At 38.8% G+C, this 71,065-nt stretch overlaps 5 protein-coding genes across 9 annotated transcripts; 3 read left to right on the top strand and 2 right to left on the bottom strand.

Moving 5' to 3' along the window:
- Positions 1-14,277: 14,277 nt before the first annotated feature.
- On the top strand, positions 14,278-20,475 carry LOC104101296 (uncharacterized). The gene is made up of 5 exons (XM_009608743.4): positions 14,278-14,851; positions 14,955-15,815; positions 16,002-16,110; positions 16,528-16,663; positions 20,166-20,475. The coding sequence occupies exons 1-5, from the start codon at positions 14,766-14,768 to the stop codon at positions 20,285-20,287; spliced, it is 1,314 nt and encodes a 437-aa protein (XP_009607038.1). The 5' UTR covers positions 14,278-14,765; the 3' UTR covers positions 20,288-20,475.
- A 645-nt stretch (positions 20,476-21,120) lies between these two features.
- Positions 21,121-25,866, top strand: LOC104101295 (uncharacterized). 2 transcript variants are annotated; one of them, XR_687423.4, is made up of 10 exons: positions 21,121-21,505; positions 21,673-21,750; positions 22,430-22,526; positions 22,655-22,878; positions 23,027-23,129; positions 23,594-23,694; positions 23,808-23,982; positions 24,953-25,118; positions 25,233-25,333; positions 25,483-25,866. XR_687423.4 is itself a non-coding variant. In XM_009608742.4 (10 exons), exons 1-10 carry the CDS (start codon positions 21,251-21,253, stop codon positions 25,540-25,542), a joined length of 1,365 nt encoding a protein of 454 aa, XP_009607037.1. In that variant the 5' UTR covers positions 21,123-21,250; the 3' UTR covers positions 25,543-25,866. The 2 variants fall into 2 exon arrangements, 1 of the variants encoding a protein (XP_009607037.1); XM_009608742.4 differs by having other exon boundaries at positions 21,123-21,505; positions 24,953-25,123.
- Positions 25,867-26,245: 379 nt separating this feature from the next.
- LOC104101294 (uncharacterized) lies at positions 26,246-29,736 on the bottom strand. Its single transcript, XM_009608741.4, has 5 exons — positions 28,938-29,736; positions 28,034-28,189; positions 27,053-27,148; positions 26,815-26,967; positions 26,246-26,698 (listed from the first exon to the last, which is right to left on the bottom strand). Exons 1-5 carry the CDS (start codon positions 29,529-29,531, stop codon positions 26,564-26,566), a joined length of 1,134 nt encoding a protein of 377 aa, XP_009607036.1. The 5' UTR covers positions 29,532-29,736; the 3' UTR covers positions 26,246-26,563.
- An 18,333-nt stretch (positions 29,737-48,069) lies between these two features.
- On the top strand, positions 48,070-60,336 carry LOC104100966 (uncharacterized). 3 transcript variants are annotated; one of them, XM_009608348.4, is made up of 10 exons: positions 48,070-48,227; positions 48,319-48,388; positions 56,678-56,745; positions 57,185-57,246; positions 58,064-58,145; positions 58,315-58,548; positions 58,765-58,893; positions 58,968-59,029; positions 59,107-59,223; positions 60,056-60,336. In XM_009608348.4, coding segments are annotated over exons 1-10 (864 nt in total). In that variant the 5' UTR covers positions 48,070-48,188; the 3' UTR covers positions 60,057-60,336. The 3 variants fall into 3 exon arrangements, with proteins under 3 accessions (XP_009606643.1, XP_009606642.1, XP_070053805.1); XM_009608347.4 differs by having other exon boundaries at positions 60,050-60,336; XM_070197704.1 differs by lacking the exon at positions 56,678-56,745 and having other exon boundaries at positions 48,216-48,227; positions 60,050-60,336.
- A 420-nt stretch (positions 60,337-60,756) lies between these two features.
- LOC104100967 (golgin candidate 2) lies at positions 60,757-67,264 on the bottom strand. 2 transcript variants are annotated; one of them, XM_009608349.4, is made up of 10 exons: positions 67,004-67,264; positions 65,703-66,845; positions 64,420-64,530; positions 64,199-64,258; positions 63,484-63,541; positions 62,955-62,998; positions 62,750-62,842; positions 62,060-62,185; positions 61,495-61,542; positions 60,757-61,400 (listed from the first exon to the last, which is right to left on the bottom strand). In XM_009608349.4, exons 1-10 carry the CDS (start codon positions 67,055-67,057, stop codon positions 61,035-61,037), a joined length of 2,103 nt encoding a protein of 700 aa, XP_009606644.1. In that variant the 5' UTR covers positions 67,058-67,264; the 3' UTR covers positions 60,757-61,034. The 2 variants fall into 2 exon arrangements, with proteins under 2 accessions (XP_009606644.1, XP_033513225.1); XM_033657334.2 differs by lacking the exon at positions 64,420-64,530 and having other exon boundaries at positions 67,004-67,247.
- Positions 67,265-71,065: the final 3,801 nt, after the last annotated feature.

Here is a 71,065-nt window from a genome sequence, read left to right as displayed (position 1 = left end):
ATGCCTCTACCTCGGCTTCTGGTGCGACCTCGGCCTCTGCCCCTAGTCGTAGCTGTCACTGGGCACTCTGGCTCCTATCCGGCTGTAGACACAATGCGTGTTCTCACCATCTGCCAGGGGACAAGAATAGAAGAGTTCAATCGTCAATGATTGAATAAAACACGACATAGTAGAATAGAAGTGAAATTGTTCCTAAACTCCATAGCCTCTGGAAGATAAGTACAGACGTCTCATTACCGATCCTTCAGACTCTACTAAGCTTGCTCGTGACTCGTGAGACCTATGTAACCTAGTGCTCTAATACCAACCTGTCACGGCCCGAAATTCCCACCTTCGGGACCGTGATGGCGCCTAACATTTCACTTGCTAGGCAAGCCAATGTTAAAATATTTTTAACCATTTTTTTAATAATTTAATTTAATTAATAATAAAGAAACTAATAACTGGAATAAAATCTGAAATAAAGTGAGTAAACCATAATAATAACGATGTCTAAATACCATCCCAGAACTGGTGTCACAAGTGCAGGAGCTACTAGAATAATACAAATAAGGGTCTGAATGAAAATAAAGCTGTCTGACAGAAATACACAGCTAAAATAAAGTAGATGGGGACTTCAGAGCTGCAAACGTCATGCAGCTATACCTCAAATCTCTTGTGGATAGCTGAATCCGAGTAAATCTATTGTACGCCGCTAGGACCAACTCTGATATCTGCACAATAGGTGCAGAGTGTAGTATGTGTACAACTGATCCCATGTACCCAGTAAGTGTCGAGCCTAACCCCGACGAAGTAGTAACGAGGCTAAGGCAGGTCACTTATATTAACATGTACGCAATAATAATAACAACAATATAGGAGAACAGGAATAGAAATTAAACCAGTAAATCATATCAACAATCAAGCCAACTCGGCAGTCATAACCAATTATTACTTAAATCACTTTCCGTTGCGGCGTGCAACCCATCCTCAATTTATCTTTTCAATCAATTCTGTTGTGGCGTGCAACCCGCTCCTCCAATATATTCATATTCATATTAATTTTTGGTTGCGGCGTGCAACCCGATCCTCAATATATCATTTCAATTAATTATGTTGCGTCGTGCAATTCGATCCTCTAAAATATATTCACTTTCATTCCTGTTGCGGCGTGCAACCCGCTCCTCCAATATATTCACTTTTATTTCTATTGCAGCGTGCAACCCGCTCCTCAATAATATAATTTACCAATTCTTATAAAAGAAATTATTCCAATATGCAACAATTAATATGAAATTGTAAGACAACAAGCATATAATAATTATGATTTATTTAGAAACAAGTGATGATAAGTAGCAATTAATTGTGGAAATTAAGGAGGAAATAGGCAACTTAATATTTAGTATGCTAAATGTCAAGTAACAATTAAGTCACATAAATCAAATAAGCATGTAGCAAATATAGCATGGATTCAAGGCATAATATTGAGCAAGGAATATGAGAGGAATAATTAATATAATAATTAATTCATGATTTAAACTAATTTATGATTTTCAGATAAATGCGCAAACAATCAATTTGACGACGTATAGGCACTCGTCATCTCGCCTATACGTCATTACACATGCAAGTCAAGGTTAACCACGACACTTACTCGCTTCGCAACCAAATTCAAGATTCCAATAAACATTTGCCTCGCGAATTGATGTCCGAAAGCTTCAAATCTAGTCGCAAATAATTCAATATTCTCAACACGAATCGTAGAAATTAATTCCATATGAAATTACTAATTTTCCGGAATAAAATCCGAAATTCATTTCAAAAATCAATAGTGGGACCCATATCTCGCATCTCGAAAAAACTCACGAAATCCGAACACCCGTTCCGATACGAGTTCAACCATACAAAAATTATCGAATTCCGACATCGGATTGGCTTTCAAATCTTAAATTTTTATTTTTGGAAGATTTTATAAAAAACTGATTTTTCTTCCATAAATTCACAGATTCATGATGTAAATGAGTATGGAATCATGAAACATAACTCATTTCGGATACAAAATACTTACCCAACTCAAACTCGTGAAAAATGCCTCTGAAATCGCCCAGAACCGAGGTCTAAAACTCTAAAAATGAACAAAAATATCGGACTCCGGACATATATATATTCTGTTCAAGCAAGTCGCATTTGTGAGATGCGACTTGTCTCAAAATTGTAAAGCCAAAAATTGCGGTACCAATATTCAATCAATCGATCATAACTTTATCTACAAATGTCCAAATGATGCATGGTTTATCTTTCTGGAAACTAGAATCAAATGGCCACAACTTTTATGTTTTGATTATTCCTAGATTCCTTATAGATTGTGAGATATAGGCTTCCAAATTCATCCCTGCGCATCAGAAATTTCGGGCGATGCACACTGCCAGGAAAACAAAAACTACATTACCAGCATTCAGTCAATCGATCATAACTTGCTGTACAAATGTCCAAATGATAAATGGTTTATCTTTATGGAAACTAGAATCAAAGTGATACAACTTTCATATTTTGATAATTTCTAGATTCCTTATAAATTGCGAGATATAAGCTTCCAAATTCAGCTCTGCGCATCAGAAATTTCGCACACTACTGTCAAAAATCACCAGTTAAAAATGACCTAAAAATGGTCTGAAACCACTCTGAAACTCACCTGAGCCTCTCGCGACCCCGTCCGAACACACCAACAAGTCGCAAAACATATTATGGACCTACTCGAGGTCTCAAATCACACATAACAACGGCGAAACTACAAATCGCGCGTCGATTCAGACTTATGAGTTTATAAAATTTTTATTTCTATAACTCGAGCCGAAACATGCCAAATCAATTCGGAATGAACTCAAATTTTGCATGCAAGTCATAAATGGCATAATGGAGCTCTTCCAATTTCCAGAATTGAATTCTGACCCCGATATCAATAATGTCAACTCCCGGTCAAACTTTCCAAAAATCTTTTATTTTTCAACTTTCGCCAAAATGCGCTGAATTGCCTACAGATTTCCAAATCCAAATCCGAACATGCACCTATGTCCGAAATCACCATACGAAGCTATTGGAATCATCAAAATTCCATTCCGGGGTCGTTTGCTCAAAAGTCAAACATTCAGTCAAACTTTAGAAATACAAGCTTTATAAAATCAAACCTCTTATTTGTTTCAAAAACTAACAGAAAACGTGCCTACGTACCTCGGAATAACTTTAAATTTTGTACATAAGTCATAAATATTGTTACGAAGCTGATCAAACTCTCGGAATCTAAATCGGGACCCGGTATCAACAAAAACCCAATTATGACCAAATTTAGGAATTCTTAAACCTTTAAATTTTTAGTTTCCATTAAATGCCAATAATTTGAGCTAGGGACCTTAGAATTCGATTCTGGGCATATGCCCAAGTCCCAAATCACGATAAAGACCTATCGAAACTGTCAAAATACTGATTCGGGTCTGTTGGCTCAAAACGTTGACCGAAGTCAACTCAGTTGAGTTTTAAAGCTCTATTTCACATTTTAATCAATTTTTCATTTAAAACCTTTTCGGAAAAATTTACGGACTGCGAACGCAAGTCGAGGAATGCTGAATAGTGATTTTTGAGGTCTCAGTACACAGAAATGAATATTTAAAGATGACATATTGGGTCATCATAAAGGTAGTGGATAATCTCACCACCAACCTCTTGAACACCATCAATGAGGTTTCTGAAACAAAAGGCGAGGATATAACGCCCAACGCCTCGCCCAGGCGAGTTGGGTCGCCCCTCCCTCACGGTAGTATCACAACATCCCGCGGTAAAGGAGCTTCCACGTCCACGACGGAAGAGGCACCACCAGCAGTGAAAAAACTACTTGAGGCTTGGCTAACGAACACGCTAACCAGCATCCTTGACAAGCCTGCCCAGGAGGCAGCTAGAGAAAACGCAAGGACTAGCATTACACCGACAACGGCCGAGCAGCACGACTCGCTCCCTCCAGTAAGAGGTATCACTCACAATGTTAATAATGCAAGTGACGACACCCTCACAGCCATTTTGAGGAAGATGGAAGAAATGGAAAATGAGAATAAAATGCCTCGGGACCAAATGAGAGAGCACTAAGAAAGAGTTGACAAAATACTGGGTGCCCCAAAACTCTTGCCAAAAAGAGATGTTGGTCGATTCGTTGAGCAACCCTACAGTGATGAAGTCGCCCTGCATGTCATACCCAAGACCTTCAAAATGCCGCCTTATCTAAAAATATATGATGGTACAATCGACCTCGAAGATCATGTAACTCACTATGTCACTGCGATAAAAGGTAATGATCTCGCCAAAGAACAAGTATCCTCCATCTTGTTGAAAAAGTTCGGTGAGACCCTCACCGGAGGAGCATTAACTTGGTATTCGCAACTTCCCATGCGTTCCATCGAAACGTTTGAAGAGATTGCCGACAAGTTCGTAACGGCCCATGTTGGGTCCAAAAAGGCGGAGGCAAGAGTGAACGATATATTTTCCATCAAACAATCGCCCGGAGAGGGATTGAGGGACTTTCTCGCTCGATTCAACCGAGTAAGGATAACCTTACCGAATGTATCGTAAGGAATGGCTATAGCAGCTTTCCAAAATGGGTTGAATGGGAATGGCTCAAGGGCGACCAGAAAATTATTAAGTCGGCTTATGAAATATCCTCCAATAACTTGGGATGAAATGCACAACGCCTACTGTGACGAGGTATGTGCAGACGAAGATGACCTGAATGGGCCAACTCATCGGTTGACCTCGGTGCATGCCGAATCCAGGAAGGATCGAAGAAATGATTCCAGGAAGGATCTTGCAGCTCCACTACCCAACCTAGAAAGGCATTAGCCATATATTAGAAACGCCATCATGCCCCCCCTCCCGCCATGAAGAGGGCCCATCTAGACCAAGGACAGGGACTCACCGGAAGGAGAGAGGTATGCCCCCTTTATTATCCGCTCACAATTTTTGTATGTCACCCTTAGAAATAGTCTACGCATTGGAGAAGCTCGGACCAAAAGTAAAGTGGCCATAAAAGATGAGGTCAGATCCAAGCACCAGAAAGTCAAACCCCCTCTGCGAATTCCACCAAGAGCGAGGTCACAAAACTGAGGATTGCATCGCCCTAAGACAGGAGGTGGTGAACATGCTTCACCAAGGACACCTTAAAGAATTGCTGAGATATCGAGGAAGAACCAACTTTGCGCGGGGATGTGAACAGCACCAGGGACCGCCGAAACCACCCTCACCGAATCGCACTAGCGGCGCGTGCATTATCCACCCTCGAGTACTTGCACAAATGAAACTCGAGGATAAGATAATGTCGCGCTGCATCACACTAACAGGTTTTAACAATGTAGTTGAACGAACATCTGGAGAAATCACACTCTCTGTCCTGGCCGGCAACGTCACTCTGGAAACCACATTCCACATCATGGACCAGGATACGACGTACGCCATAATAGGCCGACCTTGGATACACGCCATAAGGGTCATCCCCTCCAGATTGTACCAAGCTATCAAATTTCCAACCCCATGGGGAATATTCAGCATACGAGGAGAACAACGCACATCCAGAGAATGCTACTGCATCGCCCTGGATTATACGACCACCCAACAAATAAAGGGCAAAGCAAAAGAGGCATAGCAATTAATAGGGTCGAGGTCGAGCTATGACGAAAGAGAGGACGTCATCAGAGATCCTGAAATAGTAAAGGCCGTGGGATCAACCATAGAAGACCTCGACCCCGTTCAACTTGATGATAACGACCATAGCAAGAAAGCCAACATCGGTTGCAAGCTTCAAGAACCAGGTAAATTCCGTCAATTCTTAACTGCTAACGCAGACTTGTTTGCTTTTTCCCATGCAGATATGCCAGGTATCCCGAAGGAGATCACCACACACAAGTTGAACGTTGACCCATTCCACCCCCTGGTGAGGCATATTAGGCGGAAGTTCAATTCCACAATAAACGATGCAGTCCACGAAGAGGTCAAAAAATTCTTGGAAAATGGCTCCATTAAGGAGTCAAAATACCCCCAATGGGTCGCCAATGTAGTCGTGGTGAAAAAGAAAAATGGGAAATGGCGAATGTGCGTAGACTTTACATATTTGAATAAATCATGCCCCAAAGATTCATTCTCATTACCCCATATCGACCAGCTCATTGACGTAACGGTCGGACATGAATTGTTAAGCTTCTTAGACACCTACTCAGGCTACAATCAGATCCTTATGGAAGAGTAGGATCAGGAGAAGACCACCTTCATCACCCATCAAGGGACGTACTGCTACAAAGTTATGCCTTTCAGACTGAAAAGCGCAGGGGCGACATATCAAAGGTTGGTGACCAAAATGTTCAAAGATAAACTCGGCAAGACTATGGAAGTCTACATAGATGATATATTGGTCAAGTCCAAAAGGAAAGAAGATCACTTCGTCCACTTGAAAGAAGCCTTCGATATACACAAGCGATACGGGGTGAAACTAAATCCTGAAAAGTGTGCATTCGGCGTGATCTCAGGAAAATTCTTGGGTTTCCTAGTATCACATCGAGGTCAACCCCGACCAAATCAAAGCCATAGAAGGAATACCAGAGCACTTAACCACCAAAAAATAGGTTCAGAGGCTGACTGGCCGTATCGTCGCCCTGTCAAGATCCATTTCGTAATCATCCGACAGATGCCACAAGTTTTTCGGCGTACTCAGAAAGGACAATGGCCTCCAATGGAGTTAAAGTCTTACCTGTCATCACCATCGTTTCTTTCCAAAGCGGAGCATGGGGAGCGCCTCCTCATCTACCTCGCCGTATTTGAAGTGGCAATAAGTGCGGTCCTGGTCCGAGAAGATAAAGGTACGCAATCTCTCGTCTATTACATTAGCAAAACCTTAGTCGACGCTGAGACAAGGTACCCCCACCTCAAAAAATTGGTCATTGCCTTGGTCGTAGCTTCACGAAAGCTTAGACCCTACTTCCAGTGCCACCCCATCTCGGTAGTCACAACTTCCACCTTGATAAGTATTTTGCATAAGCCCGAGCTATCGGGAAGTTTAGCCAAATGGGCCATAGAATTAAGCGAGCATGATATCACATATCAACCGCGAACGGCGGTAAAATCCCAAGTCCTCATCGACTTCGTCGCCGACTTCAGCGCAAAAATAATACCCAAAGTCGAAAAAGATGCGGCCTACGCTTCTCCACAAACATAAGATCTATGGATTTTGTACACCGATGGCGTTTCTAATGCGTCAGGGTCTGGATTAGGACTTGTACTCGAAGTCACAACAGGAGAAATGAATCGCTAGTCCATAAAGTGCTCGGACATAACTAATAACAAGGCCGAGTATGAGGCCGTGATTGCAGGATTAAGTCTAGAACTCAAGTACGGGGAAAGACGGGTCATACTACGCTGCGACTCTCAACTCGTTGTCAACCAAGTCGTAGGGACTTTCCATATCAAAGAGCAAAGGTTACAGAAATACCAGGCCGAGATCTACAAACTACTGCCCGAGTTCGATGAATGTCAGCTCGACCAAATTTCTTGAGCACAAAACATCAAAGCAGACGGCCTCACCAAATTAGCAGCAGTCACTAAAAGCATAACCGGAGAAAGAAATGTGGTCACCCTCCTCCACTCATCAATATATCAAATCGAGGTAAGGACCATAAATCTAATTTGGGACTGGCGCAACCGTATTGTTAAATACTTGCAGGATGGCGTACTCCCATATGATAAAAAATAAGCCAAGAAGCTTTGGATGCAAGCAGCCAGGTACAACATCATTCATTACGACCTATATAAGAGGACGTATGGCGCCCCCTAGCGAAATGCTTAGGCCCGAATCAAACGCGGCGCGTCCTAGAAGAAGTCCACGAAGGCCATTGTCTCGGCAGTCGAGCTCTGGTCAGATGTCTCATACGGGCAGGTTACTACTGGCACACTATGAAAAAAGAGATCGTGGACTTCGTGAAAAAATACGAGCAATGCCAAAAATACGCCCCAATGATCCATCAAGCGGGCGAGAACCTCCACTCGGTCACTTCCCCTTGGCCATTCATCAAATGGGGAATGGACATCGTCGGCCCCCTCCCTGCGGGGCGAGGTAACGTACGATTTCTTTTGGTTTTAACTGACTATTTTTCTAAATGGGTAGAAGCAGGAGCATTTGCCCAGATACGCGAACAAGAAGTGATCGCCTTCATATGGAAAAACATCGTGTGCCGCTTCGGCCTCCCCAACGAGATCAGTTGTGACAATAGACCCCAATTTACTAGAAAAAAGGTGCCGAATGTTTTGAGAAGTGGCATATCAAAAGAATACTCTCAACACCGTACCACCCCGCGGGCAAACGGAATCCTCCAATAAATTAATACTGAACATCATGAAGAAAAAGCTTGAGGAAGCCAAGGGACTATGGCCGGAGTTATTACCAGAAGTGCTTTGGGCCTACCGTACAATGCCGAAGACGAGCACGAGAGAGACGCCATACTCATTAGTCTATGGGACTGATGCGGTAATACCAGTCGGAGAGCCCAGTTTGAGATATTCCCATGAGAGTGGGCCGAGGAATGATGAAATCAGAAGGCAAGAACTCGACGAAGCCGAAGAACGGAGAGATATGGCCTACATAAGGATGATCACCCAAAAACAACAGGCAGAACGCTATTATAACAAAAGGCCAAGATCAGACCACTCAAAGTCGGAGACTATGTGCTCAAAGCCAAAACACAAGCAAGCAAAGACCCGAGGTAAAGCAAACTGGGAACAAATTAGGACGGTCTATACAAAATCACGGCAACATCAAACAAAAGGTCTTTCCAACTAGAAACAATGGAAGGAAAACTACTATCAAACAACTGGAACATCACACACCTCAAGTACTTCAACTTTTAAGAAAAAACGTTCTCCAAGTCGTACTCTTTTTTTCCTCACTTAAGTTTTATCCCAGCCGGATTTTCTCAAGGAAGATTTTAACGAGGCGATAAGGGGGACACTTCAAGTTGAAATACGAACGGAAGAAGACACAGGATGGTCAGTTCATTGCCCAACCTATCAACATGCTTCCAGGTCGCCCAATGAAGGGACTAGATAGACTGGGACTGGAATGCCAGCCCGGAAAGCATGTAAATTTCTCGAAGTATATGAGCAAAACACAAATGTATGGAGTTCGCCCATACTTTCGCCAGAGAAACATTGCCTCAATATCTACTCGGCCCCTGGTCACAATTAAGTACGGGTTACATTCGACCTCATTCGAATCAACACCCGCTCGGCCCCCGGCCACAATTAAGTAAGTTATATTCGACCTCGGTCGAATTAACTCACATTCGACCTTGCTCGAATTAACTAAGTACATGTTACATCAACCTTGTTCGAATCAACACCCGCTCGTCCCCCGGCCACAATTAAGTAAGTTATATTCGACCTCGCTCGAATTAACTCACATTCGACCTTGCTCGAATTAACTAAGTACGGATTATATTCGACCTCGTTTGAATTAACACCCGCTCGGCCCTTGGCCATAATTAAGTAAGTTATATTCCGCCTCACTCGAATTAACTCACATTCGACCTTGCTCGAAGTAACTAAGTACGGGCTATATTTGACCTCGTTCGAATCAACACCCGCTTGGCCCACGGCCACAATTAAATAAAAGTTACATTCAATCTCACTCGAATTAACTCACACTCGACCATATTCGAATTAACACCTACCCGCCCCCGGTCGCGATCGGAACTGAGTTCTGTTTCGACCTCGTTCAACACACATAAACCAAGTTTTTACGACTAAAGCGACCAAACAGAAAAACAAAAGAAAGATGCATACAATCCCGAACAGGAGGAAAATAGTCAGGTACGAGCAGCGAAAATGGCATTTCATAAAATATATTCTTTACAAAGGCTAGAACAGATGCCCACAAAAATAAGTACAAAACTTACAAGCAAAAAGAAAGAAAAACAACTACTCGCCACCTAACCCAACAACGTCATCTATCTTACCGCCTAGGTCATCTCTACCCGCCTCTCTGCCAGTACCGTCGCCACCGCCTTCAGAATACTCATCCTCATACCAGGCATCTTGTTCGATCCCGTCCACGCCTATATCCTCCTCGCCATCACCAGCCTCCGGCGTAGCGGGATCATAGCCAAAAGCAGTCCGAGCTGAGTGTGCCTTAGCGCGAGCAACCTCGAAGTCAGCCTCAGAAACCTTCCCTACCACCATCAAGTCCCTAAATATATCATGTTGGGCCTCGGTGTGGATCTAGATCTCATACAGATCCCGCGGAATGTCAGGAAAAGCAGAAGAGGGGGAAGAGGACAGTTGAGCCAATAATTGGGACTTCTCGGCTTCAAGGGTGACAACTCGTTCATTAAGGCCTGAAGCTTCTTTCACCAACTCCCCTATACGCTCGTCGAGTCGCTCCTCACTGAGTCTCGCCGTCTCTAAATCACTCGCCCGCTCTGAACGAAGAACACGGATTATGACCTCTGATGCCTCTACTTGCCTCTGAGCCGCCAATTGATCCGATTCCGACTTCTCTAATTCTGTTATCCTCTCGGCGAGCTCACCACCCAGAGCATCCGCCCTGATTAGACTTTCTTCGAGCTCAGGCCGCAACGAGATCACTTGGTCTTGAAGGTCAGCGCATTGGGCCTCGACTTCCCTGCTCACCTCGAGCTCCTCTTCTTTGTCCTTCAATGCCCCCTCGAGCTCACTACATTTCCCAATGACCTTCACCAATTCGTTATCATTCTCCTTTAGCTCGTATTGGAGAGCCTGGAAGTTGCTACTCCCACCAAGCCGCCTGCAAAGCTCGCGGTACTTATCACGATACTCGCGATATTTCCACTCCATCTTTTGGAAAATGGCCTTCCGCCTCTCCTCTCGGGGGGAGCTTTCGATCTCCAAGATCACGGTCTGAAAAGAAAATCAGAAGCGAGTAAGAATAAAATCGGATTCGACATGAACATACAATAAAATGCCCAACTTACCCTAAGAGCAAGGCCGACTATGCTCCTCGGCAATGTGGAGTCCTTCAGTTTGTCGAAGGTCTTACCCTCCACGTCGGAACAGAGGGGACCAAGAAAAGAGACCACGTCCTCCGCATCAACTAGCAGATCCCAGTCCAGAGGGATAACAATGTTCTGCGTTGTTCCCTCCAATCTCACCTCCAGCCGGGTGAGTCCTTCTCCTTTTATCCTAACCTCCTCAGGGTCCATATCGGAGCCCTTCTCGTAACCATCCTCAGTAACCCCCTTACCTCTCTCATCGGTAAACGAGGTGGGAACATCAACAAGCTACGAGGACGATGGCACATCTCGCCGTACAGTACCCAGAACCTCTACGGACACTCCACCGGTTTCGACGTTGGCATTAGGAAGAGGCACGCTCTCTACGGCTTCCGCTGATGGCAGGACCTCAGACGAAAAATTTGCACCGTCTTCAGGCACAACGGAGGCCGGTTCACGTTCGTTCCTTGTAGAATCTACGGCTCAGATTATCCCATCGCCGACGTCTACTGACCTCCTTTTACGAGGGATCAAATCTTCCTCGCTCGGTGAAGACTCTCCATCTATTAAATGAAGCAAGGGAAAGGCTGGAGTCTCTAGTATTGAAGTCGTCGATGATCGAGCCGATATTGCCGAAACCGGAGGCCGAATAGAAGTGGATGGCGGGCAAGCTTGGCCACAGTCACTACAGGGGTGGACCTCGTTGTGGTATTCATCTGGCGAAATGCAATAGTAGGGGCCTTCGACCTCCTCGAAGATCCTCGGGCTAAAAACAAAAGAGAAGAAAAAGAAGATTAAGAGGTTGATCCCCACAAAATAATAAGAAGCAAGCGACCAGAAGGCCACGACAATAAATATTTAAAACGGGTAAACTCACCGGTCGCTGAAAGCTTAGGTTCGAACTACTTGATAAAGGTCGACCATTCGCGAATCCTCACTGTGTGAGGCAAGACCTGGCTAACCCAGTCATGAATATCCGCAACCAAAGGAGGGGGCGAAGTATCAGCTGAACAAGGAAAAGGCAGAGTGTTAGGCTACAATCAAAATGAGAAAAATAAGTACTTAGTAAAAAATACTTACGGGCATAATTCCATGCTTTAGGAAATCCATTCGCATTTGTCACCACGTCATCGGTCTTGACGTAGAAGTAGCTAAGCCAGAACCGACGATTTGCTTTATCGTCCATCTTCACTACCAAACTCTTACTTCCTCGGTGACCAAGATGCAACATCGCCCCCTGTAGAAACTGGGCGCGAAGAGGTGCATCAGGTGGTGAAGAGAGATCCTGCGACCGTCCAATTTTGCATACTTTGTCAACATGCGGATGAGTTTGTAGATGTAAGGTAAAAGTTGGGTCGGGCAGACGCCGTAGTAGCGGCAAAATTCCTCTGCCAATGGGAGAAGGGGAAATGAGTAGCTCACATAGAACAGATACGTGTAGAATGCGCAGTATCCGGGATGATGAATCCGCACCACGTCACGACCTGCCGGGACCAGATCGATGTGGGTCGAAATTTTGAACTTCGCCCTGAAATTAGCAAGGGCAACATCATCCATCACCGATTTCGTGGCCTTAAGATCGTCCTCGGGCGGTTTTGAAAACTCAGATCTAACCTTCTCGTTATGAGGAATTATTTCCTCCACCATAGGAAAGCTTTCATCCTCTGCAACAATGGCAACCCCATCGTCATGGGGAGGCATGCGCACTGCCAAGGGAATAGGGTCAGGTACCCTCTCCCCAGAACTGGGAGACACTTTAACCATCTTTGTTTATGAATAAAGGAGGTATAAACACAAAAGAGTCAAGAGCAGCAGGAGCCACCAGAATCAGTGAAAGCAAGAATATGGAAGTAAGATCAAAAGAGCAAGGATTCTGAATGAGGAAGGAAGAAGAAGAAGGTATGAATGTCCAATATTTAGATTGCCAAGAGTAAGGCAAATGATCTTGTATCCCTATAGGCATCAATATCAAGAAAGCAAACTGTCATTATCCAGCTCAGGAATCGAAGCGGTAGAGGCACGAGAAACGATGCAAGGTATCAAGAAAACGCGTAATAATGACGTATGATGACGTGACCCTGGGTAGCGGCTCACGGAAGGCCATGTTTCCACCCCGTCTGCAACGCTACTACTCGACCTGCTCATCTGAACTTCTCAACCATAACTAACAGAGTCCGCTCATCGAGGTCGCCCAGGGTCGACATCAATAAGCGGAGGGACTAACTGTATAGGTCAAAATCTACCTCAATAAGATTTAGCATGGAGTGGTATTATAGAAAGTGATGTGGCCGAGGTCGACTAGTGGACAGCGGGGCTCGTAGTCGGGCGGTCAATAACGACCAAGATCAAGTATCAAGGACAGTACTAACGACTAGTTTTTGTAATAGGATATTTAAGGGAATATTTCCCTGAATATTCTATGTACTGGTACTTTTAGGGTTGACTAGGGATATGTCCCATATAAATAGAAAAAGAGATAAGGGGAAAGGGCATGTAATATTTTCGGATAAGAGCACTTTTTGAGAAGAAGACTCTCTAGAAAAGATACAAACATTACCTTTGTAATAAGATTTTACCATCCATTATTCCAGACTTTTCCATCAGATACGAGAATAGTTCCAATATTCTAGAATTTGTCTATCACTCATCACTGTCAGAAAGAAGAATCATCTACCTCATTCAATATTGGGTGAATCATTCTCCTTATTTACGTTAATGTCATTTATTATTATTTATTGCTTGATATTCTTCCATCATGACTCCTCTTGTAATATTAAATACATACTGCATCTAATCCCCCATCAACACTACCATGCGTTATTTGTGTTAGCTAGTTGTAAATCCATGGATATTATTATCAATTAGGCTTAATCTCTCATTACATAAAATTAATTAGTTTAACCGAAGATTTATACTTTTTGGTCAAACAATAGTATTAATTACTCATTTCAAATCATTTTCTCAAATTCATTAAAAATATGCATCAATTAATATGAGTATCATGGTAAATTATGCACTTCATTTATTATTTTTTAAGGGGCGTGCAAAGTTCATAGTGGACAACTAAAAGTGAACGAAGATAGTAGTAACTTAAATTATAGCATCACTTTTAACCACACACGAAAAAAAAAAATTAACTGACAAGGAGATGAGTCAGCGCAAGAGACAGACAACTTGGAATTAATATCGAATTATTTTGACACTTTAAGGGAAGCAATCATGAGCTTATGCAATTCTCGTCGAGTACAATTACCAACCGATCCAAATACTTGAAGCTTTAATCTGATCTGGATTGGTATACTGTACCATATAACAAGATCAAAATTGAGATTTAAACTCACCTGTTGAAATTGAAGGTTGTTGACGAGAATCCTTGTTTGACCATTTTATAACAGCAATGGAAGGAAAATAACCCCCAGGAAAGGACAAGACACCTTAAATCAGATGATGCAGAAGTTAAAGGAAATAGAAAGAAACACAAGAACCTGCAAAAAGTTGTAAACATAAAGATCCATTCAAATTTATAATTGAAAGAACCTTGGCTTAGAGCTTTAGCACAATAATTAAATAGAATGGAGGAGGTTGGGAGTTGTGAAAACATTTACTATTGAACAAAAAGCATGAGTTCAAATTTCTATTTATCTACATAGCTAAGACAGAATCTAGTAAAGATCTAATGTTTGAGCAGACAGATGTATACCCTGAATCTTGATTCTGTCTTCTTCATATTCCTTCTCAATCATGTTTACTGCCATCAATTTACACTCGCAACTTTCACTGAACCGCCGCTTCTTTCGAACCCAAATCTCCGTTCAACTTCAATCTAGGCAGGCTCTATTTCTCTTCTCTCCATAAATATAGTTGTTACGTAGATGCTTTTGTTTGTATCTATTGTGCGTAATATATTTCAATTTTTTGCTTTGACTTCAGGAATCTCAACATCAATAGCTGTCTCTCTCGAAACAAACCCAATGATCAAACCACCAATGCATCAACAGCAGCTGCTGGAAGTGGAACTGACACTCTTCGAATCATATTGGCCGCAGGGGGCACAGGTGGCCATATATACCCAGCTATTGCCATTGCTGATGATCTCAAAACCCTTGACCCAAATGCCCAGATACTCTTTGTTGGGCTCCCAACTGGAATGGAAAGCACTGCAGTGCCAACAGCAGGATATTCTTTTACGCCGATTCGAGCCGCACCATTGGGCCGGCCCTTCATCTCTCTGTACAATTTATTCGTCCTCCCTTATGTTCTCATTAAATCCCTAATCAAAAGTTTCCTAATACTTCAAGAGTTCAAACCCCATATAGTAATTGGAACTGGTGGGTTTGTTTCGTTTCCGATTTGCCTAGCTGCTGGACTCAGAGGGATTAAACTAGCAATCCAAGAACAAAATTCAGTACCCGGTGTAGCAAATCGGGTGCTTTCATTATTTGCTGACAAAGTGTTTGCTGCATTTAATTCTACTGTTGATTGTTTCTGGCAAAAGAATAAATGCGTGGTGTGCGGAAATCCAGTGAGATTGTCGTTGAGGCAATATGCATCCAAGGCTGTGGCGAGGCGTCATTTCTTTTCAAAGGCTGTTGTAGGGAAGGGGGATGGTAAAGTGGTGTTGATTCTTGGTGGCTCTTTGGGTGCCAATGCACTTAATGTTGCTATCTTGCATTTGTATTCTGAAATGTTAGACGAACGGAAAGACTTGTTTTTAATATGGCAGACGGGTGTTCTAGCATTTGATGAGATGGAAAGCCTTGTAAAATTCCATCCCCGATTATACATAACCCCGTGAGTGTTGTTTCGTTTCAACATAAATGCCTATTCGTCATTAGTGCTAAAGATGTTTTATTTCCCGATTTAAACTCGAGAATTGTGGGTTACTATATGGCAAGTTTTGCATTTCAGGCAAATTTCTTTAATATAAGAGATGTCCTTTTATCCGTTTTAATCTGATTTTATCCTATCTTGGCGAAGGTTCTTGCATTCTATGGATTTGGCATACTCAGCTGCAGACCTTATTGTATCTAGAGCTGGAGCAATGATCTGCTCCGAGATCTTGGCTGCTGGGAAACCTTGTATTCTGGTAATAATCATATATTCTGACTGACATTTGTAGATCCATGGTGCAAATGGCCTTGTGGCTCACGATTTGATTTTACCAATTTTGGGAGGAAATTTGATGTGAGGACAACTCTATTCGTGTGTAATGTTTATTGGACACACAAACATGCATCAAATAGCAGCCGCTCTGAATGATCAAAATTAGATAGGTGGAAACCATTCGAGAGAGATTAGGTAGAGGACCATAGCAGTTGTCCAAAATTTTGGTTAACTTACAATTCATAGCTGAAGTATGGCTTCTCGTTTCTTCTTATTATAAATGAAAAGAAATCCATTGCCTCCACGGTTTTACAACTCTGGTGTTTCAGATTCCTTGAGAGATTAGTTCATTAATCTTGGCAAAACACTTCTTTATAGCTTTCTCTTGAAATTTTTGCAGATACCTTCACCGAATGTGGCTGAAGGACATCAATTTCACAATGCTTGTCTAATGGCTGATGTAGCTGGTTCAAGGGTTATAACTGAAGATGAACTTGACTCTCTGACTCTTAAAAGTGCTATTGAAGAAATTTTAGGTATGGTGTTCTGTCTTGTATGTGTAGTATTATTCTGATTATTGCAGTTAATCAAAAACAATCCATACATCATCTTGCTGTCATGGTTTTGTTTAATAAACTTCAGTTTTTCCCTTCATCTGAAAATCTATGATTTTGATTGTGAATATGTAACTCTGCTAAATCCATGCTGGACATTGACGTGACTAATAATATGTAAAACTGGGGCGGTGGGAGTTGGAGCATGGTACCAACAACAACAACAAACCCAGTTTGATCCCATAAATGGGGTCAGGGAGGGTAGAGTGTACGCAGACCTTACCCCTACCTCATAGAGATAGAGAGGTTGTTTCCGATAGACCCTCGGCTCAAGAAACAGTGGAGATAAAGCAACCAAGTAGCAAAGAATATTAGCAACAATGTAACATGGTAACGGGCGTGAATGACACAACATGCTTAATAAAGAACCATAAAAAGGAAATTACAAAAATAGTCCTAGTACTACTGGTCGGCCTAGGAGGAACACACTACTATGTGTTAACCTACAACCCTAATTCTCGACCTCCACACCTTCCTATCGTGGGTCATACCCTCGGTAAGTTGAAGCAATGACATGTCCTGCCTAATTACCTCTCCACAATACTTCTTAGGCTTACCCCTTCCCTTCCTCAGACCCGCCATGTACAACCTCTCACACCTTCTCACCGGAGCATCTATGTCTCTCCTCTTCACATGCCCGAACCATCTCAGCCTCGATTCCCACAACTTGTCCTCCACAGATGCCACTCCTACGTTATCCCTAATAACTTCATTTCTAATCCTGTCTTTCCTTGTATGCTCACACATCCATCTCAACATCCTCATTTCAGCTACTTTCATCTTTTGGACATGGAATTTCTTGACGGGCCAGCACTCAGCAACATACAATATAGTGGGTCTAACCACCACTCTATAGAACTTGCCCTTAAGTCCAGGTGGCACATTCTTATCACACAAAACCCCCGAGGCGAGCCTCTATCTCATGCACCCCGCTCCAATACGATGAATAACACCTTCGTCAATCTCCCTGTTGCCTTGAATAATAGACCCAAGATACTTAAAACTATCTCTTTTAGGGATGACTTGAGTACCAATCCTCACTTCCACTTCTTCTTCATGCATCCCATCACTAAACTTGCACTCCAAGTACTCAGTTTTTGACTTACTCAACTTGAAACCTTTAAACTCCAGTGTTTGTCTCCAAACTTCCAACTTAGCATTAACTCTGCCTCGCGTCTCATCAATCAGGACTATGTCATCAGCAAATAACATACACCATGGCACCTCCCCTTGTATGTGACGCGTCAGCACATCTAACGTTAAGGCAACAAAAACGGGCTAAGAGTCGATCCTTGATGTAACCCCATCTCCACTGGGAAATGATCTGAGTCTCCTCTCGCAGTCCTCACCCAAGTTTTCGCTCCTTCGTACATGTCCTTAATCGCCCTAATGTACGCCACCGGGACACCGCTAGCCTCCATACATTTCCATAGGACCTCTCACGGGACTTTATCATAGGCCTTCTCTAGGTCGATGAATACCAAATGCAAGTCTTTCTTCCTCTCCCTATACTGCCCCACCAATCTCGTCACAAGGTGAATGACTTATGTAGTAGACTGTCCCGGCATAAATCCGAACTGGTTCTCGTAAATAGTAACACTACGTCACCCTCATCTCCACCACCCTCTCCAAACTTTCATAGTATGACTCAGCAGTTTGATACCCCTATAGTTGTTACAGTCCTAGATATCACCTTTGTTTTTATACAAGGGGATCATCCAACTCCGTCGCCAATCTTCGGGCATCTTCTTCGTCCTGAAAATGACATTAAACAAACCAGTAAGCCACTTCAAGCTTGGCTGACCCACTTTCTTCCAAAATTCCACTGGGATCTCGTCTGGCCCAGTAGCCTTACCCTTGCTCATCTTCCGCATCGCCCCCTCCACCTCTACGCTCCTAATACGCCTACAAAACCCAAAATTCCTCTGACTCCCTGAATTCTCCAACTCACCTAGCACAATGTTCTTGTCCCCTCCCTCGTTCAAGAGCCTATGGAAGTACTCCCGCCATCTACGCCTGATACACACCTCTTCCACCAGAACCTTACTATCTTCGTCCTTAATGCACCGTACTTGGTCCAGGTCCCGAGCCTTCCTCTCCCTAATCTTGGCTAACCTGAAAAGCTTCTTGTCGCCTCCTTTGCCCCCAAGATCCTCGTACAATCGCTCAAAAGCTGCAGTCTTAACCGCCGTGACTACCAATTTTGCCTCTTTCCTTGCCTTCTTGTAACACTCCCTACACATCCTCTTCTCCTCCTCGTCCGTGCTCTCCGAGTTGGAGCATGGTACCAAAGCTACAAATTTACCTGGTTTACTGTTGAGTTTGGTAATTGGTTAGACTGCAGCTATATTCATGTTTGACGAGCTTCAAACAAGAATATGGCACTTTAGACCTATCTTTAAATCTATTCTCACATTTTAGATATCTGCTGAAAGAGCATGCAGATACATTTACCAGGCCTTAGCAAATTTGAGAAATACGCCTCTCCTGATGTCCTCGCTCGTCACAAATCAGTAATCACAGAATCGTTGACACACTTGAGAGATAAGAAGAGAGAGGGAAGGTTACCATCATTAAAGATGCTTATTTGATTGACTTTAATTTGGTTGACATAAGACTTTATACGTGCCTGTGTTTAGTATCTATATATAGAGCAAGAATTCTCAGAAAGGCAAAATAAACAACAGACCTAGGACGCCTTAGCTCCATAAAGAAGTGTCACTAAAAATGAATAAGAGAGTAAGATTGCTATAGTTCCTACAATGCTGAAGATTAGGTATAAGTGGCTTTTCTCATGAGAAGTGATCCGTCAATCATCTTCTTATGGAATTCATGAATTCATTTCATAAAAAACATCATACCAATTGGATACTGAAAGTGAAAGTGTATGTTTTAGATGGCTTCCAAAAAAACATAAATACATAAAAAAACAGCCCATTGCATCGAATGGCACCTAGGAGGCGTTATATCAAACACCACATCGAATGGCAGATAGAATGGACCAGGAATCTTGCTATAGATTTGTTCTACTCGTTCTAGCTTTATTTTTCTTCAAATGGAGAACCCTTTGACCATAGTCTTGTCATAGCATAGATTATCAGCATTGTGTTTCTTTTAGTGTTTCTTGTGTTACCTATTTTGTCTTCTTTCTTTTGGCTAAACTTTTCTACTGATTTAATTTTGAGCAGGGAGTAGAGGTTTTGGGGTTTATGAACATCACTTTCCTTTGTCTTTTATCAGTTTTGCACTTAAGCGTGCTCTGCTTTGGACCCTTTTGGTTGCTCTAGATGCATATTTAAAGTGCTTTTACATGTTATTGTTCCGATCAAAATCTTTCTGCTAATTATGTAAGAATTATTGAACTGGCCCTCCTAACACACCTCTGGATTCTAATGTTATCCTTCGCGCAACGGGGTTTTTGCAGATAATGAGGGATCGATGACAGAGATGTCTGAGAGAGCTCTCAAAGCTGCGAAGCCAGATGCATCTGTTGAGATTGCTAAACACCTTCTTTCTCTTGTAAACTTTTCGTCACCTCAAGGATGACATTCTGAATCATGCTTGCATTTATTCATTAATAAAGGATAAAAATCTTAGTTGAAACTTCATTTGGGACTTGTTTGCTTATCAACTACTACTACTACTACACCATTCAAAGAAAAATCTCAATTGTTTTCTAGATGTGTAGATATTTACTAAACTGAATGGACATAATTTTCCAGTGCTTTCAGATAGCAGTTTTGATTTTGTAATTTTGCAATGGACTTTTGTGGCAATATTGAAGGCTCATCTGTATCCTCCACTTAAATATCCAAGCAATGATATTTTAATTGGACAGAGCTAATGTATGTGTACTTGTTGTCATTGACTTTCTTTTTCCATGCAATGAGATTTTACAATACTGAGAAGATTTTTGTGTTGTTGATGTTACTCAATAGCGTCCCTTTCACTAATATAATCGTATAAGAAATCAAATATCTCAATACGTAATCTGGAATCAGGCTGTGGCCAAAAGGGGCAGTTCTCTCTTTCACGTATCTTCATCTTTCCTCTTCTACTCTTTTTTGGGAATTGCGTTCCATCACTGTCTTTTTCCTCCACATGCCATTTTATCTAAGATAATATTACTACAATTTTTGTAATTTTTAAATTTATGTGATATTTTTTTCCCTTATGTAACCTTTCTAACCATTTCTTAATTACTATTTATGTCACGTTACTATTTACTACCTTACGTTAATATTTTAAACTCTATATTTAATAAATACTGAAATTAAAATTGGGACAGAGGAATTACTGTTATCCCGTGGAGTAGGCGGAGCATTAGCACCGGACACGTGCACATGTTGCATGCATTTAAGATACTATCACACTCAGGAAAATTGAAAGCAACAAATATGAATAAAACGAGAATTTGGAAATTACGCATCAAATATTAATGCGTCTCATTCTGGGCTACAAAGATTAAGAACTTGTTCCTTTGTTCCTAAATACAACTAGTGTAATAAAATGATTGCTTTTGCTCCATCGGATTTCCGTTGGGCGATTCACGCGCCGGCTGGCCTTCCGTCTTTCTCCGCCGTAGAACCCGCCGCTGCCGTTGGTAGTCCACCGCAGAGGCTGCGGCCACTCTGCATCAGTAGTAGCGCAGGTGGTAGAACCAGCCCTAAGCCCTCTGTTTGTACGGCCGATGAGCTTCATTACGTTCCCCTTCCCAACAATGAATGGAAACTCGCCCTATGGCGCTACTTACCTTCACCACAGGTGCTCTACATTGAAATTGAACTCTATAATATGTTAATAGATAATCCAAAAAAATATTACTACACATTATTATACATATATATTAAGCTTGGAAAGCACCGTTCCCCTTTAATTATCTTCTGAATACTATTAAAATATATAGATATAATGTGAAAATGTGTGTGCAGCGGAGCCGCAGGAATCATCCTCTGTTATTGTTGTCTGGAGTAGGCACTAATGCCATTGGCTATGATCTTGCTCCTGGTGTAAGTCTCTGCTTTTTTATTCCTCCTCAACATGCCCCACTGGGCTGAGTACCTTGTGTGTTAAGTCCATGGTTCATAACAGCGGATAGACGATTTGCCTTTAACCTATTCTCTTAATAACAGATATGTTAACATCAGTAAATATCCTCCTGTCTTTCATCTCGAATCATCAGTGGCATATCCAGCCTTATGGTAGTGGGTTCATCTGAACCCTGTGCTTTTGACATGTATCATAATTTATGTGTAAAAATTCATTAAAATTGCAACAAATAGTATATATGAACATGGGATGGTTGCTTCATGTTTAACATCTATTTGTTTAAATGTCCAAACTTTATAACAGCCTGTGAAAATTAACATACCATCTTTGCTTCCGTAGATAGTTTCTCACACTTTATTATCGTAAACGTACACTATAATGTACACTCTGTACCTGTCTAATTACATAGTGCAGTCATCTCATCATACCTGAGGGTGTGGTGATTTTTCTGCTTTCTTAGATTGATCTTGCGGCTTTCATCGATATGTAGTGCAAGGTACAAGCAAAAGATATCTGTGTGAGCTGATGTGGTCATTGTTAAACTTTATTCTGATTTCCCAGTTTTTGGTTTGTCTTTGATTTTAGCTAGATGTCAGTTTGATGGTTTAACCTTCAAATCAAAAATATGGTTACTTGCAGTCATCTTTTGCACGATATATGTCTCACCAAGGATTTGATACTTGGATTCTTGAAGTTCGAGGTGCTGGCTTGAGCGCAAAAATTAGTCAAGATGAAGGTAAGTGTTAATGGATTAATTATCCCTTAGCATACAAATCAATCAGGAAGCAATTGGAAAAAAATGTAAAACCCTGTTAAAAAGGCGGTTTCATTGCAATCACATTCATATTTGGGTAAAAATTTCAGGATTACAAGATGCAACACAAGTGTCTGCTATTACAAGCCAACTCACTGAATTTGGTCATGGACTTGGAAATATTATTGAGGAAAATCAACAACCAATCTCTCAGTTTACTGGTTTGCAAAACCGCTTTTCTATTACAGTAGAAGATTTCTTGAAACAGCTTCATCTGATTGGGAAGTATAACTGGGACTTCGATCATTACTTGGAAGAAGATGTGCCTACAGCGGTGAGGTGACATCTCGTGGCATGGATTTTGAATAGATTGGTCTTTATCTCCTCGTGTAATGTATTACAGGAGCTTTTCTAAGATTATTATATTTATGCGCTTGACGTGCATTAGTTACTAGTTAGTGCTTCTGTTTTTGTTTATGTAGATGGACTACATAAGGAACCAATGCAGACCGAAGGATGGAAAGTTGCTCGCTATTGGCCATTCTATGGGAGGTATCTTGCTGTATGCCATGCTCTCACAAAATGGTATAACGCCTTCTAATCCACCAGTACTCTTGTATTTCTTAGTCTTAGTTTTGGGGAAAATGGTAGCCAAAGTTAGTCAGATAGTCCTTTGGCTTGTGCTTTGGTTGTTTATTCAGAAAAAGGAACTATAACTAGCAATATATTTATAATTAAACAATAATGCTCTCGAGAGTCAGTTTGACTAAATCTCAGAGCTAAAATCAGGGTAGACTAATTCATCTCAAAATTTAGATATTCATGGGTTGGGAACGGGAATTGAACTCTATGAGATCGAAACTGAGCAATAAGTACTATAAATTGCAATTCTCCTCATATCAAAATGGTGAAATTAGGTCTAAGTTTACTTAGTCTGTATCTTGGGAAGAGAAAAGTGCCGCCAAACATTTTGGGATAGAGGGACGATATGTGTAACTTCATGTAGTATATATTTACATGCGTCTGAATTAATGTCTTTGATTTACCAGGTTCCAGAGGAAAGTGCACTGAGTTGGCATCAGTCATCACTTTGGGTTCATCACTGGACTACACTACTTCACGGTCATCCCTGAAAATGCTTTTACCCTTAGTAAGTAAAATGGAAGACATCACATGCTGCACTTTAGGGTTTCAAATAGACTGCAACCTTTGTTTATCTCTAATGTGATGAAAAGGGGATTTTAATTGTTGGTGGATGCACAGGTAGATCCTGCAAAGGCTGTGAATCTTCCAGTTGTTCCACTCGGAGCATTACTCGCAGCCATCTATCCTCTTGCATCTCGTCCTCCGTATCTCTTATCATGGTTAAATCCTCAGGTATCTGCGCAAAATATGATGCATCCGGAAATGTTTGAGAGGCTTGTCTTGAAAAACTTTTGTAAGTATGAGCTGGCTTTCTTTCTTCATCAAAGATCATAACCATCAGTGAGAAGAGATGCAAAACATGATTGACTTGTGCTGTTTTCTTTGTCAGCTCCATTTATTGAATCTTGCTTTTATGGTTAGTCGCGTCTTGCTAGTAAAAGCCTTAAAGGGAAATGATATACTGTAATTGGTTTGGTTCCACCTTAGGTGAATTGTTGACTTGATGGAAGGGGATAACAAGCGCAAGCTCTCCAAAACAAGATTGGTATTATTGTTTGGCGTTACACAATAACAGCAATATCCGACATGCAATCAAGTTTTTGTTCACAGTTCAAGCTAATATAGAAGCATTTGCCTGTGATAGGTGTCGTTATACGAGAAATCTTGTTTCACTTTCTTAGATTTCCACAGTTGTCGATTATCATGGACTGCTATGTCATTGCACAACTGAATCTAACTTTTTACTTCTCCAACCATTTGGGTGTCATAACATATTTCTACCTGAGGACATTACCTCAGTTGAACTCATAGTTTATATATATATTTTTTATTTTTTTTGGTTACTGTGTACTGTACTCCATTAGAACTATTAACAAGCTTTAGCTTAAACAAACTCGCATTTCTTGTAGGTAAAATGACTTCGTAGTAATTTTTATTTCTGAAATTACTTTAGTTTCTCAAGCAAACTAACTCTCTGTTAAGCAGATCGCTGTCCAAGCAGTATATGATGTATAAATTGACTGTGTTTGTCATCTGTTGTGTTGCATCAACCGTCTTTGAGATCATTAGACCATTGCTAACATGATACTATGCACACCTAACATCTATCTTAAAGCCTTCAATAGATTAGGACTCTGCATCCTCCAAACTGCCCAGTACCTCCCCTCTGAAATAATAAAATAAGATATTAAAAGATAGAAGAAACTCTGAGAGTACTTTTATGGCTATTATTTATGGAATATCACATGGTTACATTTATGCAGGTACTATTCCTGCGAAACTTCTGTCACAGCTATCAACAGTCTTCCAAAAGGGTGGTCTAAGGAATAGAAGTGGGACTTTCTTTTATAAGGACCATCTTCACAAAAGCAATGTGCCTATTTTAGCTCTTGCAGGGGACAGAGACCTTATTTGTCCTCCTGAAGCTGTGTATGGTAGAATACCATTTTGTGATCTGTTATCATGTTTACTCACATATTTACCTTCTCCCAGCCATTTCTTTAATCTAACTGCTAACTTGTTACTGCCATATTAATGTACTAGAAACTGTCAAGCTGATTCCTGAGAACTTGGTCACGTATAAAGTTTTTGGTGAACCTCAGGGTCCAAACTATGCCCATTATGATCTAGTCGGTGGACGAATGGTATGTGTTTTATAAAATCAGTTATTCAATATTTTCCGAATCTACTACTAATAAGTTAGTGATGAACATGATGCAATGTTCTCTTCTACCTCTGGAAATTTATTAACCTATATGAACCAATTATTAAGCAGATGAAGTTCTAAATGCAGGCATTCTATCAAGTATATCCATATATAATTGAATTCCTCAGTCGACATGATAGAGTGTAACATCCTCTGCAACCAGTGCCGTGTGAAGTTGTAGCAGATTACTAACTCATTTATCAATGAATTAGCTCTGCCACGGTGAAAATATTGTGCCACAGTGGGAGAAACTTAACCTTTAATCCTACATCGGATGCATGGGATATGAGATGGGTGTAAAGACAGGAGCCCACACAATCCAACTCTAGCGATAAGTATGTACATTGAGTTCCATTTGAAAGATAACTAGGGACCATTGACCATTGTGGGTAAGAGATGTGCAGTTTATGAAGCATGCAAAATACAATTCATAGAACAGTTGCATCTATGGCCATTTTGATTTTGCTCTCATTTCATTGTTTTAGCAATAGAGATATTGAGGTTGACATCGTGCCCACTCCCAGTCCACAAATCTTGATCACAAAATGAAGGAATCAAGGTCCACTTATTTTGGCGAAAGTTATTGCCTGGTACTGACCCACTATTAAGAAAAGCTCAATGCACTTCACTTAATATGACTATATGAGATGGCCCACTCCTTAAATGGTAACATGACGGTGTCAAGTTTTCCATTATCTAGACCAAAATACCCACCTCAATAAAGATACATATATCAACTGCAGCACTCGTCAATTTGAGGCTCACAACTAGTTTCATGCAATGATTTCCCCTCTAGCAATGAAGTTGGGGTTTGGGGGTTGGGGTGTAAATATAAACAAAGGGACTAAACTGCCATGAAAAATCGAATTGTATTATGAAGCACCAAATCAACCTTGACATAGAATGACAGAAACTTATCTGCAATACATGTAAAATTAGTAATGGTAAATTTTGTACCATTCAACCACTGTACTCAAACAAGAATAGTAATACTTTGTGTACCATTCGTCTCAGTCCATATTGGATTGCCACTCAAACAACAGAACCATCATTTTCAGTAATCAAATAGGGTAGAAACGCCCTGTAAAGAATTTTCTAGCTTGTAGTGATGACAGAAGCTATACAGAAAGAACGACAGGTTCATGCGGGGTGGAAATGTTTTTTACGTCTAGCTATTAGACATAGCTGCAGATTTACAAACGGGACAACTATTTTTTTGCATCAGCCACTGCTTTATGCAACGAATGTGATAGAAGTGTCCACAATCCAGCTTTCCCATCTCATCCTCAGCCTCATATTCCTCCTGTATTGGGAGAAGCAGAAAGGACAAAGTGTCAACTGTTGGAACAACCAAAAAAAGCTTTCAAGAAGTGCAAGTAACAAAAAATAATGTCTAATAAAATTTCTCTCAGAAAAAACCTGACAGATGCTGCACTTCCTTTCCAATTCTGTGCGGATAAGAGAGAAATTATTCAAAAAGAAGGGCTTGGTTCTTCTAACACATCGACATATATCATCTTCTCTCAATCCCGTGTTGACATATCCAATTTTATCACCAAGTTCCAGCAATTCCTGTTTATTTAAAGGGTGATCATTGATAAAGAGAACGTGAGATATATTAAAAAAGGATGGCTAGATTGACAAGGGAATGACTTGCCTCGTATGACATGTTATCCACGTCAAGTCTCAAGTCCCGATATCGATCAAGACCAACTGTCCTTCCTCCCATAAGACTATTTTGAAGCATCACAATCTGCAATCACACCCCCACAAAGATCATGCATATTATCTCCCTAAGATTGGTTCCAGTTGATCCATCGCAGTCAGGCACAATACAGGAGATAACAGTGACGAAGTATTGCAGACTATCACATTTCAGAACCTTAAGCAAACATTATACCCCAGAGTCCATGCACATTATCCCATTGTGCTCCTTAACTCTTAAACAAGGATACTCCATGAAATTAGTTCCGCACACGGCTTTACCATTATTAAGATCATAAAGCAATTTAAGACATGGCAATTGGAAGGACAGAAATCAGATTAAGTTTATGATATTTTCCAAAAGAGAAAATGCTTTTGTTTACTATGTCTCTTATACAATAGCATCAAACTTTGCCAGCATTGAGCCAATGATGCTCAATTCCTGTGATAAAAGGAGCACGAGCATTTCCTTGTGGGGCTAAGCATGACCTCTCATTTAATTTTATTTGGCATTCACAACTAATTTAAACAAGTCAATAAACGATATGCTGGTATCTTCCAAGCTAACCAGACATATTTAAAACACTAAGGCAAAAATCGTTGCAGGATGCATCAGCATGTAAAGCCTCTATACCAAGCTGCTAAGATTACTTGTAATAATCTGGACAAAAAGTTGTGCAAAAACCTATTTCCCTAATACCGTTTCCTTCTAAAGAAAATGATAATTGTAGAATGAAAAGATATTCTAAAGAGTCGAGATCATTGTTCAGCAAGGTACTGTGGGATCATAGCTAGATGCTCCTGAGCACCGGAAAACTAACTTTTACTTGGACATTCACGCACGAATGACAACTTCGCAATTTACATGACAAAAGGCAGTGAAGCAGCAAGATATAACTAAATCTGTGTGGCAGTAAAGTATGTATAAACTCACCTCTGCAAGCCCTTCTGGGTAACCGTGGCGAGAATGTCGATGATGCCTAGATGCAAATAATTCTACTTGGGATCGCGGTACACTAAGGCTACTTTCTATATCCAAAAAAGGGTTGTCTTCTGGGCTCACCATTCTTCGCACAGGACATGTAGATCGCTGTACAGAAACAAAAGGAATAATTGTTAGATTTGCAAGAATTAGCTTATGTAAACCTTATAATGAACTTTAGCAAAAAGAAAACGTAAACCATATATTCAACATTCACCTACGACTCCATTAAGCTGAAGTTACAACTTAAATTCAAAAGTGAAACTGGTGAGAAAATGAATTTATGACACTTCACAGCGAGGCAAAGAAGTACAAGAGCGGGAAAAACAAGCAGAACTAACAATGAGAGATCGAGCGAAAGGATCACCAAGCATGAGTATTTTTCTTCTTATTAAGTAGGATCAGCAAGCATGACTTACCAAATAACTTTGAGAATCAACAACTTCAATTCTTTGAGGGAAAGATGGTAAAATGCAAGATTGGAAATAGCAGCAATGACAAGTCTAAAAGACATACTAGTCCTGATCTATTGAGAGCAACTTTCCCCCTTTCCTCATCAGCTAACTTTAAACATAAACCAGCAAATGAATCATTTTAAAGATAAAGTTACCATTCAAAACCTAATTTCAGAATACTAACAAATAACAATGAGAGAAGTTGTCTTGACCCTGAAATTCAACCTGGAGAAAGAAGCTTCACCAAAAGTCCAAGAGCAAATCCAAAGCTTAAGACTCAAAGATATTTATGACATATGAAACCAAGAACAATAAGTAAAAATCCAACAGTCAACAAACTTGGCCTATCAATTCTCATGTTGAAGCAATCTACAATCAAGAAAAACAAAACATAACAGTACCTCTCTAGGGGTAACCTTGTCATTTTCAATTCTTCCCCTACCAGAGACGGGTCTTCTTGAAACAACACAATCAACAGAAGCAGCATCAGTAGTTAGTCCAATTCCAGGACCACACCAAACATCAGGAACACCCACACAGCTCGATGATGATGACGTGTTATTCTGGATACCATTATTATTATTGCACCCAATCCCTCCTCCGTTAACATTAACAGAAGAATTAACGGATTTGTTCTTGTTGCTGTTCTGTTTTTTCTTCTTGACTCTCTTGGAATCCCAGTCAGCAGAAGTTCTTATTACAGCAGGAACCGACACTTGAGATGAAGCCGTACAACCCAGTCCTCTAAATGTTGTAAAGTTTTTCTTTTTAGTGGAAATAGCTGTAGAGGTACTAGTGGTTGTAGTTGGATTTTCATGGGTTGGACTTGTAGGCGAAAATGGTGCTAAAAGTAGAGAGGAAATTGTGGGCTTTGAGCGAGTAGAAGAAGATAATATTGGAATTGGATCTATATCTTGTTGTTGGTTTTGGGTTCTGGATTTTCTGTATCTAATTTGGTCTGAAATTGCTGAGCTTTCTGAAAATACTACAGGCATGGTTGTGAACTGTAGTGGAAAATAACTATGGAAAATTCAAGAATTTTGGTATTTTTGTAAAGAATAGATTTTGGTTATAGAGAGTAGTGACAATATTTTAGGCGGAAGATAAAGGAGAAAGGATGATATTCAGAAGGAGAGAATGAGGATGTCAGAGAAGCAGCATTTCAGAGGAAAAAGGAGAGAAACAGAGGAAGAGGAAAGATAATATATTTCCTCCTTAGTAGGACTACTTTTTAAATTAAAATATCATTTTATGAAAAATAAACCTTTTTTTATATTTTCATAATCATATTAGTATGGAAGTAGATAACTTAATCCATTTTCCTTTGTTAAGATTCTATCTTATCTGAGATTCTGCTAATCTTTACCTTTGATGTATAAAATTTTACAAGTAACTTTTATTTTTTTTATCGAGTATTTCCCGTATGCCAATTCACAGTTGTTTTCCTTTTCATTTGTTAGTGTTTTTGGAGGAAAAAGGAGAACCAGAAAATAAAGTGGGGTTTTGGGGGAAAGGAATATGAAAAGATGGGGTGGAGGAATTTTTAGCAATTAGGGTCCTTTGACAGGATGTATTAGGGACAATAATGAACTCACTCCGTTCACTTTTAATTTTCTTTTATACTAAAAATATATTACCATTTTACTATATAAGAAAAAGATAATTTTTTTTGATTTTACCCTTATCATTAACTACTTATTCCTCAATTTATTTCTCAATACTTTTTAAAATACTATCATCATTAGAGATTATATGATAAAATATATACTACAATTATTCTTTCTTAAAGGGCATAAAAAGTTTAAAATGGACAAGTAAAAGTAAACATATAGAGTATATATTAACTTTAATATTATTAATTTCTTATTTGGTAGTATTTTTCAACATGCGTATAATTAATACTTGTATTAGTTATATACCTAATTCATTAGTATTCTTATACATAATAAATTATGGCATTAGCAATATCATATCAATCTTAATATATGGATAAACATGTACAAAGACAAAACAACCCTTTCAAATCCTTTTCCAAGTTGTCGGAGGATATTTTTATAAACAAATAACTCTTTAAAAAAATTATACAATACATGTTATTTTTAATATACCAAACTAAACAGTTTATAAGAAATAATCTCAACATTACTAATTATTCTTATATACCCCATCAAACGAAACCTTAGAGCTTTACTGTTAGTATTATCCACCTTTTTAGTCTCTTTTGTTTTTCCTGTAGAGCATAGTAGAATTAAGGTAGAAAATTTCAGTTCTTTTTCTTCTTTTTTTTGTTTTCTATCCGGTGTCCGGTACCCGTATTGGAACTAAATCCGAATTTGTGCCGGTAAGTCCTACATTGGGGTAAAGCGCTCCCTAACAAAGGCGACTTCATATTAAGGGCTCGAACCCGAGACCTCTGCTTAAGAATGAAGGAGTACATTACCACAAATGAATGTACAAGACGTGCATATTTTTTTAAATTTTTTTTTACAGTTAACTGATTCTTATTTATTTTATTTTGTGTATGTGCTAGTATTGGTTACGTTTGGTGCAAATGATTAGAATCATTTTTGGTTTGGTGGGGATGCATTAATTTTGTCTTCTTTGTTAGCTGCGTGACTGACTAATCAGCTGCGTTGCAATGAAAATGTTTCGAGTGTCATCTTTGGAGTTCTCTAAATTACCTTTTGCTTTACTTTCTTTATTGACAAAGTGAAATGGAAGGAATTCCAAAACAATTAGTGCCAACCAAAAGCAGAAAATCAAAAGAAGAAAAAAAAACAATTTGTTTTTGCCATTTTATTAGCGCGCTTAGTGCGAAAAGAACATTTAACAAATGGTCAAAGGGAATTCAACTCAAAGTAATTAGAGGAATCAGACCTAAATCATATTCAAGGCTTTACCCGAAAGCATAGACATTTATTCTGAAGCTGCTGCCCTATCTAATTTTCTAATTTTCTTGAAGACTATTTTGTTTCACACTTGCATATGAATTCAGGCCCAAATTAGATATACTTTACTTTCTTTAATTAAGCCAAAACATTACTCCCTCTATCTCATATTAACAGTCGTAATTACTAAAAATAGTTGTCTCAAATTATTTGTTATTTTAAAAATTCAAAACAAAATTGATTTTTTTTTTTTTTTTACCCTTAGTAATAATTGTTCATGAAAATGGAAATAACACATAAATAGAATATTTTCACTGAAGAGAGATTATATTTTAAGACATAAATAAGGGTAGAATAGTCCAATCTCTTTTCTAATTAATATTTCTTAATAGATGTATAAAAGAGAAACACGACACATAATATGAGACAGAGGGAGTAGCTGCAACCATAGTCCTATCATAGTTATACTCATCTAGTTTAAGAGCGTGAGATCGAAAATGGTATGCTTAATATTGAATCAAGTGAAAAGTTTCGTTAATCGGGTGCAAAATCAGAAACAGACAATTAAAATGTCATATTCATGAGAAGAGGTGTCGCACTTCTGAGTAATTAGACTTGTTTCTAAACGATAGGCAACCAATCTTACACGTTAAAAACTGTAAATGCTGCAAGGTGGGAGGTTAAGGTGGAACCAATGCTGTAGTCGCGATTTTTAATCAATAGGTGTCAAAATATAAAAAATTATGCATACAAAAAATCTAAGAGAATTCAACGATATAGTGTGATACAATAAATAATTTTTACGTCCCTTAGTTATATGTGGCGGAGGAATTGGAACCAGAAATTTTAAAATGAGAATGGAAAAATATAACCAGAGTGGTGTGAAAGTGAAACCAGTACAAACACATAGTACAGTGTTGCTAAATTTTTAAATGGGGTCCAGAAATCAAGAATCTTAAGGTCAAACAATAGCCGGTGCAAATAACACCATAATATCTATTTCTGGCGTCAAGTTTACACTTCCTTAAGTGGGAAAACAGATTTAAATCACATCATATGATAAGATAAAAGCTGTACTCTATTTTTGACCTATAAAAGATATCTTCACTGTAAAGCATGAAAAATCTTGGGGAGAGTGGAGGCCCCATATTCTTCCCCATGAATTACTATGTCTTTTCTACTCTATACTGACTTTCACAATTCAAAGTACAAAATCCAAATTATACTCTTGGTCTAAATTTTTAAAAATAATTATCTTAAATTATTTGATATTTTTAAAGTTTAAAACATAACTATCTTTTTCTCATTTTACCTTTAGTAATAATTGTTCTTGGATATGAAGACGACACATAAATAAAATAAATATTTAATGAAGAGAAATCATATCTTAAGATATAAATAAGAATAAAATAGTTAAAAATCTCTCCTAATTAAGTGTGCGTTTGGACATAAGAATTGTAAAATTCCGAAAAAAGTGAAATTATTTTTCAAATGAAAGTGACATTTGAAAACTAGAGTTGTGTTTGGACATGAATATAATTTTGGGTTGTTTTTTAAGTTTTGTGAGTGATCTGAGTGAAAAATTTTGAAAAACAGCTTTTTGGAGTTTTTTAAATTTTTAAAAAAATTTAAAATTCAACTTCAAATGAAAATTTGAAAATTTATGGCCAAACACTGATTTCGAAAAAAAAGTAATTTTTTTTTAAAAAAAAATTAAATTTTCTTATGTCCAAACGGGCCCTAAGGTTTTCTTAATGAGCATGTAAAAACACGACAGATAATTAGATAGGGGTGTAAGCAACAGGGTGAGCCTCAATGCACACAGTTTCTGATGAAACATTACAGTTACTATTACAGACTAGCACTCTCATGACTATATTTCGATTTTTTTCATCGAATATTTATTATTTTTCATAAATATAGTAATTAAATAACTTATTTATTAAAGCTTAGGCATATGAAATTAAATTACTTAATGATTTTTTATCATTACTGAAATTTAAATTCTACTCTCTAAAATTTGTATTCACTTTATGCTCAGGTGATACCAAAGTCGAACTTCAAACTTTCTCGTCTTCTCCCTCCTCTTATATGTGAAGCTATTCTTTAGTAAGATGTACTCCCTCCGCTCACTTTTAGTTATCAAGTATTTTAAAATTAATTTTTTATTTTTACGTGTCACTTTTTACATATCAAGAGAAAAATAATTTATTTTTTTTGTTTTGTCGTTAACATTAATTATTTATTCCCCTTTTGGGATAAGGATAATGTCTACTTACACACTACCCTCCTCAGACCCCATTAGAAGGATTTCACTGGATCGTTGTTGTTGTTGAAATTATTTTTCAAATTTATTAAAACTATACATCAATTAATATGGGTATCATGATAAATTATGCAATTTATTTATTATTTCTTAAATGGCGTGTAAAGTCAATAGTTGACAAGTAAAAGTGAACGGGTAAAAATAAAGAAATACTCCCTCCGTTCACTTTTACTTGGCACGTTTTGACTTTTCACGCCCATTAAGAAATAATAAATGAAGTGCATAATTTACCATGATATTCATATTAATTAATGCATATTTTATTGAATTTGAGAAAATGATTTGAAATAAGTAATAAATATTATGGTATAATAGGAAAAAAAATTATATTCTTTGTAAAGTAACAAATAAAAATAAAAATTTATTTTAATATATATACCAATTAAAAGTAAACAGCAAACGGAGGGACAAGAATCTAGTACCCCTACATATGATGAATGCTAGTGTTACTTTTCGAGGCAGAATGAATTAATGAAGATAGCGACAGTATTAATTATAGTACCATATCTTGTTTCTACACAGCCTACAGGTATACTTTTACAGCTAATTATCACTCTCAATTTGCCACCAAATGTTTGCTTTTATTTTAAATTCTTTATAATTTTTAGATTGCTAAACTTTTAAAAAAAAAAAAAAAAAAAGGAAAAAACCTCCACTGGAGTTAGCAAAACAATAAGCTCCCGTTTGGTCATATAATTTGAAAGTTTTTTAAAAAAATTTACTTTTAAATATCTATTTCTTTATAGATTTTAATTATTTTTTTACAGATTTTGAAAACAAAATCTTCAAATTCCAAAAACAATTCTAGAGTAGTTTATTAGTTTTTGAAATTTTCTACTAACAAAATTTCAAATTCTTTTCAAGTAAAATGCATGTCCAAATACAATTTTAACTTTCAAAAACTCATTTTTTTCAAATTTCAACTAAATCTATGTCCAAACGCTAGCTAACTCCACCAAAGTTCGCAAGATACTTCCTCCATTCCATTTTAGTTACGTTCACACCCATTAAATAATAAATACAAGATTTAGTTTCTAGAGTTACTCTTATTAAAAAAAAATTGAGAGTTGAATAGTATTAAAAAGAACTATTATTGCTTTAATATTAAGGTCATTAATTGAAAATAATTAACAAATTTAGTCTTGAATTCCTAAAGCGATAATTATTTTGGGGTAATATTTTTGAGCAAAAGTGACGTTAATTGGGACGAAAAAGTACTAAGTGACTCCCTCCGATCAACTTTATTTGATTTTTTTTGTTGTTTTCGCACATATTAAAGAATCTAACTTTTACCAATAATTAACAATAGAATTGACCATATTAATCTTTATTTATTTATTAAAAATATAACAAACACTCCTATTAATCTTCAGTGCAGTCCAGTTGTACGTGCACGTATTCACGATGTTGTATTCATGAATACAACAGCAAAAATCGCCTGAACTCATGGCAATCTGACGAGGCCAATGTGTATAAGATTTTGCTACCCGTACTCTATCAAATATTAGTATAGTTTATGATATCGTCCCACAGATATTGAAGAATCTAGCTACAAACTTATAATAAACTTATGTTATTCTTACTACTATTTGAGAGAATCAAATTGATGAAGTTTTGTTTGTTGAAAATTTAAATTGCTTAAGTTGAAACAAAATAATTTTCGGAAGATTTATATTTTAAAAGAGTAGGTGTAATGACTCGGCCGGTCGTTTCGAGAGTTATAGCCATGTTCCCTCATTTACTGCTCAATTTGTGCTTTATAGCTGTTATATGACTTATCGGGTTAGTTGGTTTGGGTCCAGAGAGATTTCGAAATGAATTGAGATACTTAGTCTCATAATGGAAAGCTTAAGTTGAAAAAATCGACTAGATATTGACTTATGTGTAAACGACCGCGGATTTAAATTTTGATGGTTCTGTTAGCTCCGTTGGAGAATTTTGGACTTAGGAGCGTGTCTGGATCGTGATTTGGAGGTCCGTGGTAGAATTAGGCTTGAAATGACGAAAGTTAAAATTTTGAAAAGTTTGACCGGGTGTGGACTTTTTGATATCGGGGTCGGATTAGATTTCCGGAAGTGGGAGTAAGTTCGTGGTGTCATTTGTGACTTGTGTGCAAAGTTTGAAGTCAATCGGACGTGATTTGATAGGTTTCGCCGTTGTTTGTAGAATTTGGAAGTTTCAAAGTTCATTAGGCTTAAAATGGGGTGCGATTCGTATTTTTGATGTGGTTTGAGGTGACTTAAAGACTCGACTAAGTTCGTATAATGTTTTAAGACTTGTTGGTATGTTTGGTCGAAGTCCTGGGGGGCTCGGATTAATTTCGGATGGTTAATGGACCAAAGTTTGAAGTTGAAGAATGGATGAAGATTTACAATTGCTGGTGTAAATCACACCTGCGGATTGGGAACCGCAGATGCGAGCTCGTAGAAGCGAGGAAGGGGCCGCAGAAGCGGTCAAGAATGAAGCCGGTAGAGGTCGCAAGTGCGAGGTCCTTTCCGCACCTGCATGTCCGCAGATGCGGGTGTTGGATCATAGAAGCGCATGGGCACTTGGTGGCAACTTCGCAGAAGCGGGCGGCCCTTCGCAGAAGCATGTCCGCAGAAGCAGACTGGGCGTCGCAGAAACGAAGGCACGTTGGGCAAGTGAATTCTACAAATGCGGAGATTTCACCGCAAGCGCGGGACCACAGAAGCGAATTTTGGACCGCAGTTGTGGTTTGACTGGGCATAACATATAAACATAAGGGTTTACGATATTCTTCATTTTCTAATATTTTGAGCTCGGATTTTGGATATTTGTAAGAGGATTTTCAAGGGGATTGTTGAGGTAAGTTCCTTGTGTTCATCTTTCTTCAATAATTATGTGTAACGATCCGTCCTGTCGTTTTGAGAGTAATAGTCTCGATCCCCTATTAACTGCTTCCCACGTATCTTTTTCTGCTTATGTGACTTGCGGGGAGGTTTTATTGTTGGTTTCGGAGTATTTTTGGGACACTTAGTCCCTAAACGGAAGCTTAAGCCTTAGAATTTTGACCGTAGTTAGAATTGTATGAAGACGACCCCGGAATGGAGTTTTGTCGGTTCCGTTAACTCCGTTGGGTGATTTTGGACTTAGGGGCGTGTCCGGTTTGTATTTTGGAGGTGTGTAGCTGATTTAGGTTTGAATTGGCATAAGTCGAATTTTTGGAGATTTTGACCGGTAGTGAAATTTTTGATATCGGGGTCGGATTCTGATTCTAGAGGTTAGAGTAGGTCTGTAATGTCAATTATGACTTGTGTGCAAAATTTGAGGTCAATCGGACGTGATTTGAAAGGTTTCAGTATCGGTTTTAGAAGTTTGAAGTTTCAAGTTCATTAAGTTCGAATCGGATGGTGATTCGTGTTTTTAGTGTTGTTTGATGTGATTCGAGGGCTTGACTAAGTTCGTATGGTATTTTACGACTGGTTGGTATGTTTGATTGAGGTCTCGGAAGCCTCAGGTGTGTTTCGGATGCTTAACGGATTGAATTTGGACTTAGGCTAGTTGCTGAAGATTTTTTGTGAATTTAATTATATTCCCTATCATGGTTAAAAAATGATATACGTTTGGACCAATTCTAAGTCCAAATTCAATCCGTTAGAAATGCATTGAGCACTAATTGGGACCGCCAAAATAGTTTTTGAAAAGTTTAGAAAACTGGGAAATGAGTAAAGTTTGGACTTAGAAAGTGACCACAGTGCTCTAAAGCAGACTGATAATAATAAAGAGAAAAGAAACTGATTGGTCTTTTCTTTTTGGTTCATTTTCTGACATAGTGACATTTGCCTTTTGACTTTCCTCTTTTGCTTGCTCTCTTTCCGCATCCAATCCCTCTCTGCATTTAGAGACCAATTCTAATCCAGTTTAGTTGTGAATTTAATTATATTCACTATCACGGTTAAAAAACGATATACGTTTGGGACCAATTTTAAGTCCAAATTCAATCCGTTAGAATATCTCACAATCAAAGATCCACTTATTTTCGGGGGCCTCGGGTGTGTTTCGGATACTTAACGGATAGTGAATATAATTTGATTTTCTTGTGTCATCACCTTGATGAAGGGTTGAAGATAGAATATCTCACAATCAAAGATCCACTTATTTTGTGGAATGGCTTAAAGGAAAGATATGACAACTTAAAGTTGGTCACTATTCCACAAGCACGATATGATTGGGCTCATCTGAGGCTCCGAGACTTTAAGTATGTTTCTGAATATAATTCTGCGATGTTCAGAATTACTTCTAAATTGAAACTCTGTGGAGATACTATCACTGATTATGATATGCTTGAAAAAAACGTTCACAACGTTTCATACCTCCAATATGGTCTTGCAACAGCAGTACCAAGAGAAAGGTTTCAAGAAGTATTCTGAGTTGATTTCTCTTCTCCTTGTGGCTGAACGAAACAATGACTTGCTCATGAGAAATCACGAAAATCGACCCACTGGGTCTACACCATTGCCTGAAGTCAATGAGGTGTATTCCCATTATTCTAAGCGTGAAAAAGGTCGTGGCCCTGTTCGTGGTCGTGGTCGTGGCCGTGGCCAAATAAGAAATTTTTCTAGTGTTAATCACCCCCTAAAGAAAAATAACCACTAAAAGTGGAAAGGGCCAAGGGCAAATGGTTCAGAAACTGAATATTATTGTTGCGGTGGAAAAGGGCATTGGGCAAATATTTGTCGCATACCAAAACATTTAGTTGAGCTTTATCAAGCATCTCTAAAGGATAAAGCTCCTGAAGCTAATTTGTCTATGACAATGAATTTGACATCACCCACTTGGACGTGGCAGATTTGTTTGAGCACCCTGATAGAAAAATAAACCACTCGATCGGTGATGGATCTTATGGTTTGATTTTTATGATTTCCTATTCGTAGTATCTAATGAATAAACATCTTGTAATATTTATTGCACTTAAAAATACTTCTTATGTAGTTTTTTAAAATATATGTATTTCCTAAATTTTATAATTTTCACAAACAAAGAGTAATATCTTAGTAATTAGTATCCTAGTCTCATTGATCTTTTAATTCCTTTTGATTTTCCTCTACGTTACTTTAATTCTCTTTATGAAGAGGTTTACAAGCACCCTGGAACAACTTTTGTTACTTCACCCTTAATATTTTTTTCATGTACTTATAATTGTATTATTTTTGCTGCGTAATTATTTGTATAATAATTAGAATTTGCTAGAAAATGCATTAAAAGGTCACTATTGAATTATTGGTTTAACTTTATTTCTTTTTCTTTTTCTTTTTCTCTAAAAATACTAATATTTATTCATATACTTCTTTTGTATGTCAAACCATGGGAAGCAAATATGGATATCTTTCAAAGCAAACTTGGATCAAAGTTCAATTGTAAAAATATTTGCTTAATTAATTTATGTACAACACATACAATATTCAAATAGAAGAAATATTTCTCTCATTTAAGTATGTGTAAGGCAGATGTTACTACAATTTCTGGTAGTAATAATCTAATTGAAGGCTCTGGAAGAGCTAATATAACTCTGCCTAAGGGAACAATACTTATCATAGAGAATGCAATGTTCTCCTCCAAGTCCAAGAGGAACTTGTTGAGTTTTAAAGATACCCGTCGAAATGGATTTCATATTGAGACAATAGATGAGAATAATCTCGAATATTTCATCGTTACCAAGAATGTTTCTGACCAGAAAAGATTTATTGAGAAGTTCTCATCGTTATCTTGTGGCCTGGATTGGACAAGAATTAGTGCAATTGAGGCACATTCTATCGTAAACCAAAAGGTTTCTAGTTCTAATACTTTTGTACTTTGGCATGATCGGTTGGGATATCCTGGATCAATTATGATGAGACGAATTTTAGAGAACTCAAATGGGCATCCATTAAAGAATTTAAAGATTCTTTTAAATAATGAGTTTTCTTGCACTTCTTGTTATCAAGGCAAGTTGATTATTAGACCATCACCAACAAAGGTTGGGATTGAGTCCCATGCATTTTTGGAACGTATACAAGGGGATATTTATGGACCTATTCACCCACCTAGTGGGTCGTTTAGATATTTTATGGTCCTAATAGATGCATCTTCTATATGGTCTCATGTGTGCCTATTGTCATCTCGCAACCTGGCGTTTGCAAAATTAATGGCACAAATAATTCGATTACGGACACAGTTTTCCGATAATCCAATTAAGTCTATTCCACTTGATAATGCTCTGAGTTTTCATCCCAAGCATTTAATGATTATTGCTTATTAATTGGGATAAAATTGGAACATCTTATAACTCATGTTCACACTCAAAATGGCCTTGCAGAGTCTTTGATTAAACGTCAGCAATTGATAGCAAGACTGTTACTCATGAAAACGAAATTACCCACTTCTGTTTGGGGTCATGCCATTTTGCATGCAACAATGCTAATTCGTCCCAGACCGACAAATTATCATAAATATTCCCCATTGCAATTAGTTTTGGGTCATGAACCTAATATATCCCATCTAATAATTTTTGGATATGCTGTATATAAGGGTGGCAAGTGGGTCGGTCCAGGCCCGGAACTGGCCCGGGCCAAACGGGCTAAACGGGCCAGGACCGTTTGGCCCGATTTTAGCGGGCCTGGGCCGGTCTCGTGGGCCGGTCCCATGAATTGGGCCTGGGACCGGCCCAGTCCCTTAGCGGGCAAAACGGTCCCAACGACTATTTTTTTTATTTTAAAAAATAGCCATTTAACCCCCCCAACTTTGTTTTAATCCCAAACTTTTTATAATTACACTTTTTCCCTATTTTCAACTATAAATACCCCATAATTCTTTCATTTTTTCTTACAAAATTATCAATCTATCACAATCTCTTTCTAATTTTCTTCTATAATTGCTACTATTGCTTACTTTATTGTTATAATTTGTGAAACAATTGTGAAGTTGGTGAATTGAAGTCTTCAACGATAATCAATTTCCAACAAGTTGTTCGTCAATTCGGTAAATTCGTTCCAACTCTTAAGTTTTAATATTATAATTTTTTTTGTTTTATTTATTTTCTACTACTTTATTAATTAAGATGGCTTCCTTAAAAAAAAATTTGGTAAAAATAAGGAAAAATTTAAGAGTGACGAATGTAGTGCTCAATCTGTTCCTCCCCCACTGCCCCGGGCTCCCCGAACCAAACTCCATATACGTCCTACACGTGCTATTCTCGATAGCGATAATAGTTTATTACAATTTACTGAAAGTCAATTTTGCCATAATATTAGATCTGGTGAACAATTAGACCATGAATTAATGAATGCTCTTTATTCTAATCCAACTATTGATGAAAATGATGACGAGAAAATAGATTTTGATGAAACTCAACCGGATGATGATACACCAACTAGTCTTGCTCCTGATGTTAACCCAACTAGTGGTAACCCTGCTAATCCAGATGATGCCCCATTTGATACTCCTGTTACTACCCCTACTTTTTCTAGACAACCTAACAAACGGACGGAAACATCTCCCGTTTGGCATTTTTTACTCAACTAATTCCAGAAAATAATGAAACACCCTCAAGATAAAGTGAGATATCTTCGTCTGAAAGCTTTGGTCGAGGGGAAAAGTCTACCTACTCCTAGTCAGGTTGACCCTAGTACCGGTTCAAATCAATTTTAATCAGGAATTAACACTGTTACCGGTAGTATTTTATATTATGATCCAAAAAAAGATCGAAAAGAATTGGCAAAAATGGTAACTATTATGTGTTTACCCTATAGTTTTTCTTCTGATCCTAACTTTGTGCATTATATTAGAAATTTTTTTAATCCTACTTATAAAGGTTTTCCTCGCACAACCGTAAAGAGCGATATTTATAAATATAAACATGAATATGAATAATATTTGCGCTATTTATTTACTCATATAAATTGTCGTGTTGCTATTACAACTGATATTGGTATAAGTGGTAACAACTGTGATTACCTTACTGTTATCAGTCATTGGATTGATGAGGATTGGATAATGCAAAAGCGCATTATTTCTTATAGAATAATTAATTCACGTCACACATGGCAGTTTATTGCTAGCACAGTTATAGACATTTGTAGATATTTTTGCATTAGTGATAAAATAATATCAATTTCAATTGATAATGCTACTAGTAACACAAATGCTATAGCCTTGCTTACCACTACGCTAAATCCTACATTTAGTGATATTTTTCATGTTAGATGTATTTGTCATATTTACCATTTAATTATGGGTGATGGTATGAGAATTTTAAATATTGAAATTGAAAAGGTTAAAATGGCTCTTAACTGGCTTTTTATTCAAACCGTAGAAGTAGGCTTAGAGAATATTTTAAAAGATGCGATGAATTTGGCCTAAGAGAAAGAAAGGTTCCTAAACCTTGTCCAACTAGATGGAATTACATGTATGAAAGTTTGGTTGTTGCATATGAATATAGAAACCCCATAAACTCAATATTTAATGCACATGTAAGTGATGATGATGAGCACCTTACAAATGGGGATTGGGCTAATGTTAAAATACTTGTAAAATTTTTAGAAAAATTTTATATTGCTACAAATAAATTTTCTGGGCAATATTATCCTACTATTTCTAACTGTTTAGTTTATATTGCAGAACTTGCAAATTTGTTTGCTCATTTTCCAGAGGGTGGGGAAATTTATAAACTTGCTATTGATTCTATGAGAAAAAAGTTTAAAAAATATTTTTTTTCCCTATTCCCCTTATTTATGGTGTTTCTGCTTTGTTAAATCCTTGTATGAAATTAGGAGGTCCTCATTTTTGGTATGAAACTGTTTATAATGGTTTAGCACTTAAAAATGAGGAATTGTCTCAACTTCCGGAAACAATAGCCTCAATTAGAATAAATGCTCAAACTATTTTTAATACTTATTAAGTTGCATTAAATCATGCTAGACCAAATGTTCCAACTCATTCTTCTTCTGATTCTCAATCATCTAAAAGAACTGCGGGAGTAAGAGCACTTAGTGCTTGGACGGGGTTTAGGGATTCTCAAGGTTGTAGTAGTAGTGATTTTTCACAACTAAATGAGCTTGAAGTTTATTTGTCGTAGGGAATTGAGGAAGTAAATCCCGACGGTTCCTTTAATCTTTTGGAATGGTGGAAGGACAAAGAAAAATACTTTTCGGTTCTTTCAAGGATGGCCCGAGACATTTAACTATTTAAGCTTTAACAGTGGCATCAGAGAGCGCTTTCAGTCAAGCAAGACTTTAACTCGGTGATTATAGAGCGTCTATGGGGGAGAGTTTGGAAAAATCAATACTTTTCAGAGATTGGATCCGGTCGGAAAGAAGAAATTTTGGACTTGCTGAATCACAACCAGATGAAGACGAAGCTTACAAAGAAATGCTAGCTGAACTTGCGGAGGATGTTGCTTCGCCCGGAAGTGGCGATGACCAAGCAACTTTTCCGCCACTACCAACGAAAATTCCTCCGGACCTTGATAGATTTATGAAGTTTGTAAGAGATACCATGTAACTTGTATGAACAAAAATTAGTATGTATTATGTAACTTATATTTTGGCACATCTTGATTAGTTTCTTTTTCTTCTCAATGGTGGTATTAGCACCTTGTTGTGCTCATTCCATAGGGGATGAAGACTAAGAAAAATATTGCCATATTTTTTAATGCTATAATAAAATTACAAGGCATACCTCTTTACAATATTTTTGTCTTTAAACTAATATATATACTATACTATATATATATATATATATATACTATATATACATCTTATATATAGTATATAAGATGTATATATAGCTTATCGAATATAGCTTATATATATACTATATATACATTTAATATATATACTATACTATATATACATCTTATATATAGTATATAAGATGTATATATAGCTTATCGAATATATATATATATATATATGTCGAATATTTCATATCTATCTTATATATACCATGCTTTTTATGTTAATAACATAGCTGAAAAGGAACGTGGGGTTTTATCAAACCCTTTTGTAATAAGCTGTCAATCTCTTGCTTACCCTTTCAACAGGTTTATCACCTATTTTAGTAGAAATTATGTGTAGAGATGCAGTACGATTTCTAGCTGGTCCGATCTCTGAATAGGAGTAATCTTTCAATCCCTTGTTGGAGTTGCATTTTTATTTAAAAGACGGTTATTAACCTCCAGTAAAGAATAAGGCGGGGAATATTCAAATTCTTTTTCAAAAGGTTTTGCAAAACTAGAACTTGAACTATCAGCTAAATTAATAATTTTTTTACGAAGTTTTTCATCAGTAACTTTATATTATATATACATTTAATATATATACTATACTATATATACATCTTATATATTATATATATTCGATATTAAATATTGAATATTAAAATTTAGGATGTTAAATAAAATTTAGGTCACAATTCTATAATAAAATTTACAAAGTATTACCTTAGATATTTTTTTTAACATCCTTTTGTCTCTAATATCTATTTAATTTTAAAAAAATAAATATTGGGCCCACTTAGCCCGTTTAGCCCGGGACCAAACAGTCCCGGTCCCGAGTCGGTCCATACAAAAAGCCCGTTTAGGCCCGTTTAATTTGGGACCGGGACCGTTTGGACCGGCCCACTTGGCCCGTTTAGGCCCGGGACCGACCCACTTGCCAGTCCTATATGTGCCTGTAGCACCGCCATATCGCACCAAGATGGGTCCCCAAAGAAGGTTAGGAATATATGTTGGGTTTGCATCGCCCTCCATTATTCGCTACCTCGAAACATTAACGAGAGATTTGTTCACTGCTCGATTTGCAGATTGTCGATTCGATGAGGCATTTTTTCCAAAATTAGGGAGAGAAATTGGTGAAATCAAACGTAAAATTTCGTGAAAAAATCCATCATTATCTCATCTTGATCCACGTGCCTCTATTTGTGAAAAAGATGTGCAAAAGATTATCCATTTGCAAAAAATAGCAAATCAAATGCCAGATGCATTTACGGATCTGAAAGGATAATGAAATCACATATCCCTGCAGAGAATGTTCCAATCCGTATTGATGTCCCTGTTGGAAAATCTTCTAGTGTCATAGCTAATGAGTCAAAAACACGCCTAAAGCGTGGCAGACCATTGGGTTCTAAGGATCGAAATCCTAGAAAAAGGAAAATAAATGATCAAGATGACACTACGAAAGAGTCTCATAAAGAAACCCATGATTTAACCAATCCTGAAATTTATGAGGATATCGATGAGCCCGAGACTCAAGAAAATAAGAAACTATCAATAAATCCAATCGATATTGAGACAAATTTGAATCGATTGAATATAATGGTGGATTATGTATTTTCATACAATGTTGCATCTAGCATTATACAAGATAATGAGAATCTTGAACCTCAATCTGTTGGAGAATGTCGACAAAGACGTGATTGGCCAAAATGGCAAGAAGCAATCCAATCTGAGTTGGATTCACTTGCGAAACGTGAATTTTTTTAGGTCCATAGTCCAAACACCTAATGGTGTTAAACCTGTTGGCTATAAATGGGTCTTTGTACGTGAAAGAAGTGAGAAAAATGAGGTACAAAGATATAAGGCACGCTTTGTTGCACAAGGATTTTCACAAAGGCCTGGTGTCGATTATGAAGAGACGTATTCTCCTGTTATGGATGCTATAACATTCCGTTATCTTATTAGTCTTGTTGTCCATAAAAAGCTTGACATGTATTTAATGGATGTGGTTATAGCCTACCTATACGGCTCACTTGATAATGAGATATATATGAAAATTTCCGAGGGATTTAAAATGCCTGACGTACATAATTCAAAGTCCAGGAAAATATTTTCAATCAAATTGCAAAGATCTTTGTATGGTCTAAAGCAATCAGGAAGAATGTGGTATAACCGCCTTTGTGAATATTTATTAAAGGAAGGTTATATAAATTATTCCATTTGTCCATGTGTTTTTATAAAGAAAACAACATCGGAGTTTGTTGTACTTGCCGTATATGTTGATGACATAAACCTTATTGGAACTCCTACAGAACTCCAAAAGGCAATTGATTATTTAAAGAAGGAATTCGAGATGAAAGATCTCGGAAATATAAAATTATGTCTCGGTTTGCAAATTGAATATTTGGCAAATGGAATCTTTGTTCATCAATCTGTCTACGTAGAAAAAGGTATTGAAATGGTTTTACATGGATGGAGCACATCCATTAAGTACTCCGATGGTTGTTCGATCACTTGATGTGAATAAGGACCCGCTCCGACTTCAAGAAAAGAATGAAGAGCTTCTTGGTCCTGAAGTACTATATCTTAGTACAATTGGTGCACTAATGTATCTTTCTAACACTACAAGGCCTGACATAACTTTTTTAGTTAATGTCTTAGCAAGATATAGTTCTACTCCTACAAGGAGACATTGGAATAGAATCAAACACATATTGCAGTATCTAAAAGGGACTACCGATACGGGCTTATTTTATGGCAATGATTGCAGTCTCGATCTTGTTGGTTATGCCGATGCTGGGTATTTATCTGACCCACACAAGGCTCGATCTCAAATTTGTTATGTGTTTACATGTGGAGGCACTGCAATATCTTGGCGATCGACTAAGCAATCAATCGTGGCTACTTCATCTAATCATGTTGAGATAAGTGTTATTCATGAAGCAAGTCTAGAATGTACATGGTTGAGGTCTGTAATACACCTAATTCGAGACAAATGTGATTTGAAGTGTGACAAACTACCCACAATTTTGTATGAAGACAATGCAGCATGCATAGCTCAATTGAAGGGAGAATTCATAAAAGGAGATAGAACAAAATACATTTCACCAAAGTTATTTTTCATACATGATCTTCAAAAGAATGGTGATATCAATGTGCAACAGATCCGTTCAAGTGATAATATGACTGATTTGTTCACCAAATCTCTACCGACATCAACCTTCAAGAAACTAGTGTACAAGATTGGGATGCGAAGGCTCAAGAATGTGAATTGATGCTCTCATCAGGGGGAATTAATACGCGGTGTACTCTTTTTTCCTTACAAGGTTTTGTCCCACTGGGTTTTCCTTGCAAGATTTTTAATGAGGCAACCAAAAAGAGTATTCCTAAACATGTGTACTCTTTTTCCTTCACTAGGATTTTTTTTTCTAATAAGGTTTTAACGAGACACATTATCTATGGACATCCAAGGGGAAGTGTTATAAGAAATATCAAATTATGGCGGATGTCTACTCTTCCTCCATGATCTTCATCTCAAATGCTTAATGACATATTCAATGACATATTTTCTATGTTTAATGACATATTCAATGACATATTTTCTTCACTTTTCATGCATATATATAAGCTTTGTAATAGATAGAAAAATACACACAATTGAAGAAGAAATAAGAATCTCTCATTTCTTTCTCTATATATCTCTTAGCTTGTTTTTCCTTGTTACATATTGTTACTTTGAGTTATATTTTATAACAGTACTAATTTAGTTAGTTATGTTTCTTTCCATTTTTATTTGGCTTGTAATAAGTATTGTGATTTCTTAGGATTATTTGTTGCCTTTTAATATATGACATGCCTTTATCGACTAATCTTTCAAAATTAATTGGAATTTGACTCACGTAATCGTACATTGAGTATGTTTAACACCATTCTCTCTATCAGTACAACCTCCTAAGAATTTTAATTAATTTGTCCGTAGGATTCAAACAAATTCAAAAAGGTTTTCTTTCAAACAATTACGTAATAAATTATTAGTTAATTAATTTATTCCTGACATGAGTTAAATACATCTATAATGTATTAAAGGAAGAGGAAAATGTTTACATTACAAAGAGGAAATGAGGAATGATGAGAATCATTTAATGAGTACAAAACTTAAAGTACTTTGGCAACGAATTTCATAATTGCGTACACATATAAGTTTTGTACTTTGGCAACGAATTTCATAATTGCACACACATATAATGGCGGTAATGTGTTCACAGTCTAATAGCTTGTTTGGCCAATTTTTTTCATCTTAGAAGTATTTTTTTTTTTTTTTAAAAGTGAAAGTGTTTGATCAAGTTTTTGAAAGAAAATAAAATGCTTTTGAGGAGAAGTAAAAACAGAAAAAGAGTAGCTTATTTTCAAAATTACTTTTTTGAAAAGTATTTTTGAGAAAAATACACTTAAAATTTAAAAGTTTGATAAAAAAATTAATTGATGTTTAGAGTGCTTTTCAAATTAATTAGTCAAATAAAAATTGAAAGTTACTTTTGAGAAAAAAGGTTAGCATAACAAATTAACAAATATTAACCACACAACCCAAGTGGTGACGCAGTAAGTAAGGAATTATACGACAGTGATGATTTCATTGAACAACACGGTATAAATAAAGCGAAATCAATTACACTGGCGGTAAGGCAAAGGTAGTTGGGTTGAGGTTGGAAGAGGAAAGGGGACAGTAATGGACTCCAATTTCTTGGGCCTCACTGCCATTGTTACCGTAACAACTTCCTTTTCCCTTCTTCTTCCTTGTTTGTTTCTATAGGAGCACTCTCTCCTGATGATATGATATTTTCTTAATTGTTTTGCAGTTGGGTTATCAGTTTATATTTTTCGTTATCACAGCACTCCTCAAGTTTGATAAAGTTACTGACTTTGCGGGTAACTATTATTATATCTTCATCACCTTATCTTGATGTTTCTTTGAATTTTCTCTTTCAAGTTCATGAATTTTTACCTTGTACAAATTGAAAAGAATATAATACTTAGGATTTTTTGAATTCAATGAAAGGTTCATTACTGACTTAAACTTTAATGGCCTGGAAAGACACGTTGTTTCGTTCTTGTACAACTTTCTGGTATTGTTCTGCTCTTGTTTTCTCCTATGTTTTGGTTGAGGGGAGGTGTGGAATGGGGCTATTCTTTTGAGATTTGGTAAGTGCTCTTTTATCAGTGAACCGCAGTGTAGTGAACCCATATTATATTGAAATGGATAATGGGAACCACATACACAAATATAAGAGTTCATCTTCAAATAATTACAAATGCTTAAAACAAGTAACCAAATCTTCCATGGGAAGAAGAAATAAAAAAGGGAGAAGGGAGGGAGGTTCCACATCTATCCTCTAAGAAACTAAGGAAAATAAAATAAACCAAGTTCATAGCTTAATGCACCGACCCGCATATTTTCCGCCCAAATTTGCCGCCTAAAGGGCTGCAACACGAGCCAAACTTGGGTGGCAAAGACCAGAACGTGGAGGCAACAATCCGACAGGCTGTCCGGGCCCTCCTAGGGGCCACATTCTACCAGCAAAGTCACATACAACACAACTGTGCAGGACCACAGTCTGCCAGGACAATCATGGAAGCATCTCACTGCCAGCAAGGGCATGTGATGCACAGCTGGGTAGGGCCACATCCTGTCTGGGTGAACATGGGAGCAACTGTCTGCCAGCAAGAACTGGGGCACAACAGCTGGACAAGTCAATTGGCACATGGGCTGCCAACACTTTCCTGGAAATCACATGATGCCAGCACAAAGCAGTGCACCACAGCTGGACGGGTCCACAACCAGCCTAGCTACCTGTGGACATTTTCTGTATATATACACATGTATAAGCCTTGTTAGAAGACAGATCTCTTTACTTGTATTTCTTTCTTTTGTATATGAATTAAAACCCCGAAAATTGGCCTTGGCCTCCTATCTTTGTGTGTCTTTCATTTCGTTATCCTTTCAACCTTTGAGTTTGTGTGATTGCCTTGGTCCAAAGCACGATATTGTGCTTGTTTGTTGGGACGGACTGAAGCAAGAGTAGTAGTCAGGCTATCTTGCTGTCCTCACGGGTTACCAGAAAAACGGTTCTGTGACAATTGGTATCAGAGCGAGGTTAATCGACCATGGCAACTGATGGAGATAACGTTGATTTAGACAACATTCGTGGCAGAGACGAGTCACCAACAAAACGGCAGAAATCGAAGAAGAGAGGAACAAGCAAAGTGCGAGATCCCGCCATAGCCGTAACAAGTGAGGCGCCAGTTCCTGAGCTACCCCCACAACGGGTTAGCCGTGGTGAAGATTGTGAGGCTTCTGCCTCAAATCTCTTAAGCGTGAGAATGGATCTCACAGAACCTGGTTTAGATGCTTTAAATCGGCACATGGGAGATGTTGAACACAACTTCCGTTCGCTTGAGTCTACTACTCTAGATGGACTTGATGAAGTCAAAGAGACGATAGATCAAGCAATTTATGAGCACAAGGAAAGACTGACCAACCTTGAGCTTAAGCTGACCAGGGCTGTATCGGCGTTGCACGGGAAAATTGAGATCCTAAAGCAACAACTGAAGGCAGTAAAGTTAGCCGGTGGCACTGGTCATGTGATAGTGCGTGAGACCAAAATCGAGGATCCAAAACCGAAGGAGTTTAGGGGCGAACAAGACGCTTAAGAAGTAGAGAACTTCATCTGGAAGATGGAAGACTACTTTGAGCACCTTTGCATCGTTGATGAGGCTGCCAAGATCCGGGAAGCGACGATGTATCTTGCCGATACCGCCATGCTATGGTGGAGAAGGAAGAAAGCCGACATGGAAAAGGGAACTTGCTCCATCAAGAGCTGGGAACAGTTCAAGTTTGAACTGAAGCGCCAGTTCTATCCCCAAAACGTTGTCAATGAGGCACGTAGGAAGTTGAGAGAGCTCAGGCAAACAACTTCCATAAGCGAGTACGTGAAGGATTTCACTAAACTCATCCTGCAGATTCCGAACCTGGCAAGCGATGACTTGCTATTCACTTTCATTGATGGCCTTCAAGACTGGGCCAGACAGGAATTGCAGCGACGTCAAGTCCAAGACGTCGATGAAGCTATCGCGGTGGCTGAGTATTTAAATGATTATAGGACAGAAGCTACAAAGGCAAGGGACACCAACTTCCAACCGGATGGAGACCATGGATATCGGGACAAGGGCAAGCAAGTTGCTGCCCCTGACCGCGATTCCAGAGAACAAGGCAACAAGGCGCACTGGCGCGACCGGTACAACCAAAGGAGGAAGGAAGCTGGTTCCCGCAATGGTTGTTACATCTGCAAGGACACTAATCATGGCTACAAGGATTGTCCTTCTTTAAAGAAACTCGGTGCCATAATTACGGCCGAGCGGAGGCTAACAACGGAAAGAATCCAAGCAGATGAACAAGCCAAAGAACAACCACCAGCCATAGCTCATCTTGGCAACATGATACTGGGCGCAGTAGTAGCCGAAAAGCCTACTTTGAAGCAAGCCGCCCAAGGGAAGCATGACATTGTCAAACTGGTTCACGCGTTAGGCGACGATGTGATTGGCAAGGAGTGCCAATCAGCGGAGCCAGGATCACTGTTCGTGGATGCACAATTGAACGGACAATATGTCCTTATCATGGTAGACACCGGAGCGACACACAATTTTGTGTCCGAAGCAAAGGCTAAGTCACTTGGCCGTGTGTTCGGTCCTAGCAGTTCTGTACTGAAGACGGTAAACGCCAAACCCACCAACGTGAAAGGGATTGCTCGCAATGTACAACTCAACTTAGGAGCTTGGCAGGGAAACGTGAGTTTCTTTGTCGCTTCCTTGGACATATATGATCTGGTACTGGGGCTGGACTATTGGGATGCAGTGAAGGCGTTCATATGCCCATTTCTCAACCATATCTACATTTATGACCCAAGGAGTCCATGTGTGGTACCGACAGTTCGGGTGCCGCAAGTTGTTAGTCTGTTGTCCGCGATTCAAATCGTGAAAGGCTTCAAGGAAGAGGGAGCACCGGTTTTGGCAGTCGGGGACAGAGACTAAGGAGGTCAAGATTGACGAAGCCTTGACTCCTTGTGAACAGCGAGTCCTTAAGGGTAAGGACTTCATTCCGTGGGCAAAGCCGCCTGCCATGGGTTCGTACATGGCACCTCCAAAGTTGGAGGATTCAAGGAAGCAACCTGGAAAGTTGCTTGGGTCGAGGCATGTCAGTCCGTTAAAGGCACCTTGTAGAGACAAGGGTGATATGGAGCGGAGGCAATCCAGGCGACCAAATGTTTTTGTAACCCCTCCGGTCGTCAACAAGGAAGTCGAGACCATTATCAACCATCGGGTGATACAAGGAGTAGGTTGGGGCAATTCAAGCGCCCAATTTCTTGTCCGTTGGAAGGGGCAACCGCCAAAGGGGGCATCGTGGGAAAAATATGAGGCGTTAGGGCCGTTCGAAGATCAAGTTCACGACTACTTGAACCGTTGTGGCGCCGCGGTCGTCGCCATTTCAAGTGGGGGAGAGTGCACCGACCCGCATATTTTCGGCCCAAATTTGCCGCCTAAAGGGCTGCAACACAAGCCAAACTTGGCTGGCAAAGACCAGAAGGTCTTTGCACGTGGAGGCAACAATCCGACAGGCTGTCCGGGCCCTCCTAGGGGCCACATTCTACCAGCAAAGTCACATACAACACAACTGGGCAGGACCACAGTCTGCCAGGACAATCATGGAAGCATCTCACTGCCAGCAAGGGCATGTGATGCACAGCTGGGTAGGGCCACATACTGTCTGGGTGAACATGGGAGCAACTGTCTGCCAGCAAGAACTGGGGCACAACAGCTGGACAAGTCAATTGGCACATGGGCTGCCAACACTTTCCTGGAAATCACATGATGCCAGCACAAAGCAGTGCACCACAGCTGGACGGGTTCACAGCCAGCCTAGCTTGTGGACATTTTCTGTATATATACACATGTATAAGCCTTGTTAGAAGGCAGATCTCTTTACTTGTATTTCCTTCTTTTGTATATGAATTAAACCCCGAAAATTGGCCTTGGCCTCCCATCTTTGTGTGTTTTTCATTTCGTTATCCTTTCAACCTTTGAGTTTGTGTGATTGCCTTGGTCCAAAGCACGATATTGTACTTGTTTGTTGGGACGGACTGAAGCAAGAGTAGTAGTCACGGGTTACCAGAAAAATGGTTCTGTGACATTAAGCCTAATAGAATGTTTCCTATTGTATATATAGGTATATGCTCCATCTAACCCAGGTCCCAAATGTAATTTGCTAAGTTCCCAAATGTGCCCTCAGCCTTAGTCTTTTGGTCATTTTGATTCATAACAATTCCTCCGCCCTCAAAAAAAGAACCTTGTCCTCAAGGTTCAAGTGGATCAATGTGAGTATCTCAGCAGTGTCAAGCTGCAAAACAGTACAACTGAATTTGTCAAGACTCAAACATTTGTCGAGAGTTGTTGCAACAAGAGAAATGTCATCATTGTCTTCCTGGTCAATCCAACGGAGGAAATATAGAAATATCTGGATAACGATGATAACATTCAACAAGGAATCCAAAGCGACATTAGCATTTTGAACTCTCTTTTCACTTGATTTGTGCGTAACATCAAATGTGCCAATGATAAGTTGATTTGCCTCCTCAATGCTGCTAAAGTTTTCCAGAATCTTTACTGGTGCATCTGATTGAAATTTAAATTTAGTCAAGAAACGACACTTGAATAAACAAAGTACATGATGAAATTTCTTGAGCACGTCAAACGAAAAGTTAAACTTGAGGGCCTCTCTTAGTTTGTTGTCATCCTGGTGCAGAGAGATATCATATGCTAGTTGTAACAATCTTCTAGCTACAAAAGCATCTCCAACACTGAAGGTGTCCACAGAATCCAGCTTTAAAACCTTAACTTCGTCCACATAATTCCTTGGTATAATGGAAACAAACTTCACGGCCTTTCATGACAAGAAGTAACCTCAGATTTGGACGGCACAACTTAGGAAGAACAACGTTATAATGTGAATCTTCTCCTTGTGCCAAAAAGTAATTCTCCTCTTCACCTATCTTAATTATATTAGCATTTTCACATATGCCAAGGATAGCTTTTCTAGCACCTGATGCCAATAGCTTCAAATTGGAAACAATGGACAAGACCACATTAGCATTCTTAGCAGCTTTTGTGGCATGAAGCTGGACTAATTTGTAAGGTTGAGCAACTGTCTTTGCAAATATTATTTTGCCAACTTCAGGCTCTCTATATAGAACGATCTATGTAAGAGGCTGGATACCAATGTCTTCAGACAGCTTGGGGTGAGTCAAAGGACACTCAACGACTTCTTTAATCTCCTGATTCTGCGCGTCTGATCCACCAAAATCAGCATATAACTCTTAAGGAGGTTTTTCAACCTTCATGACAGACACCACGGCATCGACTTCATCTTGTCGAAGCCCAACAACATATAGAACCTCTGTATGTATCCAAGTAGCACGAGGTTCCAAATGGTCTTTTTCCGAAAAGGACAAGATCTTAATGTGACACCAGTAGTCGAGTCTCTGTCTAGTGTCAATGAATTCAGTGTCATTCAAGCCTCCGTTATCTGTAATCCAGGTACCTCGTTTACTGCGTAAATCAGTTTGGAAAGAATTTCCATCTTTGTGGCATATCCGTGCATGTATTTCCGACACCTCAAACCATATGCCATCAGCACCAACCAAAAGATCACCTGTATATTGCTGATTTGCTGTCCATTCTCAAGAATCACAGTAACCTCATCCCCGCAGACTTCTTCACTAACCTCCACAGAATGTTCACCCCTCTTTTGTTGCTTGCCATTGCCAACTTGAATTTGATGCGTTGATAAAGCTAGTACGAGGTCATTTACACTACAACCAATCAAGCTAGCAATATTTCTAATAGCTTCACTTTGCACCCTCCAGTTCAGGAACTTCTTTAAATACTCCAAGAACTCGTGATTCTTAATAGAAACATATGAAACTTTTTCCAGCGCTGGTGTGATAGCGTCCAATTGGTCTTTCAATGAGCCTAAGGTCTTCTCACAAATTCTAGAATAAGGTTTCGCTCCAAGGCTTACTAGCGGCCTAGAAAATTGAATGTTGAGGGCTAATAAGCGTACTTGAATCTTAGCATCATGTGTATGATAATCAAACATTGACATGATGTCAGTCTTGAGGTAAGCATGTGCAACAATAGCAGCAAACTTCAGCAAGTGTGTTGCAACTAACATTCGCACCATCGGCATGTCCTCTTGACACATTTGACCGTAAGTAGATCGAAGTTCTGCCGTCAACATATCTGGGGCACTTGAGTAAGCAATATGAGAAAGTCCACAAGCAGGAACTCTAACTGTGAACCAGTCACCAGCTGCCAACCTCTTTTCAAGGTAGAACCAATTAAACAATTTACTTTCACTCGTGGGGCATCCAATAAATGGGAGATCCGATTGAAAACTATTATCGAACATTTTGGCAACATCGCGTGAGTGTCCATCATCTGAATCGGGATCAAATGGAAAATGAAGCAACATACGGATAATCACATCGACCGTTATTGTTCTAGCCAACACAGTGTTACCACTTTCAAGGAGACCAGTAAATAATACTGTATTTACAAACGGATCACGAAGACGAGTGCAACGCTTGGGGTCACGTAGGTAGTGAACAATTTCCTTCAGATCATCGTGTACCTCAGCAACACCCTTACTGTCATCATAATGGACAGTGATTCTCTCAAGCTGGAGAGCAGAATCACCATTCAATTGGCTGGTGGAATCAATGCCATGCTCATTATAAACAACTTCCCAGAACTTGGGGCAGTAGCTTCCATTGGACATTATGTCGAGCACCTGGTGTCCAAGACTTGCACAATACCCCGGAGACAGTCTGCTATGGGATTTTCCAACATCTCAGGAGGTACCTTGGAATTGTCCAGCAAGCCTGAGATTTCGGCGATCAAATCAGAATCATTGTCGCCGACACAGACTATCCCAGTACTGTCCGTTGTATCTTCTACAGTGACCTCCTCTGTTTTTGCATTGTCCAAAGCCATGGAGTCCAATTTCAGCTCCTCCTGCACCAGTGATTGTATACGGCAAATGGTAGAGATCAGACGAGAATTACTTTCTTGCATCACTGTCACCAATTCTTGCAGCGCCTTCGCCGATTCGAAGAGGTTGTTGAATTGAGCGTTATGCATGGTAGAAAGGTAGAGAGGCATGGAGTAAGAACAACGAGAGCACCAATGTAGTGAACCCATATTATATTGAAATGGATAATGGGAACCACATACACCAATATAAGAGTTCATCTTCAAATAATTACAAATGCTTAAAACAAGTAACCAAATCTTCCATGGGAAGAAGAAATAAAAAAGGGAGAAGGGAGGGAGGTTCCACATCTATCCTCTAAGAAACTAAGGAAAATAAAATAAACCAAGTTCATAGCTTAAGCCTAATAGAATGTTTCCTATTGTATATATAGGTATATGCTCCATCTAACCCGGGTCCCAAATGTAATTTGATAAGTTCCCAAATGTGCCCTCAGCCTTAGTCTTTTGGTCATTTTGATTCATAACACGCAGTGTTGTTAATCTGACACTCTTTATCATACATGATAATCAGTATTTTATAGACGGTGTGTCATTGCATTTCTTGTTTATCGTAATCTTTGTTTAATTACTGGAACAGTGAAGCAGAATCATTTTCTGATACAATTTCTTAGAGCTGTCAATCAATTCTTTTGGACGCGTTCGCACACTGATACACACACACACACGCAAGTGCATTAGCTTTCTGATTCTAATTTTAGCGATTATTGGACTAATTCAGACTCGATTTTCCTATTTATAGGCGCCATGAGTTCACTCATACTTCACAAGTTGCCTCTTAAAACAGTGGGATATGCCAAAATTTGGCCTTAGATTCATGACAAGGTTATCATTATTGGGGATAAATTTTAGATACCTACTACACTAATAGATTCTCAAGGCATGTCTACTTTACGTACCTTAACCAATCCATTCATCGTGCACCATGGTAGTATTTTCGATGGAGCAGCTCCATTATGACTTCCAATCTCTGACTTAAAATTTATTTTATACTTATATTGTGCCGGTTTCTGGGGATGCTTTTTAACTAGTTTCCTGTCAATTATTTTGATACAGGAAGTACAAATTTCATTGTACTTGCTATTTTGACCTTGGTACTAAAGGGTTCATGGTACTTTCGACAGGTAAGATATTGCATCATTTTGTGATTACTTATTTAACATTTGGTTATTTTGTTAAAATGTTATTTCCAGCCCAGGGCTTTGCCAGTATTTACTTTCCTTCCCCTACGGAGAACAGAAAAAAACACTTTACCTCCCCGAGCTCCTTTCCTCTCCCCTAGGCCCCATGTACAGTTAGTCAGTTACCAGGAGCTTCGGACAACCATTTCCATTTTTGTAAATGGGACCATTTATTCTTAATAAGTTGAAATTGGAAGTATTGGCTTTAGAACTTCCTAGTATTCGACCAGAGAACTTAGTTTTTGAGCTGTTTGTTTTTGTTTCCCACGTATTGGTGTCATTTCATGTTTATTGAAATCTGCATTGTGCTCGAATATGTAATTGAAAGTGCACAGGATATTGTTGCATAAGATTTATTCTGTTTGCTCATTCTGTCTTTCAGGTGATTTTGTCTCTGCTTGTAGTGATATGGGGCCTTCGATTGGGGCTATTTCTATTAATGAGGTAAGGCCAGTATATACTATACACTATTAAACTTGTCTATATTTTTTCCTTATTTTGCGTAACTATTATCATCATTTACAAAGAAATAAGAAGCTAATATTGGTCCTTTTATTCCAGATTCTCCTGCTCGCAATGTCGTAGAATTATAAAATCCCTATGCGATTATGATCCTTTCAATACTCTAATTGTGTATAACATTTTCCAACTTTGGTGCAATTGTCTTAATCATTTGTTCGAATAAGTATACAAAAGAACACTATGATAAGTACTCCTAATATTATACTACCTCTATAAAAATCTTCCAATACGTTTTCTCAGCTACTACTACAATATGGCCAATCTATTTCCGTCTCGTCTGAACTTGAATTGTTATTTTGAGATCTACAAACAATCCGGGGAGGAAGAGAAGAAAACATAGGAGAACAGTAGAGAAAGCTAAAAGAAAACTGGTTAGGGTGAGGAAGGCTAAGTATAAGGGAAAATGTATGGTCAGGCTCACCAACAATGGAGAAAATTCCCGCAAAAGAAAAAAGAACTAAAAAGATCTCGATCGAGAATTGTGCGCATGTAAGTTCTGTAACTGGTTTGAGTTTGTTTGAAGCTTCCATAATTATGTGATGTTGAAAATCTTGAATAGAAAGAGAAAGTTTGTGACTTCCTAGTGAAGATAACTCAACATTAAGAATTTTCAAGTTACAATACCTTCTTTATTTTTAAGCATCTTTTCACATCTATGGATGGTCTATATAGTACCTTTCAAACAAAAAGAAAAAAATTAGACTTACATTAGCTTTGTCTTTTCCCTTCTTCATAACAGGATATTACAGTGGGGGGAGGACAGACGTTTTGATGACAAACGTGACAATCTTGGAAAACTGGCAATATTTTGGATACTTCAGGTTTTGTTTTCTTTTGTCCAAACATCTTGTAAGTTGTCTTGCTTTATTTTGGTTTTGTGCTCTCAGCAGAAAAAGATATCTCGCTTTGGTGAATGAATACTATCTTCCGCAGGCAACAGCAGAATGAGATATCTTGCTTTTGTGAATGACAACATATTTTTTATCGCAGGCAATCTGGGTATGGACTGTTAGTTTACCAGTGACAGTTGTTAGTGCAAGCGACAAGCAGCCTCCTCTTCAGGCTCAAGACATCATTGGTTGGATTATGTGGTCTATTGGGATTTTGGTTGAGATTACAGCTGACCAACAAAAGTTGGCATTCAAAAACTCCCCAGAAAACAGAGGAAAGTGGTGTACTGTTGGCCTTTGGAAATATTCACGTCATCCAAACTATTTTGGTGAGGTTAGTCCTTTGAATTGTCTTCTTATTTAAAAAAAGTCCTTTGACTTGTCCCCTCTATGGTGTTTGAGTTTGTAGAAGTTATTGTGAGTTTTGATGTCCGTGAGGCTCAACCTGATAGAGCTAGTGATGACTCGCTTGTTTTCTTGGTTTCAGTTTTCACATTTTTCCAGTTTCACCTTTAACTAGACCGGTTAAACATTTTATACTGCTGTTCAGATTTTTCTTTGGTGGGGAGTTTTCCTGGCTTCCACACCGGTGTTGGAGGGCGCTAAATGGCTTGTTGTGTTTGGACCAGTGTTCCTTACCTTGCTGCTTCTTTTTGTTAGTGGCATACCCTTACTTGAGGTATAATCATTCCTTTGTCTTACTACATTTGCCTATAAACATGAACTCATGCTGTTACATACCTAATTAAACAGGCATCAGCTGACAAGAAGTTTGGAAATGTTGCTGCATACAGATCATATAAGAGAAAAACTAGGTCGGTTTATAGTTCTCAGTACTATTTCCTCTGATTATCAACGTAAAATGGTTAAATTGATATAATTACTGTTTCAGCCCTCTTATTCTGCTGCCTCCTGGAGTGTATGGGAATCTTCCTCAATGGTTCAAAGCCATACTTCTTTTTGAGTTTCCTTTGTACAGTCGCAATCTTCCCCAAGAAGAGCTAAGCTGGTAAAACTTAAGTCTTGTGCTCAAACGTTTGTCCTTCCCATTTTTTTCTATTTATGCATATGATATATGTTGGCTTTAGGTGCTTCTTTTCTTCAGTTTAGTGAAAGCAGCCTCTCTGAACTTCTGGAAAGTCAACTTAATTCACTCTTAACATTTTGTTGATATGTAAATGTATGTGTGTCATAACTACTCGTTTGCTGGGACTCAAATCTCAAGTTCTGTAGTACAGAAGGTTAAACCTTAACTGGACGTGTATTTTGTTTATCCCTTTTTATTGGTTAGATCAAGATTCTTTCATGTATTCTTCATGAGTGGAAATATGGGTCGTCAGGTTTTAAGTATGACGATTGCAAGATTTCTGCCTCATAAGCAATAAAAAGATAGTTTTCTGATGGTGATTCTCTTTCTCTTTGTTTTGTGTTGTTTCTTTTTTCTGTCTATTCTCGACGATTCCTGAAGATATACGAATAATGAGATTTTAATTATCCTACAGGCTTGTTTCTGACTTATTTCCCCTTGAAGGACTTCCTCATTCGAGAAAAAATGTCTTTTTTCCTTCAGTGGGTGATAATGGTTTCCAGCTTTTCTTTCATTTTTTTTCACTTTTGCCTTCTATTTTTCAGTAAAGTTGAGTACACAAGGATTCTTCCTCCTGTACTATACTGTTTTGCTTGTTGCACCTTGCAAATATGACCGACGCAGCTACAATTGGTTTCACTTAGAGCCTCTGGCGCATATGCATGTGTGATTTTGTTTATTTGCAAGATTCAACTTTATTTCGAAGACATTGTTATGGAATTGTAAAGAAATTTCTGTTGTTTGCAAGGAATAGAAGAAGCCAGCAAGGAAGCAGAGTAGAACCGAAGATTAGTTGACTGCTTAATTTCTAGGATTTCATACTAGTGCAAAAAGTTTGCTAGCTGGTCGATGCACATATGCTGGAAAACTGTTTCACTTAATTATTACCACGTCCTCTTTTGGCTGCTCAAATTCCCTATTTAACCTCTTCTTCATTGTGTATTTCTGTTCAATAATGTAAATCTTTTGATCAAACCCGATCTCTTTGGTTGTGTTAGTTAAATGTCTCCAAACTTCTCTTGCTTTGTTCCCCAATTGTATTTTGGATTGATCATTGCATTCGCATAGTCGAGTAAACTCGTACATAGCTTGCTTAGTGTTCACTGACAATAAAGCCGCAGTTCAAAGTTCATATGTTTAATGCTTGTTGGAGTTTTTTTAACTTTGCCCCTCTCGGCGCCATCCTACCTTTTTCTTACTTGTGCCTTTTGTAGTGGCATGTTATAAGTAATATTTGATACACGCAAAAGACCTAAAATATGTGTCATTGAAGAAATGTGTTGCTAAATGTGTTTTTCATATAAACTTCTTAACACCTAACCATGGTCAAGTGACAAGATTTCACTTTAACTTTTAACTCTTACGGTTAATAATTTGATTTAGTGTGGAACACCAGATACAAGTATTTTCCATCAATATTTGCAACTCTGAGGGGAGGAGGGAGAGAGTTATATATAACAGTGAGGAGCTGTTCGAGTTTATTACCATATATAGATCACTGAATTTCTATTTGCCATGAAAGCCATATCGATCTTTAAAACTTATACATTCTTTGACCTAGATATACAAGGAGGATCATCCATAGATGTCATAATCATCTGAGGTTTGTTTGACAAATTGGTGCATTTCTATACATCTGTGTTTTTGGCTGAGGTGGGATGGAGATACTGAAAGGACCCCAAAACAAAAATGATGGATCCAATGAGCATGACTCAACGCATCAAGAAATGATATCACATGCCTCCCGTTTTATTGATATTCTCCAAGGAAATAACGGCACCAGTGGTGTCCTCAGAGACAGGAGCATGAGACATTAAAATGTATATGACCCAAAGATGAAGGGATACAAGGTAAACCACAGACAATATTTTTGCGGTTGGATTTCTTCTGAGAAACACCATTCCGGCGCAGAAGATGGAATCCAACTGCCGAATCAGTGATCCCAAATGCTGCTGGCCAGATCGCATTCTTTCTTCAAACAAAGGCCTCAACTTTGAGTTGGAGAGCTCCCACAACCCAGACTCCAAATCACCAATTGATGAGGTACTGGGAAAATCAGTTAACGTAGACTTGTTTTCTTCTAGCGACCTTGAAACCGCCTAAATATTATATGAAAAATTGGATTGAGCACTCTGTGAACTATCTGCTATTACAATTGTAATGGAAATATCTTATTTAAGGATATAAATGTACCTCAATTTTAAGCGTCATTGTGGCCTTCTCAGAAGACAGCGCCTCAACCTACAGTAACAAGAGAAACTCTGCCTATTATCCATGTACTATCATCTGCAGAAACCAGGTAATGACTCCCTATTGGAAGTTAGCATGCTTGTGAGAATTTACAGAACTAAAAGGCAGTTCATCTGACAAACACTGCTGTTGTTCACATATTTAATAATTCCAGTTTCACTGTACAACAGCCCTTATGGAACTGAATCTTCTTCTTTTGCAACATTGCTTTTATGGTCTTAGGAGCACTGGCCTCCATGGCCCAAACAAAAGTCAAAAGACTTTTAGCTCATAGTTCAATTGGACATGTAGGTCAGTGGCTAAGATAAACTGCAGTATCTGTTATATTCTGGGATCTACTAATATGAATGTTTGCATTTCGGCATATTGAATATAGAACAGATTCATTTGTTCTGTTAACCAGCAAATATAAGAAATACTAGACAGCTCGAACATTTAGAAAATTGAGAGCAAGACTTCTTCCCAATAAGATTCTATATTCGAGTCACAGTTAATTAAGAGGAGGAACCTGAGCTTGTTTTTGAATCAGATGATCGGTCAATTGACCAAGCCTCCGCTTGAGCTCAATCTCCACTGCAGTTGGGTTTTCCAGTTCGTGCTGTGTTGTCTCAATGCTTCTTTCCAGTGTCTTTGCCTGAGATCCAACGGTCACATCCACCGAATTAGATGAGTTTAACATCATAAAGAAAGCAAAGCAATAGCCATTATATTTTCGATCTTGCATACAACTCAATCATGCTTTTGCACTCTTACAACAATTTCTTAAAATAATATCCGATAGCATCTCCGACATACTAAAACAGTGTTTCAATTTCATGATTGCAGCCTCTAAATATAAGTTATGCTGGACCCACCATATACAATACAAATACCCTACAGAGAAAATGGTCTTTTTCTCATAGCTGTAGAATCATAAAAAAACATTTACATACTAATTACTAACACAATGGTTCATATGGCAGCAGTAACGATCAGGTATTCACAAAGTAGACATATTTTCTGGGCCAAAACCCAAATAGTAGCGATATTCCAACATTAAAATGTGCTAGCAGAAGTGCTTTAAATAAAGATGGAATACAGTGAATACACGATCCACTCAGATCCAATGTTTGCGAAGATATTATGCTATCCTGGTCCTATATTATTTCAAAAGATCCAGCAGAGAAGTAAATTTGGATGGTGCAAAAAGTTGGGTCACCTTTTCCTGCAACAATCCCAATTTATCTGTTAAAAAAGAGTGCTCTGCTTCAAGTATCTCCCTCTCCACTTCAACCCCTTTTGAAGCCACTAACTACAAGTAATTTTCAGTGAAACGGAAAAAGTTAAAAAGATAGGGAAAAGGAAAACTTAGTTATCTTAGAGATAAATCTGCTTAAAGACAAAGAGAAGCCAGCATTGCTTACTTTTTCACCACTTCCCTGTGTCCTAGATATCTTCCTTCTCAATTCTGCAAGACAAGAAGATTATTAAAAAGTTTCATTGATATATTTGTTGTGAAGAAACCTATCTTAGCAACCAAAAAAAAAAAAATCACTTTTACGAACTATTTGTCAATCTCAATCTTTTGTGCTTTTATTTTTTCCACCAATGGATCTTATTCAAGAAAAAGATGTGATCCTATAGAAGCTGACAAGAAAACCGGCCTTCCTGTCCTATGAATCATTAAATCAACCAGCCACAAATATTGCAATGCAATTTATACAATGTTGATCTCTCAAGCAGGGAATGCCACATAATGATGTCATTGAACATTGAAAACTTTGACAACACAAGTTGTCAGAAATTCATATTATCACACATAACCACAGATGTGTTCAGTTTACGAATGCACATCCACAACACAAGTATGGGTATCACCTTTTTCTAACTAGTTTTAAGAAAAAATGTGACGAGATAACAACTCTTGACTCAGTAAACACACCAAGAGCATACCTTCATGAGCCGCTTCTTTTAACTCAACTTGTTGGCGTAGTTCAGCAACCTGATTAATCTGAAACATAAATATTAAACACTAGTTAATAACATGCTTCCTTTACAGTTTTCCAAAGTGTTGATTCTCAAGCAGATTCAATCAGAAGTAATAATATCTGAAGTTGAAAAAGTAATTGCTTCATACTAAAGTCCAATTTAGTAATACTTTCTTCAAGCTGCTTTATTCTTTTAGAAACAGAAAAAATAGGGGAGTACGATATTATGGTGCAAATAACATATGAGGTCTTGGTTCACTTGCTCAAAGCAACATATTGTCTTTCTAGGTGAACTCACTTACTTGTCCTTCATTCACGTTTATTGGGAACAACCTTTATTTTACTTTTTATTTTTTTTGGGGTGGGAGGCGGGAAAAAATTTAATGGCAACAACCTGAAGTGACATCCTCCCCCTCCCCCCCCCCCAATACACACACACCAAAAAAAAAGAAAATAAAAGAGAGAATATAGATATTCCACAGGACCAAGGTAGAGAACTGCAAAATGAAACAACTACGAATAAGGAGTCATAAATATTCTTTACTTTTGAAACCACATCACACATGATATCAACCCCCAAAAAGTGCGAGAGAAAATGTGTGTTTTGTTTTCGTCTCGTGGAAGCAAAGTACAATAGGATTTCCAAATTCTGCTGAAACAAGGGTTAAAATTTCATATACCTCTACTTCAAGATTCCATTGAACAGAGGCGAGAGACCTTGCAAGTTCAGCATTTACAGTCTGCAAGAAATAGCTAGGGCGTTAAAGTCTGCACTTTCAAATATATATGATTATCTGGAGGAATGCTTTAACCATAATAACTATCCAAATCCGTTGCCAGCTTGCCCAACAATTGTACCTAAAATATGTAAAAGCAGAATGATAAGCAGATTGCAAAGTACCTCAAGCTTTGCTAATCGTGTAAGAGTTTCCATTCTAGTACTATTATGTTTCTGCTTCTCCAACTCAACAGCTTCCATTGTTTCCATCATTTTAGTCTGTAACTCAGAAGCCTATAACAAAGAAGTAGTCATAAGCATGGTGTTGGCCATAACATTGAAATACCTTATGAATCTTCTCTGAAATTCTGACTTTTTAACAGTGAAGAATGTTGGTGGACGTAAGAAATGACAAGGGAGAAGTACAATTTTATACATGGGAAGAGAAAATTAGTGATAGAAGAGGCAGTATTTTCATTCCCGACGTTCCCCCAAACGATTTTGTTCGTTAACTAATCAAAGACCTGATACAGTTTCGTTTGGTGTCAAGTTGTTATAATTGCAAGGCGAATGAGAAACAACGTATACCTTTGGTTGCAGATTCTAGTTCATGCAGGCCACATTATAAGAAAATAAAGGAAATTTTCTTCCATCATCCCCCCCCCCCCCCCTTTTTAGAGAGTGGGGTGCTCTGAGAAAACTGAAAACGCAGGTGGACCAAAATGTAATCCAGTTTAGAAGAAATAAACCAAGAGCAACTTTTGGAAAATCTTCACAAGCTAAGCCAGCATGGGAATTAGCATAACGGAAATAATCTCTTTATTGTTCTACTTTTCCAACTTCTATTTTAACAAGAACAAGAATAACCAAAAAGTTGATCTAACAAGTTCTTAGGAGACTACGGAAAAGGTACGATCAGACCGATGGACAATATCAAATGAAGTGATCAGAACTTTAATATGATATAAAATCAAAGCGTAATCAGAAGGGGGAAGTAGTCAAGAATGCAACTAAGCGTCTAAGCTTATCAAGGTAACATCCTATGGAGTTTGATTGAAATTGTCCAAATCTTACTTCAACACCAGAGACCTTTATATCCTTCCGGAAGAAAGTTAATAGAAGCCTATAAAAAATGGACAAATTTCCAGTCAAAATTATGTAACTAGAATCATAGAGGTTGATGCTTCTTCTGAAAGACTTTCCTGTGCCAAATGCACATTTTATCTAAAACTCCAGAACAACTTGATTATTGCCACTACTTATCAAAAAGAGAAAGAACTGATTGCTGTCACCAAGTCTTTACATCTTGAGTCAGGACTGCTCAGTCATGTGGTTGGGGGAGGTGAATGCTTTCCTCTAAGATAACAAATTGACTTTTATGATATAAAATAATTGGTTTCCAGCACAAGATATAACCAGGAAAGTAAACTACATAACAACAGGAAACAGAAAGATCGAGAATTTACCTCTTCAACTTGTTGCTTGGCCCGCTCTTCAAGTATTTTTTCTAAGCTCTGTTTCTCCCCTTCCAATTTAGCAACCATGTTCTCACGTTCTTTTATAGCTTCCATTGCTTTCGCAGCTGCTTTCTCTGCCAGGATTTGCTGCCTTCTTCTTCTCCTTTCTTCTCTTTCACGTTCACTTTCCGAGTCTGATGAAGATGTTGAATCCGTCTCAGAATCTGATTCTCCATTGCTAGGTGAAGAAGAACTCATCTTCAGAGAAGTTGAACTCTGAGAGTCCATTTTTTGTCTGTCGACCATAGCCTTCGCTGACCTAATCCTCTTATTTTCATCCAGCTGATTCTTTATGTCCAATTCCTTATCAAGAGTGGCAGACCCCGCAACTATGCCAAGGCTCTTATCTCCAGAACGACTATTCGCTAGAGACTTCTCTACACCCTTAACATCCTCCAAATGCTCATTCTTCACTTTATTTTGGTCAACCTTATTTCCACGCAAGGACTGCACATTCTCACCTTTTCGCTGAAGGTCCCCTCTGTCCAAACCTTCTCCTTCAATTTTGATATCAATTGAAGTTACCGGCATTGTATTGCCCACATTGGTAGCTCTTCTCTCTAACCTGCTACCATCTACCTCATTCTCTGAATGACCATTTGATCCTTTAACACTCTTAGCGACCTTTTGAGGCTTCTGACTCCTTTTCCCTTCCACACCCAGCAAATTTGACCCGGACCCCAAAATCCTTTGCTTTCTACCATCACTCCGACCACTACGGGCACTTCCCACGCCATTACTCGCCCCAGCAATGGCATTTGAACTCGGTGCACTTAGCAATTCAGTCCAATCAGTATCAGTAAGAGCACTGGTACTCGACTTAGGACTCGAATCTATTGGTGTGACTGCCTCCTTTTGAGGCTTAAAATTACTATTGCTACCAAAGCTATTATTCTTATCCAGGCTAATAGAAGTTGAATTTCGATCAGTCCTGGTTTTCGCGATTAAATCATCAGTTTCGCGGCTTTTCTTCTTGAGCTGGTCCTTAATCAGTGGCTTATTTTCATTGGTTTTAGCTATGTTTTCGCTATCTAGGTCATCAGATCGTTGCTTATCACTCTTACGGAGTGAATCAGCTGCTTGCTGATCTATCTGAACCACTCGAATGAAATATTAGGGAAAAACAATTAGATACACTACTACTGAATAATACTCGTAAAAATGAACAAAAATATCAAAAGTAATTCCACTAAAATCCTAACACAAATACAATCAATTTTCATGAAATAAAAGATGGAACAAAAAGGAACCTGTTGAAGTAGATTTTCAGCGACTTTGAGCTTCGACGAGATCCAGTGAGCCATAGCCGTAGATTTGTGTATTGTCTTGTCGGTGTAGATCAGAACAGTGACTATGTACAAAATTAAGGCATTGTTAGCGAAATGCCTCTGCGAATTTTGATTGATTTCAGTTAAGAGGAACTGAGTCTGAGAGAGAAAAGCGTGCAATGGTCCGGGCCGTTTGGTAACCACTTCTTCATGAGTAAGTCGAATTCTCCTCGGTCCGAACTCGGGGGCAAAATTTTACTAAAAGAGGACTTGAAGATTTTAAGAATGAGGAATCGGGAGATAATATTTGATGGATTTATTAATTAGGGAACAAATATTGTATATGCTCTCTTGCTCAATTTCTCAATGTTCCTCCATTTTGCTCTTTGTTCCAATTTTAGAATTTGGAAATTCTATTTAATTAATCTTTTTTTAGTTAATCATTTCACAAAATATTTATCCTAATTGTCCTAAATTTTTGCTTACCCTCCTGTTTACCCGGAAAGTTGGATATAGTTAAATTTATAAGTAGTTCTAAGGGTATGCGATATAGCTTGACATAAATCGTACGTAGAAGTGAAAATATTTAGATTCTTGGCTATAAAAAGAGGATATAAATTATTGAACAAGAAAAGTGAGTATACTGAGTAAAACAAGCTCAAAAGATTTATTCTTCAATAAGAGAAGTAACATTTTCTTACAATGTGTCCCCTTCCCTTATGCTTATAAGGATTCCCCCCTTATAGTAGAGGGATATTACTTTATTTATAATAAAAAATATTTAGTGGAGAACCTATGATGAATTGTTTCTTCCTCGATTTTCGCAAAGATTCTCTCCCCTAGTGCGGTTGCAACGGCTCTTGTCTGCGAACTCGATAATGCCTCGTGCTCGGTATTGGGTCGAGCCCTCGGCCTTGGTTCGAGTTCGACATTAGGGGTGAGTGTCAATTGGTTTGTGCATTTCCAACAACCTTTACGTTGCCTTGCGGTTCGATTTGGTCATGGGCTCGATGATGATACCAAGCCGATTCCTCGATCGGTCTTGGAGCTCGAAGCTTGTTTGTACTATCTTCGGAACTCGTCTCGAAGTCTTACTTCGATCGCTTACCATTCGAATTCGATCAAACGTACGAAGGCCGAAATCTATTTCGACCATATACAGATAGTCCCCTCATTTCTCGGGAAGAGTGTGGTGAGAAGCGATATGATTTTCAACGGCTCGATCGGATTATAAGCTGTCATTTTTACTGGGCTCGATCATGACGTACGTGATAGTTGTCCCGTCGATTTAGTCTTTCAAGGTATTTAATGCACGTCAGATGGTGGTCGGCCACCACTGATACTGAACCGCCACGGTATAAACCTATAACTAACCCTTCCATTTATTATTTACTACTTTTACATCTTCAATCTCCCAAATTTTCTTACTTTTTCTGCCTCTATTTCGCCGCTTGCCACCTTCATCAGCGTTTGGCACCATTAACCTTTCATCTTCCTTTGCTTTTCTTTCTCTTACATCAATGGCAAAAACTTCAAAAACCGTACCTCAGAAGGAGAAAGCTTCCTCTTCACGATCGTCCGGCGACAAGGCGCCGGTGGAGCCGCCTCCCCACGAGTATGTTCCTGGCCCGTGTACTCTAAAGATCGATTTTAAGGTTGAAAATCCTTCGTCGGTTCCGGGTCGATGTACATATGCTCGATAACATAGGGACATCTCGAGGCTGTGAGAAAAGACTGCAACTGGGGTCCCAAGGTTGTGTTGCAAATTCCCTCTCCCGAAGAGAGCGTCATCACTCATGTAGAGGGGATTTTAAGTGTTTACACGTACCCCTTCATGTTGGGTCCCGTCGACCCAGTGATCATTGATTTTTGCAAAAGATATCAGGTCACCCTCGATCAAATTCATCCTTCTCTATGGCTCATAGTAACCTTACTTCGCTTCTTCTCCAACAAAGTCGGGGGCTGGATTTTACCCTAAATCACCTCATATGATTGTATCGGCCTCAAATCTTTCGAGGACTATTCAGGCTCCATCGTCGGGCATCGACGAAGATAAGGATCGGGGTTGGATGGGCCATTATATTCGGGTGAGGACCCATGACCTTATCCCAGAAGAGAAGATGTCATTCCCCGAGGAATAGAATTTCGACTGTAAGTGATTTTCATAAGGCATTGCTTTTCGTATCTTTTTCTGATTCTATCTGATATCTCCCTCCGATATACAGCTTCCCCTTGGATGCCACAAGCGGTATCCGACCTCGAGGATTGGGTTTGAAAGTTAGCTTCGACTTTCTCTTATGCCGAACGCGCTTGGCGTGATTTGGTGAAAGGTAGGTGGGAGGCCAAGAATCACGGTAAGGGTCATTTCTCATGCTTTTCAAAACGTTTTTATGCTCCATTCGTTATTGACTTCCTTTCATGCAGGCGTAACCAATGATGCCGTTTTGAGGCCTTCGAGTGGTGAGGAAGGAACCAAGTCCCCGGTCCCGAAACTAGGGAAAGATAAAAGGCGAAAAGTTGTCTCTCGGTCAAAGGACCTCAAGCCCAAAACTCTAAGGGTGAGGAGGAAGGCAATCGCTCTTCCGATGGACTCGGTCCAACGACTGAGAGAAGAAGAAGATGCTCTGACTTTGGTGGTCCGATTCGCGAAAGCTATCGAGGTCGCCAGACCTTCTGAGTCGATGACGGCTACATCGGTCGGGGCTGGTTCTGATACCCCGAGTCTCGATCAGAGCATCCCGAGCGATTCTCTCGGGACCATGATAGTGGGTCATTCGCCTTCTCTTCCGACCTTTTCTGAGGAGGCATTAAAGGAAGCTCGAGAACTAAAGACCCCCGATATGGGCAGAGATTCTAGTGTAGGGGATCCTTTTCGGGATTGCTTTACTGGAGTCGGTGATGCATCCGATATTAGTGACGTTTCTCTTCTCCTAGAAAAGGCCCAACATTTTATTTCTCGGGTAATGATTTTAATGCGCTTGGTTTCTTCGTTCTTTTCTAAACCTGACTTGTCCTTTTTCCCTTCTGTATAGGCTATTAGCAAGTTTCGAGCCGACCTCAGCCAGTGTGAGGTCGAGGTTCAGAAGGTCTTGGGGAGAGAGATGCTCTGCGGCCTCTTTGCGGCCAAAAGGACGAGGTTATAAGGGACCTCCAAGCAGATTTGGCTAAGGCTCGTGAAGAAGAGGCTGAACTAGATAAGCATGTGAGCTTCATTCTGTTAGAGTATGGGTTTGACCCAACTGCGGAAGCTAACCCTTCGTTATCTCAGCTGCAGCAAAAGGTTGAAAAGATCGGGTTGCTTCGGGAAGAAGTTGATCAAATCAAGGCCGAATGTGATCGGTGGAAGGAGACTATCGACCGTCTGGCTGCAGAAAAAGAAACAATCTTGGCCAAATTATCATCGGCCGATGTTCAGCTTCGAAGCGTCAAGAAAAAAGGTTTGGCTCAGGCCAAGAGGATCGAGGAGCTTGAAACAAGGCTTGTTGAGGCCAAGGCGGAGATTGAGTCATCGAAAGTCATGGCAGACAAGTCTATTGCTGTGTATCGAGCCGATGCCGGGGCTACTCAAATGGAGGCAAGAGAGGCAGCGGATACTGCCGACACTCGAGACATTGGGTTGCCAAACTTGCTAAGTGTCGATCTCGGAGGGAGACCCTCGAGGAGATACACGCTCGAGGTTTCGATCTTGCTGAAGAGATAAAAAGGGCCAAAGAACTCAAAGCTGATGCTAAAGCCTTGGCTTCTGATGGCGACGATGATAATGATGATGATGATGGTAGCAATAGCGGGTTTGATAACGGGGGGGAGCCCGGTGGAGAAGAGACCGCTCTCGATGATAACCCATAAGCTTAGCCCTTAGCTTCTATGTTGCATTTATTCATGTAAATAATCTTTGTATATTTATACTAATATCTTTTTCTTTTACTGGCTTGCTTCTGCAAGCCTCGCGAATGTTTTCATAAGGATTTAGGCGATTTCATCAAATTCGGCCTTCGTAGCCTTTATGGCCGAGTGAGTGTTTGCTCGAACTCAAAATAAAAGTAG

Source organism: Nicotiana tomentosiformis, chromosome 3, assembly GCF_000390325.3.
Source record: "Nicotiana tomentosiformis chromosome 3, ASM39032v3, whole genome shotgun sequence".
NCBI classification, from domain to species: Eukaryota; Viridiplantae; Streptophyta; class Magnoliopsida; order Solanales; family Solanaceae; genus Nicotiana; species Nicotiana tomentosiformis.
Note: the sequence above shows the minus strand (reverse complement) of the source record. Positions and strands in the feature narration are given on the sequence as shown.

What these genes read in the sequence shown, in the direction of transcription:
- LOC104101296 (XM_009608743.4), top strand. Translation starts at nt 14,766, where the DNA reads ATGTTTACTGCCATCAATTTACACTCGCAACTTTCACTGAACCGCCGC. An exon ending in TCCGTTCAACTTCAATCTAG is followed by an intron (nt 14,852 to 14,954) that starts GCAGGCTCTATT and finishes CTTTGACTTCAG; the next exon opens with GAATCTCAACATCAATAGCT. An exon ending in CTGGGAAACCTTGTATTCTG is followed by an intron (nt 16,111 to 16,527) that starts GTAATAATCATA and finishes AAATTTTTGCAG; the next exon opens with ATACCTTCACCGAATGTGGC.
- LOC104101295 (XM_009608742.4), top strand. Translation starts at nt 21,251, where the DNA reads ATGATTGCTTTTGCTCCATCGGATTTCCGTTGGGCGATTCACGCGCCG. An exon ending in GCTACTTACCTTCACCACAG is followed by an intron (nt 21,506 to 21,672) that starts GTGCTCTACATT and finishes ATGTGTGTGCAG; the next exon opens with CGGAGCCGCAGGAATCATCC. An exon ending in TGCCATGCTCTCACAAAATG is followed by an intron (nt 23,130 to 23,593) that starts GTATAACGCCTT and finishes TTGATTTACCAG; the next exon opens with GTTCCAGAGGAAAGTGCACT.
- LOC104101294 (XM_009608741.4), bottom strand. Translation starts at nt 29,531, where the DNA reads ATGCCTGTAGTATTTTCAGAAAGCTCAGCAATTTCAGACCAAATTAGA. An exon ending in ACAAGGTTACCCCTAGAGAG is followed by an intron (nt 28,190 to 28,937) that starts GTACTGTTATGT and finishes GTTTCTGTACAG; the next exon opens with CGATCTACATGTCCTGTGCG. An exon ending in ACCCAGAAGGGCTTGCAGAG is followed by an intron (nt 27,149 to 28,033) that starts GTGAGTTTATAC and finishes GTGTGATTGCAG; the next exon opens with ATTGTGATGCTTCAAAATAG.
- LOC104100966 (XM_009608347.4), top strand. Translation starts at nt 48,189, where the DNA reads ATGGACTCCAATTTCTTGGGCCTCACTGCCATTGTTACC. An exon ending in TAAAGTTACTGACTTTGCGG is followed by an intron (nt 48,389 to 56,677) that starts GTAACTATTATT and finishes ATTTTGATACAG; the next exon opens with GAAGTACAAATTTCATTGTA. An exon ending in ATCCAAACTATTTTGGTGAG is followed by an intron (nt 58,549 to 58,764) that starts GTTAGTCCTTTG and finishes ACTGCTGTTCAG; the next exon opens with ATTTTTCTTTGGTGGGGAGT.
- LOC104100967 (XM_009608349.4), bottom strand. Translation starts at nt 67,057, where the DNA reads ATGGCTCACTGGATCTCGTCGAAGCTCAAAGTCGCTGAAAATCTACTT. An exon ending in CACGATTAGCAAAGCTTGAG is followed by an intron (nt 64,259 to 64,419) that starts GTACTTTGCAAT and finishes TATTTCTTGCAG; the next exon opens with ACTGTAAATGCTGAACTTGC. An exon ending in TGGGATTGTTGCAGGAAAAG is followed by an intron (nt 62,186 to 62,749) that starts GTGACCCAACTT and finishes GTTGGATCTCAG; the next exon opens with GCAAAGACACTGGAAAGAAG.